This window comes from Cajanus cajan, chromosome 2, assembly GCF_000230855.2.
Source record: "Cajanus cajan strain Asha chromosome 2, NIPB_CcT2T_4, whole genome shotgun sequence".
Taxonomy (NCBI): domain Eukaryota; kingdom Viridiplantae; phylum Streptophyta; class Magnoliopsida; order Fabales; family Fabaceae; genus Cajanus; species Cajanus cajan.
Window position 1 is genome coordinate 74,631,108 of NC_138518.1, and position 60,528 is coordinate 74,691,635.

A 60,528-nucleotide genomic window follows, 5' to 3' on the forward strand; every position below is an offset into this window, starting at 1 on the left:
GGAAAATGAAAATTTGCACATTCTAGATAAATTTTAAAATTTTTTATGATGCAATTACTTATTTGTGAAAGTTATTATTTTTTACATTTTAATAAAAATATTAGAAGGCTAATTTTATTTTAAAAAAATATTTAATTGATAAAAATAATTCAGTGAAAAAACTACAACAACAAAAAAATTATTAATATGACAAATAAAAAAAATATATACCTCAATAAATAAATATTGTGAGCAACTAAATCATTGTAATAATTCAAACAAAAGAATAATTCAAAAACTGATTAATTTAAAATCTTTGAGATCATAATCAACCTTATTAATAATATCTACGAATTATAATTTTTTTCAACTAAATTTATCATTAATGGTATAATAAATAAAATAAACAACCATATTATGAAATAATTAACTAACTTTAATCCTAATATATTTTTTGATAGTCAACATTTATGATATATATAATTATTATTTTCATTTTATAAATATAAAATATATTTTTTTGAAAATTACTTAAAAACTTTATTTTGAATTAAAATAAAATCTATATAGAAATGTTATTACGTAATAAATAAATTCAGAAAAAATATTTTTAAAGTTAATTAGTGTTTTCTTGTGCATTTAAGTAATAAATAAATTATGAATTATAAAAAAAAAATCAACATAAAACTAATTATTTGTTAAACTAATTTTATATATAAATATCTACTAAGTTTGGAAAGAAAATATTGTTTATTGTATGTGCATGTGTGTGCATATATTTTAAAAATAATAATTCTTAAAACATCTTTACAGCATTTAGATCAAAGGATTTTGCGGTATCATATCTCCAAATGGCAGATCTCGAAAAAATATTTTAAGGGATCAAAATTTTAAATACATATTATTCAAATTATTTATAATATAACATATTAAAATATATATACTATTTAAAAGGAAAAGAAAAAATTTAAGAGATAATGACTAGGCACGAGCACGACTGTCTTCAAGATCTATAAACTATTCTTCTATAATTTTCAATAAGGATGCAACATAATTGACGAAAGGTAACATTACTGAAAAAATACGATTCCTCTTCCATCAATTCTTATCAACCTTTGTCCCTCCAACTCATATCAAATAATCAAATGCTTTGAGCAATTACTATATTAGACTTATTATTTTTTTTTTTTTTGTCTTTCTAGTTTTACTATTTCTATATAAAAAAGTTTATCTTCTATGATATTACAATATAAACACATTTATAATATTTTTAATATCAACTTTATTGTCTTTTAGAACTTAATATATTATTATTATTATTGTCTATTTTATTTTAACTATAATGAGTTATCAGTGCAATGCAATGAGTTAAGTAGTGAATAAAATTATTAATTAAATTTAAACTTAATTAAAATATAGTTAATTTTAAATTAATTTAAATAGTTTGATTACTTGTAAAAAAATATAATTTGGTTAAATAAAAAAAATTAATAATTAATTATTTAAGTGAGACTATGTAAAAAGATATATATAATCACTTCGAAATTATTATAACAATGAGTTAGAGAAAATATACAAATATTGTAATAAAGATGCGTTTTTAGTATAATTTCATATAAAAAAAGTATTTTTTCACATGTAATATTTATTATAACTATAACTATATATATATATATGTATATATATATATATAATATATATATATATATGGGGAATGCTAATATATTTTTACTTATTTTTAGTGGAAGTATATTAGCAATCTACACCAAAATTTTAGGACAAAAAAATCACTCATTTTTTTTGATTTGGTTAATTCGTACAAAGGATATTATAATAATTTAATTTAATTTTAAATAAAAATAAAATATTTTTTCTCTCTTATTAAATGAAAATAAATGCATTGGAGAATGAAATTAATAAGAAAGAGAAAATCTTTTATTTTCATTTAAAATTAAATTAAATTATTATAATATCTTTTGTACAAATTAACCAAATAAAAAAAATGAATAGTTTTTTTATCCTAAAATTTTGATGTAAGTTGCTAACATACTCCCACTAAAAAATAGGTGAGAGTATATTAGCATTCCCATATATATATATATATATATATATATATATATATATATATATATATATATATATATATATATATATATATTTATTTATTTATTTATTAATATAGGAAATAAAATTTTTAATTAATTATCTAGAAAAAAATATAATCACTTCGAAATTATTATAACAATGAATTAGAGAAAAATATACAAACTGTAATAAAAATGCTTTTTTTATTGTAATTCAAATGTTAGTATAATTTCATGTAAAAAGTATTTTTTTTACATGTAATATTTATCTATAACTATATATATATATATATATATATATTAATATAGGAAATAAAATTTTAATTAATTATCTAGAAAAAAGAATCTTTAATAAATATTTTAAAAAAAAAGGTAATAAATAAAAGAGCAATTTTCCTGAAAACATTTACCCAAAGTATAAAGATAATTAAGAAATTATGATATATATGATGTAAAAAAGGAGTGATGATATATAGACATCTTTGTAATCTTGGTATTTTTTTTGCATTAGCACCTATTATTTATTTTTATCTCTCTTATCACATTAATGTATATATTAATTTGGGTTTAATTTATTTTTTTTCTAATTTTCTTTTTACCTTTACGTTTTATTCTTATTTTCATTTTATATTTTTTAGTTTAATAATTTATTTGTTTTCATGGTAATACTCATTCAATTGTAAGTATAATAAAAATATATTTTTATATAGTTATATATATTAAAAGAAAACTATCATATATCTCATAAATCTAATTTCAAAATTGTGCTTATCCATAAATAAGCACCATGAAAATAACAAAGTAAAAGAAGTGTAAGATAAATAAGTGTAATTTTTACTTAACAAATATTTATAATTAACATTTATAACAGTATTAACACTAACTGATATCCACTATTTTATAATTAAGTTAATTTTTGGTACATTATCTATTTACTATGTTTATGAATTATATAATTAGTAAATTATGATATTTAAAAAAAATACACGAATTTTAAAATAAATATATATTCACTATGTTATATTTGTAACGACCCGGCTGACCACTACACTCACAACCACAGCACACCTGGAAACCGGAAACACTAGAGAGAATAGAACGAGTATATAAATATAGAATCTAGAATATAAATATATACATATGTCCCAATCCGACTAGAGTTAGGGTGTACAATACAAAAATACATCCAAAGCCACTATACTAAGTAGCTGAAACAAACAAAACATCAACAAGAGTCAGCTCCGCCTGCCAGCTACAGACTCACCACTAGTCACCACCTATCCCTGCTCTGCTCCCATACATAGTATGATCATCGCAGTCCAAACCACATGGAAAACAACAAATGGTAAGCTAGTATAAAAAAACAGCATATATAGGAAGATTTAAGTAATATGAACAACTACAACTATCAACACTTCATCAACATACATCCCGTCAATTTTTACAGCATATTCATCAATAAGCATACAATGTGTCGTCACGCATATCAACTCGGAGATCTCCTACAACAACTCAGTCTTTCGGCCTACATCAACTCAGCCTTGCGGCCTACAACAACTCAGCCTTGTGACCTACAACAACTCATATCAACATACATCACAACACAACTTTACAGCTCAACATATCAGCTTACAACAATATACAACTGATGCAACTCAACATATCAACTTACAACAATATACAACTGATATAACTCAACATCAACAAGCAGCGTTAACCACAAGTCATCACATTATAATCAAAAACTTCTACTTAAACTCAACATAAACAACCTTTAACATCCATTAGTGAAATCATATCTTCGCGCCCGGCGCACTCGTGGTTGCGCCCAGCGCAGTGCAACCAAAGAGCACCCGGGGCCAGCGCGCCCAGCGCAAGCATGCCCGCGCCCGGCAGGACCCAGCCAAAGAGCCCAAGGCTCACTCGCGCTTGGTGCAATACCAATTGCGCCCAGCGCATGCCAAGCAGAGACTCCATGGAGTCTCACGCGCCGAGCGTGCCCAAACCCACGCCCAGCGTGGGGAAGGTAGAGACATACCAAGGTCTCGCGCCCAGCACAATTTAAATTGCGTCCAGCGCCCACAAGACAGACACTCCCAAGGAGTCTCACGCCCAGCGCGACAAGGATCGCGCTCAGCGCCACACCAGAAGTACAAAAACAAGTCACAACTGACATCGCGCCCAGCGCGGTTCAACCCTCGCCCGGCGTGGGCCATCCAGAGGCTAACATCTCCAAGCACGCCCGGCGCACACATCTTTGCGCCCGGCGACTTGCCTAAATGTTGTCCTCAGGTGGCCACGCGCCCGGTGCGAAGAACTGCACCCAGCGCGAGTTCAGCAACAAACCTCATACTTTCGAAAACTCTTCAAAAATCTGCAAAATAATCAGAAAATTTCACATGCAATCGGTTCAAATTACCACATTTTCATCTAAGATTCCAAAAATACTACCTTTTTACACATGCAACAACAAAATAAGAAAATCCCCAAATTTCTCTCATAACCCCAACAACCCCAAAAAACTCCATTTCAGCAATCTCAACCAGGAATCAACTATTATGAGCCACCAACTGAGTTCCTTGACTCATTTCAACCAAACATGACCAAACATGCATCAAGAAATCTAACTTCCCTTACCTCGGGCAAAAGATCCGGGCTTCGGGATAAGGAAGACGAAGAAGATGATTAGAGAAGGGCTTGAACGAAATGAGAAAGGAGGAAGTAGAGATCTGCAACACACCAGCTAACAATCAACTACTCAGCACAACCACCTTGTACAACCAAAGAAAGATCAAAGGGAAAGAGTGAGAAAGAAATGGGAGAGAAAAAAAAATGAGTGAGTGAGGGCTGAAGTGGGAGAAAAAGAAGGGACTAGGGTCTCACAATATTATAAAATTATAACTATCACATTAAATAATGTGGTAATTATATTATATTATAAGTTATTGATCAATTAAGATAAATAAATTATCGCATATTTACATAAATATAGAAAAAAACAATAATTAAAATAATGCATATTAAGAAAAACTAAAAACTATCATGTTTTAATAAATATGAACGAACGTCTATGTTATTTTTGAACAAATTTAAACATATGTACGTCATCTATATTTTTTAAATGGAAATAAAGACAAAGATGTTGTATATTAAAAGTATTATTTTATTTTTAATAAAATTGAAATTATATGTCAATTTTAGTTGAAACAACTTTTTTAATTAATACTTATCATAAATTTAATAATTTTAAATATAAATAAATGGAGGTGCGAGTATAAATATGTAAATAGTCAATAAAGAAAATCATAGAATTAAAGTCGTTACTCACATAAATATGTAAATATAAGACAAATATGATTTTTTTTTAAAGATGATTATAAGACGTGTACTATAATATCAGCATATTGCCCACTTAATACCCGTGGTCAACATCATTTTGTATAATATATATATCCTAAGAAATCCTCACATGAAGTGGTTTGTTTACAAGTTGTTCAATTAGATATATTTTAGAAGAAAAAAAATACTTCGAATATATATAATTTATCTTAAAGGAACGGAAACTCACATCAAGAGCAACATATATAGAAGAGTTCATGAATAATTAGTTGCTCAAGCACAGTCATTTTGTCATTCAAACGAGAATACATTCAAACGAGAATAACTACGTAACAAGAATTGGGGCGAAATATTAGTTTTCGTTAAACACCCTTAGAAATGCAACTTTGATAATTTTTAGCACACACTTATGGCATTATACTTTGTAAAATTTATATATTAATTACAATAAATCATTCATTACTTTTTGCACATCAATGCTCAGTTTATGTAACGTATTATAATACGATACAAAATATATGTAGAATTTTTTGTTCTAATTTTTCTTTCTCATTTATTGCATAAATGTGTTTTTTTACCATTAATTTAAGCATTAAGAAAATAAAAATATTTCTAGGATTGGGTGAGAGGCTTATGGGAGAAAAAAAATGTAAATGTAACTTAAAAATTCAAACAACAAACAATTGTCTAATTCTCATATGATTATTGTCCGTAACAACTCCCAATTTAGGGTTGATATATAGTAGATACAAGTAAAAAATATGAAAATAACAAAGTATAGTATCCAAGAAACAAAAATGCTCCAAGCATGATTTATAGATGTAGGTCTAGAGACCTTGATCAACGAGGTAATCTCCCAACCTCTCAACAACCATGTTGCATTGTCCAGGAGTCACAGGTTCATCATACAGACCAAAAACTAAAGCTTGACCAGTTTTCTTTATAGTGATGCCTCCAGACCCCTACAAAAAAAAAAGTAAAGAAGTTAATTCCCTTAAACTTTAAAAATAAGTGAAACTAAAGCATATAAGATTATACTCATCAAAATCAAGTATAAAAAACCTTTGGTTGATGTGTAGCACAGAAGAAAAAAAACATATTAAGTTTTATATACATGGAAGTTCAAATATCTATAAAATTTACAATCATTATAATGTTCTTAAAAACTTATTAAAAAAAATTACAAATTCTATAACAAGTGTAAGATGACATGACATGGTACCTTTTTTACTCGAATGACAGCTCCCGGCTCTCCTTGGATGACCATGTATTTGGTTCCCCCAAGGTGCAAACCTGTAGGTGCAAGATGACCTGGTTCATCGAAATCTTTCATTATATCAGAGATCTCTTGAGATTTTATCTACAGAAGAAGTTACATATTAGAACGTTATCACATGTTAAAAAAAAAAAAAGTAGTAATAATGTTATATATAACATGTCAGATTAAATGATAGGAGAAGGAAATAAAAGGTAGTTTTATAGTAGGTATAAAAGAAGAATAAAAAAGAATGGTACTAGTAGATCTATGCATTGATCTTGATATAGAATGAGAAAACCGAACAAATGAAACGTGATTAAGTACCTGAGGAAAAGGAGTGCTTTGAGCCCAAACGGAGCCATCATGGCCAATGATGGCAGCAGCAGTGAGGTGGTGTCCTGTGCCATCAATATCACACATCAAGTGTTCATCAACGTAAGTTTGCCACGACATTTTGTTTTGCGTTTCTTCTTGTGCTGCTTGTATTATATTGTGTTGTGTTTGTGTTTGTCAACTTCAAATTTAGTTTTAAATAAGGGTTGGATCATGGGTGAAGGGTGATGCTCGTTCCACCATCACTTTACCTCCATTCAATTCTTGCCACCCATTCACCGTCCCCTTCATTTTAGGACCCAACTTTCTCTATTTTCCTATTATTATTCCCTTTTATCCATAAATAGATTTAGAAATGGTTAATTCATCAATGCAATCAATTATTGTTATTATTTTTATATTATCTCTAATAAAAAAATCATTCAAAGCAAATCAATTTACACAAATAATTTAATGAAATAAGTATAAAAAAAATAATTATGTTATCACACAAAACAAATATAATGATATATGGATATAAATATATTACTTCAAATTAGATCCTTTAAAGTTTTTTTTTTTGTAATGCACTCCTTAGTTGCGACATTTATTTGATTATGTTATGTTTGGATTCTTTACATCAAGTATTTTTTTATGAAAAATATTTATGACAAGTAAAGTATATATGTAAAAAAAATACTCAAATAATATTAAATGTTAAGTATTTTTAAATATTGTATTTTTTATGTTTTGATATATATATATATATATATTATATTTATTTATTTATATGAGCAGAGATCCTTTTACTCTAAGAGTAAGTCTACCTAGACTTACTCCGTTCAATAACTCATGTTCTACATCAGATTTCAATCATCCAACCGTTCAATTTAAAGTTCTTAATACATATATCAAATCTGTAAATTTTTAGAAAATTTGAAAATTATTTGATACTTCATTTCATTAATTCAGATTGACGGATAATCATTAAAATTATTTTATACATTGATTCGAATTAATGAAACGAAGTATTGAATGATTTTCAAATTTTCTAAAAATTTGCAAATTTGATCTATGCATTAAGATCTTTAAATTGAACGGTTGAATCATTGAAATTTGATATAAAACATGAGTTATTGAACGGAGTAAGTCTAGGTAGACTTTACTCTTGGAGTAAAAGGATCTATTCTCTATTTATATATATATATATATATATATATATATATATATATATATATATATATATATATATATATATATATATATATAAAGGATCTTAAATCTCAAAAGTAAAATAAACTAACACATGTATGTCTTGTCCACAAGTCTGTTGTCATGGCATGTAAGAGGAGTTTTGATGTTGGTGGCCATGTGTTTCTCTCCTCCTATGCATGGTCGAATGCTCCTTGGTGATTAATGGCAATAGTTATGGGAGAATTAAAAAAAAAAGGAAGAAAATTATAATTAGTTATAATATAAAGATTCTAAAATAATAATTTACAACTCACTCTAAAGCAAAAATAAGAAACTATAACAAAATTTTATATTAGTTGCAAAGCAACCAACATAAATAAATATGTTAACTTTTTTTAAAAATAACGTAAACTTTTTTATTTATGTTAGTTGTAAAGCAATCAACATAAATAAATATGTGAATTTTTTTTTAAATAATGTAAACTTTTTATGTCGGTTAAGTTTTAACTAACATAAAAAATATTTTTTATATCTATTTTTTATCCATCCTAGAATAATAATTTAGAGGTGGTCCACCCTAAAATTCATCACCATTAGCTAGACCAGTTGTTGCAAGGCAAAATTTCACTTGAAAGAGATAAACACGTTAGTACAATCATCTTATGAGTTGGGTATGAATTACCAAGAGTCATCATGTCATGATCATGGATGTCTAAATGGCTTGAACTCAATGAATTGACTAAATTAATTCCATATAAAAAATGTGTTAGGCTAATGAAATTCAAGGTTGATATGATTTTACGCACACCTAACTCAATTAAAAATTTTGTTAGTTTAATGTACTCTGTTCTATGGTGGATTAAGGTAACTTACTAGCTTAAACTTTAAAAAAGAAAAATAAATTATGTATATCATAAGGCATCTTTATCTTTTAATTTAATTAATGAGAATTGCACATTTTTGTTTTTCTTAGTTAGGTGAAGATATTTAAAGATTAAAAAAAATGCAATTCTTATCTATGTTAGACTTTTACAAAATGGTATAATTTATTTTCAAACACCACATCATTTATCAAAGAGATTTACTTCATTTGGTTGAACATGATGCATGAGTGTTGTAAATATCTTTATATTCATATTTGATTTTCATAGAAAAAAAAAACTCTATATTATTTATGTTAATTGTTACTTTTATGTGTTATTTTTATGGATAATTATCTAATTTAATGTGGGGGTAAGATTGAGTTCAATTGACGTTGTAAATAAAAAAAGACAATCGAAGTTAATAGTAATTAAAAAACCGTTCAAATAATATTATTTTGAATAATGATTGTGATACATTCTAAAATTTAATGTGATGAAAGGTAATGTTGATTATGACATGATGTGATTTTATTTTTTTATTTATCTCTTAATTTTTTTATTATATGATGAATTCTTATGTTATTTTTTAATATTGTTTATATTAAGCTCGTATGTCTTTATTATCAAGTTGTAACTTATAAATATACTCTCAATTGAATAATTTATATTTAATGTATTAATGTAAAAGTATGACAATGTTAGCATTAGTTGTATTAAAAAACTAATTATTTTACACATTAAAAATTATTATTATATCATTTTTATATTAATATAACACTCCTCAGATTTGACGTTTGAGCAATTACACCTTACAACACTTTATGTGGTAATACTTCACTACCTTTTTATTAGTCAAAATTTTTTACTGGTCAGAACCTTCCTTGATAGTCCTTCTTGAGATATTTGGTTGTCTTTAAGATCAATGATTGTGTCCACAAAAACAACATAATTTTTTTTTACCATGTTTTATCCACATTGTCACGCATTTTAAAAATCTTCTTAAAAGGTCACTCATTTCTAAATAAATTAAAGTCAAACATGTTTAACTGTGAAATTATTAAGTGATGATCTACCAAAAAGTAAATGCATCTTGTTAGTATATATAATAAAGTTAATTTCTTAAAGTTATTAATAACTGCACAGTCTCACACTTGTAAAAGAAATTTGATCATCCCAATGTGTTCGAGCTATTACAAGCTCACAAACTTCTGCTTGGTTCATCCTCGAACCACAACATATTGGGAGAGAGGACTTAGTTTGATATCATTTATAACATCCCTTAAATTTGACATCTCAATAGCTACACTATAGACACTTTACACACTAACACCTCACTCAATTTTCTCGTTGATTAGAACCCTTCATTGGTCTGAACCTCCTGTAAGTAGCTTTTTCTGAGATACTAGGTCGCTTTCACTATTGATAATTGTCTCCACAAATCAAAACAAAATTTTTTAACATATTTTGTCCTCAGTTGCATGTTTTTTAGAAAATTTTTCAAAAGATTACTAATCTTTAAATTCCTCCAAATCAAAAAGACTTAATTATGAAATTCTTAAGTAAGAGATTATTGAAAAATAGATATATTTTATTGGTACAAGTAATACAAATTATTTTCTTTAAATCATCCTCAACTACATGGTCTCACACCTATAAATTTCTTTCATTTCGATGTGTCTAAAATATTACAATCAAGCTCCTGTTTTTATAAAAGATTCGAGTAAAATGGAAGAGAATATGTAATGAAACTCACATGTTTTTTTATACCCCTAATATAAGATTAGAAGATAAGTTAGTTTTTTTTTTAATACTTTCCCCCCTCCTATTAAAATCAATTTATCAATATACAAAATACAATTGTTTAATTTAATTGATAATATCAGTTTTGATTTTTTTATTTAATTAAATATAAACCAATTAAAAATTTTATTTATCTTCTACTTCTGTCTTCCAATTTTTACTTTTTTTTATTACATTTCTAGTTAGACCTCTTCTTTCCTTTTCTCTCTATTACTTTCCTTCTTTTTTTTTTTTACCAAAAACAACATCTCAACCAGAAAATATAACGGTCAGAATCATGAACTAGCTCTAATTAACAGAACTAGTCCATCCAGTCAACAAAAAGGTTAATTGAGCATGTTACTCTTGCAATTAAATCTCATATATTCAGTTCATACATTGGGCTGACTGCCTTCTACCCTGTCATCGTATAAAACATTTTTTTCTAAAGAAAATTATTTATAAATTATAAAATTTAGATTTAAACTAATATTATGCTCAGTATAACTATTTTATATTAATTTAAATTGTTTTTAACTTGAATTGTAAAACATTTTTAATTTTAATGATTCAAATGACCCAATGATGTAGTCACAAGCCACCAGGGCCAGAATCCAATTTTCTTTTTATCAAATTAAAAGTAGACTCATCACCTTCTTTCCTTTTTTTTTAAAAAAAAAAAGAAATTCTAAAAAAATTTTAATCTTTTTATTATTATTTATTTATACACCTCCAAAGTTCAAGCACTTTATCCTTTCTTTTCAACACACTCCATTTCCTCTCTTTTTTCCATTTTCACATACATTTCTTCATTTTTCTTCCACTTCCACCTATTTGAACAAGTAATTTTAATTCTTCCAATTTTCACATTACTCTTTTCTTTCCTCCCCTCTTTCAATTTTCACACGCACCTAGACCATAAAACTAGTGCGTGATAATTTGTAAACATGTATAGCTTCCTCGACCTTGTCGAAAGTACCGAATCAAACACATCTTTTCTTTAAACACTTATTGCCCTTTTACATTTTCAGAAACTTCAACATTAAATTAAATGCTTTAAAAAATACTTTCCAAAACATTAATTTTTATATTATGAAAAATACTATATGAAATAATAAAATTAGTATTCCGAAAAATACACATTTTCTACATGTTTTCAAAAAGTACTTTTGGAATACTAGATTTATTATTTTAATTTTTTTTTGAAATTATATAAAATAACTGAAATATTTTTTGAAATAGTAAAATTAATATTCCAAAAAATACTTTTCAAAAATATATTTTTTAATATAATTCCAAAAAGTTTTCTGAAACAATAAATTTAGGATCCTAAAAAGTATTCTCTAAAATTATGTAAAAAAACATAATTTCAAAAAATACTTTCTGAAACATTAATTTTACTATTTCATAATATTAAAATTAATGTTATCCAAAAAGTATCTTCCAAAACACTAGATTTAATGTGTTTTTATGAAGTGTAAAATGGGAAGAAATACTCTAAAAATATGGACGTCCAGCTCAACATCTTAAAAGTCACACACACTTACAATGTTATTGCACATCAATTCTAAGTCCCAAGTAGGTGTGAAAATTGAAAGAGGAAAGAGAAAATAACAATACAAATACCAAAAGGAGAGGAGGAAGAGAATAATGTAAGAACTAAAAAAATTAAACTTATCTACTAAGATAAGTGGAAAGTGCAGAAAAGGAAAAGAAATACATGTAAAAACTGAACAATGAAAGCATGTTAAATTAAATGTTGAAAGTGTAAAATCAAAAAACAAAATAATTATAAAAAAAATTAAAGATATCATGAGCCTTAGAAGTATCAAACGGGTTATGGCCCTTAATCACAGAAAGTGACTCACCGAAAACATTCATGGTCCAATTTGAATAAAAACAAGTAGCATCAAAATTAATTCATAATCACTGCAGAGGCAAATATGATTTTTTTTTAAAGAATAATTTGAAATTTCTATTAAATTTAAACAAATGCAAAGCGCAAGTAACAGAAACCCCGTCACAATTGAATATGTGGCCACGTGCTATCTGATCAAATTTTCCTTTATTTTCTTACACAGGAGCACGATTGACTCTGGGAACGAGTATTAGAATTGGAAGCGAAAATTACGGAACTAGCTTTCATACTGAATACAAAAGTGTACATATCTTGAAAGTGATTTAGGATGAACAATCGACAATTAATTCATAAACCTGTACTAACTCTTACATGTAAAAGCTCCGCAGAGAATTCATTGAAAATTATAAGGCTGCCCTCGACAGAAAGTTTGATTTTCAATGATGTTTAGCTCCCATTCTAAAATTCCCAACTGATGTTTAGCTCACTTGTCAGTGGTGTCATGTCAAAAACCAATAAGAGATGATGAAATAATTGATCAGGTAAATCCAATACCTTTATTGAATCTAATCACCAAGCCGATAGGATCTTCCCCTGAAAGCAACTCCCGAGGCCGTGCCCCTCTCTTGCTGAGGGTTATTAGCAGGCTGCCCACGGCTAACTGGTTGCACTCCAATTCTCCACCTTGCAACCAATTTATGTCTAAAAAATAACTGTTAAGAACGCAACAAGCTTTTGGCCAAATTTCGTGTTATATGGAGTTAGAAAATCATTGACTAAAGAATAAGAACATGGTTGTAGGTCCTGCCCCTACAATGCTGCAAAGAGAATATGAGGAACAACTATGGGTGTTTTTCGATTGAAGAGCTTGGAGAGGAAGGGTAGTTTTTATTGGTCGGGGGTGGATAGGGTTTCTTATGTTGGGTTCAGCTTCACAAGAAAATAAATAAATAAAGCTTCACGACAGTTCAAAATAAAGAATTTTAAAAAGACAACAGCATATGCACAACACCTTAAGCAACAGAAATTGAAAAGGATACACCCACATTGGAGTCTTCAAAATGTTCTTTCCACCTGCTAGTGGATGCAACACTGTCAAGAAGTAGTACAGATGTCCTGCGATGATACCTAAGAGATCAGGTATAAGAGGCGAGCCAAAAATGACATCCAAGGCAAGCATCGCCCATGGAAGATAGAAGGCCTGGAAAAAAATACAGGTCCTATCAGACATTGAAAGATATAACTCAGTTCTTGTAGCAGATGCATAAGAACAAGGCTAACTTTCAGGGAAATGAAACATACCTTCAGTGCAACAAGTCCATATATGTTGATTTGAGCATTCGGAAATTCTCTACTCCAGACATAAAGGAGCATAAAAACAAGTGGTACTGCTAAAAATGGGGACCAAAAAATGGGGATAGCTGACAAAACCTATAGTTGACGAAATAACATTACAAAGAAAGAAACTGATGTTAGGACACTAAGTTAAAAATGCAAGTATGAAACTACAGAGAAAGCAACAAGGAGAGGGAAAATGAAGTTGGTGCAATTTTAACAACAATTAAACACATGATCTTTTGATCAGAACTTTGTCTCACGAAAATTAACCTCTCCTCAAATATTTTTCTAAAGTTCCCAAATGCTTCTCTCCACTAAACCAAGTTGTTTGGCAAAAAAAACATTCAAGCCTTCACTGACACTTTCTATCCTAGCTAACAAGCATTTATCTTCCCCAGTCTCCTACAGAGTACAGATTCTCCAACTATCAGTCACCTCATGTCAAATTGGTAAACTAATTACCATCATTTACTTACCATTGACCATTTCTGACAATCAATCACAGTCATCAAAATCATAGTTTATTTAGTCATCCTCATAGCCATCATTATCAGTTAACCACTGATCTGAAATTTCTCCCACTCAATTTGCATAAATCAATCGCTAAAAAGAAATCAAGCACAACTTTATCACTAAATATTTTCTGTGATCCTATGCTAGTATTCTTAAAGATGCATGGAGCATAACTTTCACGGACAGAATAGCCAAATGAAGAAGACAGATAAAAAAAAATAAATAAATAAAATCAGATCACTCAAATTAGCTATCTTCTTCTTTATCCAAAGAAAGAAAGAAAATTTGTCATCTTGTCCAGTACAATAAACGAGAACCATTATAATAGATGCTACAAATAAAGATGCCACCATTTTGAAGGAAAAATGTCACATAAATAATTACAAGATGAAAATATATGCAGATGATCACACATACCAATAGAGTAAAGGCACCAAATATCATCATCCACAAGAAATCAGCAGTTCGTCGGTCAAATGGTCCCTTCTCAAGTTGGACACCGTACCTTACTCTGTAAGTTATAAGAATAAGAAATTAAGAATTAATTCAGATGAAGTAAAAGATACCTCATAAAATTATATAAACTGCTTATTTAATAGAAAGCTCGTCGCATACATTATTTTTTTCAATTACTTACATCATTAAGAGACGAATCCCAAAATTGATAGAGAATGGTCCAAGGAAAAATAAGTTTGTGAACAGCCTCCAAACCTACAGATGATGAAAAGTTACAAAAGATTTACTAAAGAGTTCAACTGGAAAAGATAGCATTAAGATTATTACACAAGGTTGCCAACAGCAAGTTAAGCTTCAGGAAAATAAAAAATTTCAGCAGTAAAACTCTAATTGACTACTTATTAGCCAAAAAGTCTCCCCAAACAATCTGCAACCTGTCGGTTGCAAAAGGATTAAACTCTTGCTAATTAATGGAACAGTGAGTGCCCTGTATCCATAGTGTCTCATCTCTTTCTCCAAATGTATCAGAAAATGCAGCCAAAAGTATCAAGGGGATACTATTGATTCGATAGAAATTTTCTAGAACAGTCGATAAAGAAGTAGAGAGCATCACTATAAACCCCAAACAACCATTTGATACACCTGAAGCAATTATATATAACAAAATATGGATTGCTGACCTCAAAAGCACCTGTATATGCAGCACATGATATGATATGCAAACAATCACGAAAGTATAGAATAATCTGGTCAGCAATTGGAGGGTAGTCTTTTGGCTGCAAATCTGGTTATGTTACAAATAGTTGGGAGAAAAACAAAGTAAACCACTATATGACATTTCTTTTAATTTGGTTGATAACAAAAACAAAATAGATCCTCAATCTGCCATATATATGAAAATTCTCCACATCAAAGACGCGCGTAGGCATGTCAAAAGGGAAGCTTCAAAATGAACACAATACTTTGCAAAAGCCTCGACAGCATATTCCTCTTTCACTGATACTGATACCAATGATATCATGCGATTCTCACCTGAAAACCGTAGAAAACTCGTTCGTACAATAGTGCAATGTGAAATGGATGATATAATCCAAGTTGGTAAGCTGCGGTAGCCAACAGGCAAACGGTGCCATAAGCCTTGGTTATAGGCGGAAGAGAGTGGTAAAACCTGAAAGCATGCAAAGTTTAAAGCATTAAACACAGAGATTGAAAAAATTACAAAACTCGCCAAGAAATTTCTTATACATAATCCAAGCAGGTTAATGAAAGCAAACTTGTAATAACATGATTAAACTAATTACTTCCGTCACTGCTAATGCTGGAAAACTCGCAAATTAGGTTTACGAAGGGAGAACAGATTCATACTAAACCATCTTCATCGACTTAAAATAACGAAATAGCTTAAAATCGGTTATAATTCGACAGGCAAAAATCGATAGGTCAAATTAATAATAATAAAAGAGATTCATCAACATTATAGTTATTTGGCCAATGATTAAAAGAAATAGTGAAGGATGAAGATAATTACTCAGCGGGAGAAGACATTGCTTATTGAGGAAGATAATGAAAACAAAACCTGATTCCACAGTTCAGAACTCAGAATTTCAGATCTTCGTTGTGAAATCGTTTCCCTCAGACCCAGAAGCTTCTGTGCACCCTCCTCGCACGTGCCCGCCGAAGGCCCAATTTCACGTGGGCCGTTTTAAGGCCTCCATCTGGCAGGGATGTTGGGCCATCACATTCTAGTTAGTTCTAAAGTAGGCTGAGGTTCGACTCAAGAATTATTTTTTCATTACACGAAAATTACTCACCTATAATCATTTCACTCAAGAAATCATAGGACATAGAAATAAAATGTTCACAAAAGCCAAACAACTAAGTGAACTAACCTAGGGATTCTCTTCGCTTGGCAGCCAAATGTCTTGTCGAAAATCATTCTAGTTCCTTAACTTATGCTTAAAAAATTATTCATTGCTCTATCATGAGTCATGACTGAAAATAAATACCTGTAATGTTTTTTTTCTTCAAATTTATAATATAAAAAATAAGGATTATTAATTTAAAATGTAATGTAATAATAATTTTTTTTTAAAAAATATCCATTATATTTTATAAAATAAAGTAACCATTAGTTACTCAAAATAATACGTCAATTTTAAACAATTATACTTATAGATATCTATAACTATTAATAAAAAGAATATATTTTAAAATAATTACTTTGGCCTCTATTTTTTTTTAAACTTTTCTGTCTATTTGGTTATATAAAAAATCTTTATAAATAAGAGATAAGATGAAAATAATAATAATATATATATATATAATGTAACCCACTATATAACTCCTCTAGTTATAATATAAAACTTTTATATATTCAACAAATAATTTTACAAATACTTTATTTATTTCTTTATAACATTAACAATATTTTAAATCTTATAAAAATCCCACATCTTGTCAAATATTTATTAAATTATTATTTACTTTTTAACAATATGTAATATTTTAAAATTAAAATTAAAATACTGCTCGATTAAATAAAATAAAAATAGATTTATATTGTTGATCGAGTTCAAATATAGTTACTGTATAAACGGCCTTAAAACACTCCATCTCATTTGCCTTAATCTCAACCTGACTTGTTAATTTTTACTATTTCTATAACTTTATCCGAATTAGCAAAAAGAAAAAAACTAACGAGATAATTATAACTGTTCCGGCCACGGGACGAACTAGGGTTTCCTCTAGGTCAAGCCGCGAAGCCAGAGCATTCAAAAGTGTAATCTGCCTTCTCAACTCTAGGGTTTTGGGTTTTATGGTATGTCGTTCATGGGCCACTTGGGCCCCGAGGATCAAGAGATTTCCTTAACCGTTAATATTTGGAGAATATCTTGTCATTAAAGATGGGATCTTATCCCTGATATCGGAACAGTATCTATGTGGGAGAGTTAGACCGGATTTTGGCCGAGTTACCCCTGCAGAGCAGACAGGTCGGATTATGACCGAGTAGAGATCAGTCGGATTTTTACCTAGACGGTACACTAGTCGGATTTTTACCTAGACGGTACACTTAGTCGGATTTTTACCTAGATGGTACACTAGCCTTCCAGCCCTGAGCCTGAAAGGCGAAAGGGCTTAGGCAACCACTCCTACGAATCGTATCGGAAATAGGCGAGACGGTACACTTGCCTTCCAGTCCTGAGCCTGAAAGGCGAAAGGGCTTAGGCAACCACTCCTACGAATCGTATCGGAAATAGGCGAGACGGTACATTATATCCGATATAATGTTTTGGGAAGCTTTCGTCGGCATGAAGCTTCAAATAGAGTAGTTGGTTAACTATCCGACTCAGTCACTTGGGTCATTGAAATACCGAGTTGAAATTCACCAAAATCCAGTCGACTAATTTCCGACTATAAATGATGAGAAAATTTGTTTGTTACAATGAAATTTGACAATCCGATTGCCGAAATTCCGATTAAACTTGGAAGTTTTTTGACTAGTTTATCATGGGATTTAATGACATGATCGGCAAAATTCCGACTGCACTAAAAGGAGGACAATTTTTCTAAAGTTAAAATGAGATAAACACGTGAAAAATAATCGCCTACATGTCGATTGAAACATTCATGCGAAACTTTTTTCAAGAAGCGAGCTTGATCATGTAATTGGTGATTTTGACTTTTAGTCAAAATGTGCGTGGAAGGTTTTCTAAGTAATCATGAAAAAGTCAACATAAAATGAGACTGAAGGGTATAATCGGCCGAATTCCGACTAAAGATGTGAAACTTTTTCTAACTGAAAGTGTAATCGGCAATATTCCGACTAAAGAAAAAAGAAATATGATTATTTTAATTTGAACGTGACGTTTGAAGAGGTCTCGCCTAGAATCCGATCAAGAAAAAAGAATATGATTATTCTAAGTTCAAAGTGACATTTGGATCATGTCTCGCCCAAATTTCGAGTAAGAGAAAAAAATATATATATATATATATATTATTCTAAGTTCAGATTTGAAGGTTTTGAACCATGACGAATCGGCTAAATTCCAAATACCACCTCCATTTCCGATTACCATCTCCAAGAAACAAAAAGATTCCAAGTTAAAATTAAGAGGTTTTGAACCGTACGCAATCGGGCAAATTCCGATTATAATTTCTGAGAGACCCAACAAGGTTCTAAGTTAAAATTTGAAGGTTTTGAACAAGGTCTCGTCCTAATGCCGAGTAAGAAAGAATATGTGTAAAACTTTCTAAGTTAAAAGTCATGTTTGAATCAAGTGATCGGCTACTTGGCGATTCAAAACTTCGTGCTTAAAACTTTCTTCACAAAGGAAATTGACCAAGTGATCGGTCATACGCCAACTGAATACGATGAGTGAAAAAAATAAACTTTTTTAAGTTAAAGATGGAGTTGTCAAATCGAAGCTAGTCGCCCAAATTCCGTTTTCTGTCCAAAGACGTAAAGGTGGGAGTGTAAGCAATCGGCTAAATGCCGATTCGCCTAATTAAAAGTAATCGGCTCAGTGCCGAGTTGCACAATCGAAAGTAATCGGCTGGTTGCCGAGTCCTCAAGGATGTTTAGCAACATTGTCATCCAAAATCCGATCATATAATTGAAACGGTTGGATTTTGTTCACACCGTCAGATTTTTACCGATCAGTGACGAGTCTTTCGATTTTTTATACTCGCGCCGCCGGAATTCATCCGATCAATCACGAGTTCTATACTCGCCCAGTCGGAATCCAACCGGTCAATCACGAGTTCTTCGAGTTGCTTATACTCGCCCCGCCGGAATTCATCCGATCAATCACGAGTTCTATACTCGCCCAGTCGGAATCCAACCGGTCAATCACGAGTTCTTCGAGTTGCTTATACTCGCGCCGCCGGATTTCATCCGATCAATCACGAGTTCTATACTCGCCCAGTCGGAATCCAACCGGTCAATCACGAGTTCTTCGAGTTGCTTATACTCGCCCCGCCGGATTTCATCCGATCAATCACGAGTTCTATACTCGCCCAGTCGGAATCCAACCGGTCAATCACGAGTTCTTCGAGTTGCTTATACTCGCCCCGCCGGAATTCATCCGATCAATCACGAGTTCTATACTCGCCCAGTCGGAATCCAACCGGTCAATCACGAGTTCTTCGAGTTGCTTATACTCGCGCCGCCGGATTTCATCCGATCAATCACGAGTTCTTCGATGCCTCAAAAATGACACATGTTATAAGTCGTGAAAACAAAATAATTGAAATGACATTCATTAGGAATTGAATGGGTGGTGCCTCATTAAAAACCTTCTCAGCAAAAACCCCTCTCATTTTTACGGGGACAAAATACTGAGTTAGGAAAAGAGTGCACCTAGTACAAATGTTTATGGGACTAAGCCTTCCTCGTCTTCCTTACTTAGAGATACACCAATCTTGACGGCTTTCCCCTCGGCCAGGGTAACCTCCTTTATGTCCTCCGCTGGGGCTGGTCGGGTATCAAAGTGACTCACTCTCGGATCCAACTCAATTGACTGAACACCCTGATCAACCTGCGTCACATATAGGTGTCGCCTCGCCCTCAAACTGTCTTCGTAACATTTTCTCGCCACCTCTTGATCGACACAGACGACGCCCACCTTTCCGTTGGGCAAAGGATATTTCAGCTTTAAATGGGGCGTGGAGACGACCGCTCCCAACTTGTTTAGTGTCGGCCGACCGACTAGTATGCTGTAGGATGATTGAGCGTTCACTACCAGGTATCGGATAGTGACAGTCTTCATGTTGTCCCCCTGGCCGAACGTTGTCTCCAAGTCGGCGTATCCCCTGGCTATTACCTGATCACCTGCAAAACCGACCAACGTACCTGCATACGGCATGAGGCGATCAGTTGGAATCTTCATGCCGACGAAAGCTTCCCAAAACATTATATCCGCCGAACTGCCTTGGTCCACTAATACTCGTTTTACATTATACCCAATGACGATTACTGAGACGACTATGGGGTCGTCCTCGTGGGGAGATACCCCATCGAAGTCGGCGTCTGAGAACGTGATGGGTGGCCGAGAGGGCTTCACCCAATCCGAGACCGATAAAACTGACCGAGAGTATCTCTTCCGAGCTGCTGAAGTCGGTCCTCCTCCCGCAAATCCCCCTGCAATGGTGTTGAAGTCTCCATGGACAGCCCGCTGGTGAGCTTCCGTAGTTTTTTGCGGGGAATCTCTCGGTGGAGATCTCCCTTCACGCCTTCCTCTCCCGGTGTCTTCTCCTCCCGGCCTGCGTCGTTTGTCGGACGAGCCCTCATCCTGCTTTCCGGCAATAAACTTCTTCAAACGGCCCTCCTTGATAAGGCGTTCAATCTGCCTACCCAAAACAAAACAACTCTCGGTCGCGTGTCCGTGGGTTCGATGAAACTCGCACCACTCGGATTTGAGAGGTCCCAGCTGTCTGTCAGTCGGCGCGGGAAACTCGAAAAGTGATGCGCTGCTCACATCATGCAATACGTGACATCTGGGGACATTAAGTGCAGTAAATTTTTCTTCCTCACTATTACGTGTCAATTCGGCCCCCGACCTGGAGACATAATCAGCCTTCCTGTAGTTACCCTCTTTAGTATTGTAACGATCATGTCGCTTATTCCAATCCGACCGTGGCCGGAGATGCTTGTTACCTTCCTTGTTGTTATTTCCGCCCTCTCGGTTTTCTGCTGCTCTCTTGCTGATCTGCCCCGCCTCCGTCTTAATGTGACTCAGCGCAAAGGCTCGCACTTCCGACATTGTCTGACAACTTGCTCTTTCCAGCGCAATGTCGAAGGCTCCCGACCTCAATCCCTTTTGGAACGCGATAACAGCCATCTTCTCATCTAGAGACGCTATCCTCAAAGCAACCTCGTTGAATCTTTGCAGGAAGTCCTTCAACGACTCTTCCTGCTGCTGCTTGAGATCAAACAGGTCCGACGTGATCGGCGGCTTCTTTTTATTGGCGGCGAACTGTGCCATGAACAGCCTGCTGAACACGTCGAAATCAGTGATTGACCGATCAGGTAAGCCGCTAAACCAATCAAGTGCAGCCTTTTTGAGGGTGCCCATGAATAGCTTACAGCGGACCTCCATGCCTCCACCACATATCAGCATTTGAGCCTGGACATCTGTCAAGTGCTGGCTGGGATCCTGCGTTCCATCAAAAGCTTCGACCTGAGGAATCCGATGATCCCTGGGGATGATCTCAGCCTCTATGGCTTCCGAAAATGGTCGAAAGTCTCTAGGGACCTCCAGCATAACATCCTCCTCCACAGTCCTGGTACTAGCCGCTATTCTGGCCTGTATCTCATCCGCCCTCCTCCTAATCTCCTCATTCTCGCGTTGAATAGCTTCTTCTCTCTCCCTGGAACGCGCATTCTCCTCTCGTAGGCCATTGATCATGGCCATCATCTCTTCCATGGTAGGGGGTTGTGAATTGTTGTTGTTGCCGCCTCTCGCCATGATAGGGCGTAGGTTTTTGTGTTTCTTGGGGCGTAAGGAAAAGTTTCACCGTAGCCCCACGGTGGGCGCCAAAATGTTCCGGCCACGGGACGAACTAGGGTTTCCTCTAGGTCAAGCCGCGAAGCCAGAGCATTCAAAAGTGTAATCTGCCTTCTCAACTCTAGGGTTTTGGGTTTTATGGTATGTCGTTCATGGGCCACTTGGGCCCCGAGAATCAAGAGATTTCCTTAACCGTTAATATTTGGAGAATATTTTGTCATTAAAGATGGGATCTTATCCCTGATATCGGAACAGTATCTATGTGGGAGAGTTAGACCGGATTTTGGCCGAGTTACCCCTGCAGAGCAGACAGGTCGGATTATGACCGAGTAGAGATCAGTCGGATTTTTACCTAGACGGTACACTAGTCGGATTTTTACCTAGACGGTACACTTAGTCGGATTTTTACCTAGATGGTACAATAACACACGCCCATTTTCCCCTACCATAAAGAAACAAAGTCTTTATGGTGTTATGCACAAAGATGTAAGTTGTACCAATGTACTATAGGGTATAACCTAAGTTGTAGTCTCTTTAATAATACCAAGCTCAAATCTATAATTCTATATATATAGATATATAAGTTGTAAATTCAGCTTATATATGTTTCTCTTTGTTTCTTATCTAAAGTATATTAAATCCAATACCAATCATATTAATGGAGTAGAGTATTTGTATTAGGAATGGTAAGGTAATGATAGTGAACTAGTATAGTGGTTGGTGTTAGCCCTTGCAATGGATTCAGTGGCGGTGAAAGGTTGTTGATTAATTAATAGCATGCAAAGTAAAACCATGGTGGGTCGAAAGGGAGGTGTTGTGTTGGACCCACACATGAAGCAAATAGCAGTGTGCAAAAATTACAACCTAAATACCCTGTCTGCCCACCAACTTGGTCATTCCTTCATCCATGTCAATGCCAATGGGAATGAGATATATTATCAATTATCATTGCATGCTTGCTTTGCTTCAGCTATATAGCAATGGTATACCAATCAATGATAATTTAGGACCCTGCTGGGATGCTAGTTGGGTAATATATTTTGGTAGCGTAGAAACGCAACGAACATTAATAAAGGAAAAAAGAGAGAAGAAGGTGGCAAAAACTAGCATAGCCACACAGGGATGGCGCACCAACACGCTTGCCCCATGCTCGTATCATTTCACAGAGGCCCCCACTCTTCGTTGCCTCGCATTCATTTCCGATCCATCAAAAACACTAAGTGCTAAACTTATCAAAGGGATCAATCATCTCAAATTACACATACACATAATTCATGTGCTTTTCTTCACACTGCCACCTGCCACTTATGCTTACACCATAATCATTTCAAGCTAAACTCATTAATCCTAATAATTTACCTCTCTTTAAATAAATTCAACTTCTTTTGTAAGTTTAAATGCGTTTACTTTTTCACATTTTTTTAATTTAATTTTTTCGTTTGGATAAATTTATTTCAATTACCTATCCACTTAAAAGACATGATTGAGTGTTGTATTTAATCAATGCGATATATTATACTGTAGTTGTCATGCGTCACTTCAGCCTAAGTATAATCAATGAAAGGTAATGACTTGTTTCACTTGATCAAGAATGTCTATTCCTTTTCGATTGGATTAATTTATTCAGTTTCCTGTCCACCTAAAAAACATGATTCATTACCGATAACTCATTGAGTTAAGTAGAATTTGAACTTAAATCTCGTTAAGGAATGGAGTCGTTTTTAAAATTAATTTATTAGAGTTCAAATTCAAAATCCTTTACATTTTACTCTAATATTTTATCACTAAGTCGATTTTAACAATTAAGGTTAACAAGTTTAATCCCATATAAAAAATAAATCTTACTCGAACTTAAAATATTGAATAGAATTTTTAAAATTAATACAATTAAGTAGATTAATAAAATGACTTACCCTAAAGAATTTCATTATCTTGCAAAAGAAAAAACATTATCAGCCAATTAATTATAAATCATTATTAATATTTATAAATAATATTATATTTAAAATTAACTTAATTAGTAATTTTGAGTTCAAGACTTGAATATCCATAAATATAAAATTATTTAAATATAAAAATTATATTATATTTTAAATTTTATATAAAATATATTTTAAATTTCTGATGAATAATTTATACCATGGAACAAAATTATTTTTAATTATTTATAATTTATATTAAAATATTAAATTTAATTAAAAAATATAATAAATACAAATTGAAATAGATAAAAAAATTTATAAAAAAAAATCTTAAAACTCTCACACCAAAGAAAAATGTATATAAAAAGCTCTAATCAAATCTTTTAAAGTGACTACATAATTATCATTTAAATGTTTAATGACTGATTTAACCATAATTAAAATTTTGAAGAAAAAAAAAAGCAAATACTCATCAACTAATTTTAGAAAAGAATTAAAATATATATTTACACATTATAATATTTTTCCTTTTATAAGAACACTATCACCATTATTATCACACTATTATCATTTTTATTATTATTACCATTATCGTCATTTTTATTGTCATCGATATTATTATTATTAACATTAAAAACAAGTATATACATTTAGATACCTACAACACGTGGAGATGTAATAAAGTTATTATTAGAATAAAAATAAGTCTTAAAAATGTTTAAAAAGTATTATTAGCATTTTTCGTATATTATGAAAAATACAACACTCTAAATTTTGGTTAAAACTTATTAGAATTCATAATTTTCTATTATCGACTAAAATTGGTGATCCCATTTTCAAATTAAAAAATAAACTTGTTAAATGAATTGTGAAACCCTCCAATATTTACAATTTTGATAAATTTTAGTTAATAATAAAAAAATAAGAATTACACGCATTCATATCTTTTAATTCGACACAAATCATGTAGTTAAATATATTTCAACACTCTAATTAATTATTTTACATTATCTTATTTATAAAAAAAATATTTATCTTTTATTCCTTTTTTGATTATATTTTGAGCATTAATTTAATATTTCACAAAGAATATATAGAGTGTGATAAAGCAAAGTAAGACTACTATTTTTTCTATTTTATTTTCCTACATCATTTTAATTTTAAAAGTAAAAATGAAATACTTAAGAAAATATTGAAAAAGTAAAAGATAGACCAATTTTATTTTAAATAGTGTTAACTAATAAATAATTTATTTATAAATAAAAATTTTATTGTACTGCATTTTTTTTTAAAGAGAAAGAGCAAAGTAGGTTGCCTGCCATTCATGATAAACTAAATGTATAAAAGATAGAGCAGGATATGAAGTGGTGGATTAGTTTTGGGGTAAGATTAAGAAGAAAGTGATGAATGTGAGAGGTTGGGGGATAAAGGGAAGAAAGGTTAGCGATGTGGGCCCATAACAGCATGCTTGAGGTGTCACCCCGTTGTCATTTCTCACCAAGCCCTGCTTCTCTGCCTTTCTGTCTCTCTTTTCATTCACCAAAATTCTACACCAAAATTTCAGCCACACGTTTATTTTCCTTATGTGCAACATATATAATTTAACACTTCTTAGGGGAAAATATTATATTGTTTTAGGATTTTCGTTAAAAAATATGTTTTTTCAAATTATTTAAACTAAATAAACAAAATGCGATTTCTCATGACAAAAATAAAGAATAAAAATATATGTGAAACTTAGTTAGGGTTTGTTCGTTAATTGCTGAATATCAGCCGTGTATATATGATATATCGAAGTTCTGTCTATAATGAATTGACTCTAGCTAGAAAAAATAAATAAATGAATAAAAAGAATCACAGGTGAGAATGCACAAATGATTGGTCCAGCCTGTGCTGGCCTCATCTGATCTCATATCTAGCCAGATATGAAACAAAGAATGTCATAAATCAATAAAACAACTTTATTCCTTTCATACTATTATTTTTTTAATATTTCTTTAACTTAAAAAAACAAAAAGAGTGTTAAGTTCTCTTGCACATTAATGATTTTAATGCAGCATTGAGTATAACAACAATTATAGCACGTTGGATTCCATGTTTCAAATGTAATTTTCTATATTTTGAATGTGATATTTTCAGGAGTTAATAGTTTTATATGCTTATATAATCTTCGCATCTCAAACATATGTTTCTTTTTCAGTCAGGTTTCAAAGTAGCTATTGTTAATTTTCATTTTCATTTCAATAGTAAAATTTAACTTGAATTCTTAATTTATTTTTACATGTATTTTATTTTATCTTTGTACTCGTATTGATTTGGGAAATTGATTTTTAAATCATATATATCCTTTCCCAAAAATAGTTATATTAAAATCGAGTAAGACTATTACGATAAACCATATTAAAAATCCAAAACATTGATTAAATTAGAATAATTTAGAATTAATTAATTTTTATAAAAATGAACGAATTAATCTACATATTTAATAGTAAAAAAAAATCTCTTTTAATGTTTTAGTAACTTTATTGGTGAATTATACGGTAAGACAGAAAACAAATCTCTTATCCTTTATATGAACATCAATTAAATTTTATAATTATTATATAAATAATTTTAATATTGTAAATTTTATGTATTGAATTAAAATTAAAAATTATTATTATAAAATAATCAAATTAATATAAATATAAAAGATACAAAATTTAAAATACATATTATAACAGATTAAAAAACTAAAATAAAGTTAAAAAAATAAAAAATAAAGAACTAGAGGTATAATTTAGTACATGTTCTGGAGTTAAATTGTGGTATAAAATATCTAATGTTGGCCTCAATAAGGAATGGCATGGGGGAAATTTTCAGGTAATTAAAGACGTATAATTATTTTATATTTAAAATCGCAATCCGTAAATATATGGTTGGAATAGGAGTAGCTTGCCACGCTAAACTTACACAAATGAGAATAGCTGAACAGGTAAGACTACAGTACTTTTATAATCGATTTTTTTTTAATAATTTTTAAAAGAAATATTCAACAAATATGTGTTTTAATATTACAAAAATATTTATTTGAATGCATAAAAAGCGAAAAACCATTTTATAATAATGAGACGATGATGAGATGGAATGAGAAACCATCCCATGGATCAATTAGGAAAAGTGGGGGAGTATTTAAGAGAAAGAGAGTAAATATAAACATTTTCTTTACTTGTCATAACATACCGTATGGTATCATGGCATATAAATATAAATATAAATATAAATATAAATATAAATAATGGATAATAAATTGGTTATGGTGGCATGCATTAATAATTGAATATTATTATGAGAGAAGAGAGAAGGTAGGAATTAGGAATTAGGAATTAGGAATTAGGAATTAGCATGCATGAATGGTGGTATTGTGATTGAGTGGTTTTTGCCGCGAAAAGAGCCAAAAACGAGAAAAAAGAAGATCTGAAAGGAAGTGTTTTTAAGGCATATTTGATATTTGATATTTGATATCTAATGTATGTTCCCGAAGCTATGAAGTGAACAAGCATCGACATGGATCCATGCCCCTTCCTGCGTCTCATGGTGGAATCCCTGGCGCTCAAACTTCCCTCTCCGACAAAACCCCCACCTCTCTCCGGCGTCCACCCCTCGAGCACCCCATGCTTCTGCAAAATCCGCATCAACACCTTCCCCTCCCACACCGCCCTCCTCCCCGTCTGCTCGGCGGCCGCACCCGACGCCACCACCTCCGCCCCCGCCTTCCACCTGGACCCAGCAGCCCTCCGCCGCCTCGCCGGGAAGCCCCTCGCCCTCACCCTCTCCGTCTACAACGGCCCAATGGGCCGCAGCTGCGGTGTCCGCGGCGCCAAGCTGTTGGGGCGGGTCCAGCTGAGCCTTCAGTTCCCCACCGCCCTCTCTCGCTCCAACACCTTCCACAACGGGTGGCTCAACCTGGGCCCAGCCCACAACAATAAACCCTCGCCCCACCTTCACCTCGTCGTCCGCTCCCAACCGGATCCCCGCTTCGTCTTTCAGTTCGGAGGCGAACCAGAATGCAGCCCCGTCGTTTTCCAGATTCAGGGCAACATAAGACAACCCGTTTTCAGTTGCAAGTTCAGCAACTACAGATCCAGGTCACTCTCCGCATTTTACTTTTCCATCACTCCATCTGCTAACGTCACCCGCCTATGATTTTCTTCTTTTGCCTGCCCCTCCCAAGTTTTCCTTTTCATCTGTCGTTTTCCCTTGCCTGGAGCCGGATCGATCATAACTCCACTTCAGGAAACCGTCACTCACCTTTTCCTTCACATGAACACTCTATCACTTTCACAATTTCCATGCTTCTCTTTCACCTTTCTCTTTTAACCCTTTTCATTTTGCCTATTTTATCACTATTGACTTGAGGATTACCAAAAAAGACAGTCTTACTTGAGACGAATTACCCAAGACTAACTGCCTCCTTCATTTCAAACATAATTTCATCATTTTAGTCGTAATCATCGCCTTAAATATAGTTTTCATGCAATTCAATAACCCATTACTCAATTTTAATTTTTCACTTTTCCCTTATATATATATACCACTACTTGAACTTTTGGTTCTACACCTTCTCTTCTTACCCTGGTCATCGAGTGAAAAGTCCACATCCCACTACAACTCAATTATTCCGTTTAACCGTTAAGAAATTAATAAATACACTAACTGCGTACCCATGTTTGGTGAAGCAGACAAGTTAAGATCTTCCAAAATCCAAACTATAAAAAGTGAAAACATATTCTACCTAGGATTCCATCCCATGTGACACCACTAGGCAGCAACAGTCACAGTATCTGTTCCTTACAAGTTGATTAATCATCCATAACACTGTTTGACAACTTCATTATGTTTGTTAATCAATAATTATACTCCTACGCTCTTTTTCCCATCTATTCCGATCCTTTTTTTTTCTTCCATCACTTATGTCATGTCTCTTTCTATTTTTTCTTCCCATCTCTCTCTTCCATCTACCTGCATACACTCAAACTATAAGAAATTATTACGTGAATGATCTAAAACCCTTCATGTCGATAATCCAATCAAACTTAATAGTTTATCGCTAATCTTATTATAAACACTTCCATTTCCACAGATTAACTTGATTTATATTTTAACTTATAAACTTTGGATTACTTTATAAACTAGTTTTATCGAAGTAAACTTACGAATGACAATTATTCTCCAATCAATTCAGGTCCCTTCCATCAGATTTTACAAACATGAATCCAAGTAGGTGGAGAAGGTGTTCCACAGGTGAGAAAGAGCGTCAAGGGTGCAGGGACAGAAAGGGTTGGATGATAATGATCCACGACCTCTCGGGTTCACCGGTTGCCACAGCCTCCATGGTAACCCCGTTCGTCCCATCCCCAGGCTCAGATCGCGTGTCCCGTTCGAACCCCGGCGCGTGGCTCATTCTCCGGCCCAACGGCGGCTCCGTGAGTAGCTGGAAGCCATGGGGCCGCCTGGAGGCGTGGCGAGAACGAGGCCCAGTGGATGGGTTGGGCTACAAGGTTGAGCTTTTCTCGGAGAAGGGCCCAGCGAACGGAGTTCCCATTGCGGAAGGGACGTTGAGTGTGAAAAGGGGTGGGGACTTCTGCATCGATTACAACGTGATGAAGGACGCTGGATTCGGTTCGAGGCTTCCCGGTGAAGAAGGGTTCGTCATGTCTTCAAGTGTGGATGGTGAAGGGAAAGTGAGCAAGCCTGTTGTGCAGGTTGGTGCACAGCATGTCACGTGCATGGCTGATGCTGCTCTCTTCATTGCGCTCTCTGCTGCTGTTGATCTCAGCATGGATGCATGCAGGCTTTTCTCTCATAAACTTAGAAAGGAGCTTTGCCACCATGAACAAGATTATTCCAAGTGAAACAATTAATTTAGTCGATCGGTCATTTAATTCTTTTTGCCTTCTTCTGGGAGTGCTACCTTCAAGCTTTGACCCATTTGGGTTGTTAGGTTCTTAGGCCTTCCTCTTCCTCTACATACAATTTGTTTCCTGTGTTGCAAAAAGATATTGTACGTAGTTGTTTCTACCTTCGAGTTGAGTTTTTTCGCCAGGCTACGTTAGAGGTGTGTGTGATTTAACAGCTCAACAACATTGTCTGGTTATTGCGTGTATAGATCTCAACTGAAGATTTTAAATGTACAAAAAGATTAAATGCAAATGTTTGTTTATAAATATTTCATTGCAAATTTCTGTTTATAAATATAATTTCGTCTCTTCTATTATTTGAAATATTTAATGATTATGATTTTTATTTTGAATATCGTTTCTTATCTTCCGAAATTCTAGTTATCTGATTTTATAATTGAAATTTCATGATTCACTGCATATGGGGAAGGCAAGTAAAGCAAAATATATTGATAAAATATTTTAAGGAATCTATATTTCACATTTTTTTAAGAATTATTTAACTAAATCATACTAATACTTAAAATTTAAGTACTTTACATTTACTGCATACTTTTAATAGTAATTTTTTTATTTATTGAAATGACTGTTTCTACTATTTTACGTATTTTTTTAATGAAGAGTGCTATTTTTTTAAAAAAAAATTAATCTTTAGAAATTAAACTAAGTACAAAGGACAATTACAACAACTCACACCTTTCGTGATTAACTCAACTAGAACATTTTAATGTAGGGTTAGCTTAGTGGTTGGGTGAGGAGGGGTTGAGATAGTTAGAAACACGAGAACCTAAGTTCAATTTTTACTGTAATCACTTTTGTAATTTTTTCTATCTTTATCAAAAAAAAAAAAAAAACCATTTTAATAATCCTTTAGATAATGAGGAGGGCTAATTCTGCACAATAATAGGAAAATAAGAGTCAAAATTTAAATTTTTGAAGATCAATTCTGTAACATCCATTTGAGATTTAGTGGATCTGAAATAGACTTACATATTTTGGAGAGAAATTGAGATTATACTTCCAAACTCGGTCTAATATTATATATTATATAGATAATTTTTTTTAAAATAAATATGTATTATTAATATAATTTTTGACTTAAAAAATAATGTTTGGCTTAAATGTTTTTTTAATTTCTACAATTTGAACATTTTGTTCTTTTAGTGTTATAAAATTATTACGATCATTTTTTATTTTTGAAAAAAATAAATGTTTTTGTCATTAAAGAAGATTCCTTAAATGGATCATATCACTATGCATGTGTTAAAATGACAAGATTCAAAAGCTAAACAATTTGGTTATGAAGCACAAGTTATTATTATTTGTCTCAACAAATGTTGAAACCAATTAATAATTGTAAAATTAAAATGACAAAAATAGTTTTATGAGGACTAAAAAAAGTAATGATACCAAATTATAGGACTAAAATAACCTAATAATTTTATGAGAACTAAAAATTAAAATATCAAATTTGTTATAAAATATTTTATCTAATATAAAAACTACTTAAAATTACATAAATTTGAATTCCATTTAAGACTCCAATATAAAATAAAAAATATAAAAAATTTATAAAATTACCTTAACTATTATTTTATCATAATTTTAAAAGATGAAGTATACATGAACTAAAAGATTCAATGGAAACTATTTTTTCAGCTGAAAATAATTATGCTTGGTTGTGGAGATGATTTTAAGTCAGGCCACTATTGTTGGGCCTTAGCCCGTTTTATGAGGCGAATGGCCGTGCGATGTGTGATATACACAGTTGGGGCCCATCCTAATTTTATTAATGTTTTGAAATTAAGATGAATATTTTTAACATATTCTTTTGAAAACATTTTCAGTTATTAGTTAAATTTTATTAAAAAAATATATGTGAAAATTATAAATTTATTTTTATTTAATAAATTCTACCCATGAGTTTATAATTTTATAATAAATTTTAATTAAAAATAAAAGGAGTGTTCTTAAGATGAATGTATTATTAATACTATTCATAAATTAATTAAACTGGGAACGTTTATGCTCTCGGTTGGAATATTATTCAATTCAGTTTTAATTTAATAAAAGTTTAACTTTTATGATTTTGGTATGAAAATTATTTTTTTGGAGACAACAAATATTATTATGTTTGTGCTGGATAAGAATATTATAAATTAAAAACTCTCCTTTTGAGTTTAACATAATTTGATATTTATAACTCAAATTTGAAACAATTAATTAAGTGGTTTGAATATTATTTAGACTAATTATATATAACTCAATAAATTATAAGCTCAAACTCGAAGTTGCGTGTGAAAAAACTTTATAAATAAGTGGACATCACTATCTAATTTGAAGATCTCAGCGTGTTATTGGCTTTTCCAATCTACCGTTTTATGTATAAAAAAATGAAAAAAAATTTAAAAACGAATAAGTTTATTTGGCAATTACCTCTATTTTGGTTAAATAAACTCACATGCTAGTCAAATAAGTTAACAACTAGGTGAATGTCTTGCTAGTTGCCAAACACAATCTTGGTCGCATTTTGGAACCCTTGGATGTTGATGCTTTTTATCGTTCATAACCTCAAGCTTAATGTGATTACTTCAAACCATCATAGTTTAATTACTGGAACTAGAACTAATCAAAGCTTCCAAGACATATATGCATGCCTCTTGACCTTGAGAGAGCAGCTTCTAAAATTAATTAATTATAAGCGAAACTATTGAGTAATTAATTTTTGTGGGTTATTAAGTTGGTTTGGCAGATTAATTTCATTGCCAAAGGATGACTGAAACTAAAAAGTTAGCATAGAAAGAGTAGTTTATCACATAAATAAGAAAATAACTATCACAAATATGGAATTTTGGTTGACTACAAAATGGTTGCAACTCGCAAGTTATGCTGTCATTATTAAGGCAACTCATGACGGAAATGACATATTCTTTCGTTACCAAAATGTGTGAAACATACCGATCCAGTTTCTTCATTTAAAATATTAATAGCATAAAGTATACAGTGGAAACCACTACAACTTTGTTTCTGTGACAGAGTATATAATTGACAGATTGAATATGAATTTGACGAAACCCCTAAAAAAAATACTGAAGTGGTCAGAATCTGTCATGTATAGGACAACTTCATCATAATTAGAATAAAAGACATAATTTGCTTCAACTGAATTCATAACAAAAATAAATATTTGTTTATATAAATTTTCTTGCGTATGTATTATGTTCATCATGCTTGTATCTTTTTTCACAAATCTCTGTTTCATAGAAACAGACGTGCTATGATTATACACGATCTTTCCAAGTCTTAGTTCTCTAACCTGTACTCCTTGATAGGGAAACTACATTTTTCATTATGAAGATCATTGCTATGATGCTGTCTATTTATTTTCAGATTGCTAATTGTAATAGTCCTCGATAACATTGTATGGGAAAACTATGCCTGCTGCAGAAGGGATTTATGTGTTAGATAACCTGAATAAGATTTTTAGTGGCATTAATTTTGTTATTAGATCCATATCAGAGATAAGACTTAAACATAACCAGATTTTTCACGCAATGATACATGTTTTGAAGTCGAAAAATCTTAAAATATGATAGTCGACCTACTTGATTTTATAAAATCAATTTATACTTATATGTTGTATTTTAATTATATAACTTATTTACCTGCATTACTACCTCGAGTACATAACTTGCATAATTTGGTGCCAAGTATCAGCAGTCAGTAGCCACGAAGTAGGGCATTGTCAAATGAGGGAAACGAAGCAGAAAATAGTATCTAAAAAACCCGTGATAGCTGTACGCATTTCAGTAACCAAATGAAGCAAAGCATGCCACGTGACACACAAATTATCTTGATTGTTAACAGCATCACAGAAGTTTTGCAAATCTCGTTGCCCACAAAACCAAGGCACATCTTATGGTGCGGGCCAAGTATATATAATAAATATACTTACTAGTTACTACTAACATAGTAACATGTATACGGAATCCACGAAGAATAAAATTGGCAGTAGTTGCAGCATTAACTAAGGTAAAAAGGCACGACGAACCTGTAGCCATCAGGGAGAAGAGGAGCGCGCGTTTGTGTGCTTAGACAAATTTTCAGCGAGAGCAGCACAAACAAGAGGATTCGGAGTGGGAATTCTAAGACAATTGAGACTTCCACCAGGGATAATAGAACAGTCTGGTTGTGGTCTTTGCATATCCCTCCCAGGAATACAGTTATCCGAGAAATCAAATCCCACATTGAACAGCCTTGAACATTCCCCACTGAGCCCAGAGAAGAAATTGTAAGCAACGGTTAGATTCAACAAACTTCTCAAGGAGCAGACGACATTTGACAATTCCCCAGAGAGCTTGTTATGTGCCAAGTTAAGAACCTCAATTTGTTGCAAGCAACTCATTGTGTCAGGCAAATGGCCCATGAGTGAGTTGAAGCTGACATCAAAAACTTGCAATTCAGTGAAGATCCCTACTCCTTGGGGAATGCAACCTGTTAGTTGGTTATTAAGGAAGAGAATCTCCTTTAGCCTAGAACTCATGAAGGCAAAGCTAAAAGGGATGTTCCCAGAGAGGTTGTTATTGGCAAGGTTGATGACTGAGGCAGGTGAGTTTCCCAAACTCTGAGGGATTTCACCTTCAAAGTTGTTGTTGTTGAGAAATATTGCATCAAGCTTCTTGTTGAAGAGGTCCTGAGGGAGTGGCCCAGAGAAGTTGTTGAACCTGAGGTCCAAGTAGATGAGGGTTGGCATGTAAAGGGTGACGGAGGGGAAAGGGCCTGAGAGGAGGTTGTTGCTGAGGTCGAGCTCTTGGAGGGAGGTGAGGTCTCTGAAGGTGTCAGGGAGGGAGCCAGAGAGCCTGTTGGAGTTGAGGTGGAGAAGAGTGATGTGAGAGAGAAGAGAGAGTTCCTTGACAAGGGTCCCCTGGAGGTTTGCATGGTTGAGATCTATGGCTGCAACAAGTGAGGACTCAGTTGCTGCTGTTGTGGCAATGCCATCCTCAGAGTCTGCACAGAAGACACCCTTGTAGCCACACACATTGGGACCAACCCATGTGTCTAGGATCTTCAAAGGGTCATCAGTGATGGCAGATTTCCATGCCTGGAGTGCAGTGTAGGCATTGGTGAGGCTTGCCACAGGGGATCCAGAGGGGGCTGGGGGACTGCCAAGCCCAATGCCAACACCTACACTCATGGCCCCTTTTGCTGCATTGGAATGGACCAAGAGGAGGACGACCACAGTTGTGAGCTTCTCCATGTCCATCATTCGAATGCTTCTCAGCCTCTTGTCCAAATAAACTTCCCACATTCAACACTCATGACTAATGGGGTCTATTGTTACCCTCTTCATTCACCATTTTTTTCTTTTCGACTCGCTCTTAAATTCTTACTTTCTTACTCATCATTTCTTCGTTTACTCATTTCATCATTTATACTTTTCTTATAATATTTTATCCACATCGTTACAATTATATACTATCAGATCATGTTAACTAAATCATATAATATTTAATATTTAAGTTCAATTGTAATTTTAGTTCCACTTTTGTTTTCTTTGAGATAAAATAAAACTGAAAATAAAATTTACCATAAATATTATTATCCCATATTCTTATTATAACACTCAAAATTTTAAATTGATTCGATCGTTTTGCATAAGATTCAATCATTATGGCTCTATCATTTTTTTTTTTTTACCAAATATTTTTATTAAATACATTTTTTTGAGTTCAATAAAACAGGTTTGGGCTGTAGCTTTGAATAAGCACAAAAGATGTTGACTTTGTGGCTCCCTTTGTACTCAAACAATTATCAATAAAATAAAATGATGAAACTTACACAAATTTATATAGATGTTATTTGTGTTTTTTTTTTTTAGAAGTATAGTATAGATTACTTTAGTACTTTACATAACAAATATCTATTAAATTTTGATTGGATTAAATAACAAATTCATTTAAACCTAATCTTATATGACAAATGAATGAGTGAGAGAAAAGAGAAAGAAAGAGATGAAAGAACAGCAAAAGAAGCAAAGGAGGAAAAAAAAATGTCATGTGAAATTTCAAAAATTTTAGTGAAATGATTAAATGAATGAATTATAAGTAAATTCAATTAAAAAAATTTCACAAAATTCATCTTCAAAATAATCCATTGAAATCTATATATTTTTTAATATTAACAAATATTTTGAAGTGAAAAAAAGTATTAATTGAATATCATCAGATTTTAATGTATTCCTAAAAAGATCTTTATTATTTTAATTAAATATTATTATATTTTGACATACCTTTAAATTTTTTAATTATTTTAATTCAATAACACGTGACTTTTTATATTAAAAAAATTCATTACATATCATAAAACTTTATATAATAATTTTAAAAAAAATTCAATCCAATGCACCTAATTAATATAAATGAACATAAATGTGGATTATTTTAAGAAAAAATAGGTTGTGTGTACATATAACTATCTTAGCTCAATACTTTAATGAGAAAGCTGGTACATTGCGCAGACATAACCATCAATATTTCATTAAAGTTGTGGCTACTCTTTCCATTATAAATTAAAGATGGAGATAAAAATTAAGAACGTTTGGTGAATATGTATGCAGGGATATTAATGCAAAAAATATAAGTGGCGGAGTTGTTTGTACAGTAGGCAGGGAGTACAACTTTTGGTTACTGTGATTACTCATTAAAGTGGGCAAAATTAAACCTACTTGACCTTATTAACTTTAAAATATGTTTGGATTTGTTTTTTAATAGTATTTTTTAGGAAAATAACTAAAAAAAGTCAAAATAAGTGTTTGGATAAACTTTTCTAGTAGCACTCTTAGGAGAAAAAAAAAATCTATCTTAAAAATAAAATTTTAAAAAATTAATGAGAGATAAATTTTATAAATTAACTTATGTATAAAAAAAATTAATTTATAAATAATTTTTTTAACTAGAAACACTTTTGAAAAACTTTATTTATATATATCATCTGAAATCAGCATAATATAAAGATTGGGAGGAGTGGGGAGTTACAATTCCTTAATGTCAAGGAATGTTTACAATATTTTTTCTTTCTTTTTCATAATATGTGTTGTATTAGAAGAAAAAATAAATAAATAAAATGTTATATTATATTTTTAGTATAATATTAATTATCTCTTTCTTATTTATACTTCTCATAATATTTTTTGAAAAATAATTATTATATTACTTACTTCTAGTAAAATAAATTATCATAAAATTAATTTTATAAAATTATTATTTTATTTCATCTATTTATTAATTTATCTTTATTTGTATAAAATAACTTAGAACAATACTTATTAAGAATGTAGGTCGGATACCTTTTCTCCAATTTTGCAGCATATTGTTTTACTATTATTAAATACTTTTTGTTTTAGAAAAAGTCATCTACCCAAAACCAATATGATGATATATATTGATTAATCTGTTTCTTCACACTTGAATAAACTTGAACGAGACGGCAAGATTAGATTATGTGAAGTGCAGCAGCAGCAGGGGCTTTTTGATTTGCAGTGGCACAACACAAATACTTGTCTAGGAGGCTATAGTATACCATAATTAATACATATAGGTTTGGTCAGGTTAGGTCACTCGAGAGGTCGAATCCTTCAGATTAAGGAGAAAAGGCATAAATATTTGTCCTTGTAGCAGCAGGGAATTCAAGTTGCCAGATGGTACCTATACCAGCCAACCGTCGTTAAAAGTTGTCTCTTAATTTCTAGCTCTCAACTTTCCCATCATAATATTGTTCTCATCTTTAAAAACAGCCACTAGCCGTGTAGCCCGACATTTCAGTATGCAATCAAAAGCTTAACCAAAGTCTTCAAAAAAAAAGAAAACACTCCAAATACTTCGACAAACGCGTGCCCTTTAAAACATCGTCAACCACTAAACCACATTGTACAAAATTAAATATATTATATAGTACACATGTATGCGAACCAATCTTACTCAAGACAGGACAGATAAAATATAGAGTTATATACTCAATTATAAACTAAAAGAATTTTATGTGAATTGAGATTTGAGACATGCGCATGGAATTTGGGAAAGGCTTAATGCTTCTCTTAGGTAGCAACTTGGGTTGATCCAAAGTGGAGTGTATAGCGTTCTATTTTGAAATAATGTGGTGTTTGAAGTAGTATATTTTGTTGAATTCTATATTGGGCTGCAAAAGGTACAGTTGAAGAAAAGTTAGTGGGATGTGAAGGGTTCAAATCCCTTGCCTAAATAATGGGAGAAGGGTCCATAAATGAATGATTAGAAAGAGTGATGTTGGTAATGGTGTGAAAAGGAAAGCGAAGAAGAGCGCACACCATTTTGACCACTAATGGAACAGCTAGTTTCCAAGTTCTATATGGCGGGTCACAACTCATAACAAAAAAGGAGCAAAAGAAAACCAATAAAAGGAAGATTCCTCTTCCCAATTCGTATCCACCCACTGCATAAAAGGAAGTTCCAGTAAGTAGTTGCGTTTTTAAACCGTAGCCACCAAGCTTATAGTAGAACATTTTACAACGATCTTGCTACCTACCAACCCACCCCGCAAAAATCGGCACCGAGGTAGGACTAGTCTAATGCATGTTCTTAAGTTAGGTATTCACCCCTTAAATCATTCTAAACCTTACTTTAAGGGAATTAAACAAGTGAGAAACCGAAAGTGACACAGTTCCAAAAAATAAGATTAAAACTTGGGCAAAGTCTCCATGGTTGTTTCATTGTTAGTTCCAAATAAAAGACCGTAGCATAATTAAGAATATCTATCTGGACCTCTGTTTATGGACATCCTCACGTTCTCTGTTTCTGCTTTTAGACTCTAATAGTTATAGTCTCACTCTAGCCAAAGACAAACTTCCATGTGCTAGCTATCATCCATAGGAATGGGACTGGCGTGGTCACCTTATGGAATTATTGTAACATGGGTGTGGTTACACAAAAGTGTAGCACTTTAGTTGGTTGTGGTGTTCCAATCCATATTAAAGTTTCATTTTGCTAATTTGCACATTAAAAATGATATTAAAGGTTATTAGGATTGTAATTTGAACTAGAGAACAGTATCATAAACAGTTAAAGTAAAACACAGATTCTTTCCTGGTTAGGGTTTAGGTCCCATGTTAGATCCAATCCAAGGATTTCTAGGGTTAGTTGCTTGCATAATAATTGTCTTGCTTGGCCTTTACGTCTACTTCTCTCTTTATCTTTCTCATCCGGAAATTGGAGTCCAGCATTTTGTATCATTGTAGGATTAGGACGTGCAGTACACAAATATCTGTAACCTTTTTATTGGACGATAGAAAAAGTTTCTGATTCCTATGGTTTAACAGTGCAGAGAATGAGAAGAAGAAGAATCTTTTATCCGGAAACTACTATTTTTAATGGGTTATCCACTTTTTTACACAGTTTTAAAACTCGACTAGGCCCAATTAATTTGAGAAAACCTGGGAATGACATCATTAAAAAATTAGCAATCAAGTCTAGATTTTGTCATTACTAGACTACATAAATTATCATTAGACTGTATCAAATTTTGTGATTATATCTGATAAATATAGTGTATATATATATATATATATGTATTATATTTTTTTATTGATAATATATGGTTCTTTTGATTAATTCTTTTATAGTAAAATATTTTTCTATGTTTTCCTTCATACAAACAATAATACAAAAGGTAATTTTGGATATGATGAAACTTTAACCTAATTGAATGTAAGTATTTATTATCTTTTTTTTTTTTTAGAGGAAAGTATTTATTATCTTAATGATCATTATATCAATATCAATATATTTGTTGTTATGTAATTTTGACTTAAATAATTTATATAGTATATTTTTTAATATAAATTTATATATTTAATTATATTAATTTATATAATTTAATGAAATTATAATTTGATTGTTTTGTTAGAATTATATTGACTACAATTTTTAAGAATTTTTTCAAGAAATGAAATGAATGTTATTTAAATTTATAAGTATGGAATATATATGATATAAATATTATTTTTAAAAATGAATAAAAAATCTGATGATGAGATTTAACTAACAACTTATCGGTTCGATTTCTAATTTATTAACTTAATATTCGAACTGATTTGATGATTAATCTAGATTCTAAAACATTGCTTTTTTATTTAAGCTAAAAATCACTATAAAATTTGTAAATTCTTCACTTTCTTTGCTATTCACTTTAATTTAAATTATTTTCTAAGGTTTTACCATGCAACTCACGCTCTTCTCTCTCCAGTCCTGTATTTAAGTTTCTCACACTTTACTTCTTTCTTCTTCACTGCACATATTCACTACTTATCATTCAGGAACATTGGAATCGATGTTTTCTTTTGAAAATTTGTTGATAATTTTTTTAAATTTTCATTTTTTTTTTGTAATAGCAACTTGGTCTCTAGTATAATTTTCATTTTAGTGAATGGCATTTATATCTATTCCCTCCAAGACCTTTGCTATAGGGTTGGGCAGCGATCGCTTATGTCAGTTTCAGGCCTAAAAGGCCCAACACAATGGATATTAATCAACCTAAACAAACGGGATTTTAATTTTGCGTGCATTGGCTGTGGATAGCTTAAACTTTTTGTTAACATATATTTTAGTTAGCTATTTCATAATTGAAATTCAAAAATATAATTTGAAAGTAAATTGTTTTGAATTAACTCATTCAAACTATATGAATATTTATTTAAAATAACATTAAGTAATTTTGAAAAGATTAACAGATAAAATAATTGGTTATACTCGTATTAAATTGGATAGAAATATATTAATTTTAATTTTATTATTTTAGCCAATATGTTTTATGAAGTTGTTCATCTTAAACTGTAGTTGTCGCCTATTTTGTCACCCAAGGGATAGTTACTAGCAACATAATCCTGGTTACCATTTGAATTAAAAATAAAAATAAAAAAGTTATTCTCAAGCAGGTACAATTTAAGTTGGCTTTTTACCAACTAATGGTAAATAACAAACATCGTTTTAGGATGTTATCTATGATTAATTAGGACGTTGCTATTTTAGCTCAAAATAAGTCATGTATATGTAATTATATTAAATATTAAAAAAGAGTTTTATTATATATATTTCTTCTATCTCAAATTAATTACAATTTTAACCTTTAAAAATTGTCTAAAAATGATTAATTAGTTCACTCTTCAATGTAATATTAATAATTTTTTAAATTTGTTCCTTCATTAATTATTTAATTATTGTTATTAAAAGTAATGTTTTCATTGAGAGAGTGAGATTATTTTAATAAATTGTAAAAAAAAAATTATGTATTTATTATTATTCTTAATATATGTATAATAACCTTAAATTAGTTACTGTCATTATGAGACAGATAAAATAATTTCAAACAAAAATATATTTAGTGAAAGAACTTCATTAATGACGTGTATCGTTGTATATCAGCATTCATCTTAGGAAGAAAAAAAATGTTCTTAACCTATCTCAATTTCTTTCTATTGAAAAAACAAAAACTTTGTATTAATTTTGGTATTATAAGATTTTTTTTGCATTCTATATATATTGACTATCAAAAAGGAAAATTTTTACATTGATAGTGGTAAAAAAAATTATGCTATCATTCAATTATATTTCATCACACACAATAAGTTTATTCATTTTTACAGAATTTATGTAAATTAATGAGTAAAAAAATTAAATTCCAAATACATAAATTCTCTACATTCATGACAACAGTTTTACAACAAAACTATTACTTTTATGCATGTATAAACAAAGATAAATACAAAGATCTCATTAAAATTTACAATAAAACTAAATTTTTATTAATTAGCTAATTATATAAAATCTTTTACATGGTTAATATATACTTATTTGAACTATTGTATAATATTAAATTCAAATTTTATTTTCTTAATAAAAAAATGCATACAAATTAAACTTTTTTAAAAAAATAAATTACTATTTTGTTTGGCTTGTTTGGGTCAGGCGGATGTTCCTTCTTATCTTGTTCCTTTTTAACGAGACGATCTTGTGGCGTCTCCATGTCCTGCTGCCGCTGGTAGTGAAATTTCCTTCTTTTGTTTGGTTATTAACAAAAATAAATAAAATAAAAGTCAGTCGCTATCTCAACTAGTAAAACCACAATTGGGTATTACTATTATAGATACTAGCACCAAAATTGACGCTACTCTATGCTTCGTTAAAAATCACAAAGCAACAAAACTTTTTTGTAATAATTTTTCGAGTTTGCCAAGTGTACGTGTAGTACTTTTATTAGTCTATACAAAAAATTGTGTATACAAAGTGAATTATCTATTTTGTTACTAACTTTATAATAGTAAGATAATTGAATAAATTAGTTTGAAATTGATTTTCAACCGATTCCACTAGTTTAGGAAATCTTTTTTTTTATTAGTTTAAGGTTCAACAACTAATTTGATTTTAAAAATATTATCATATATTAAAGTTACAAATAAGAGTTTTAACATAAATATTATTGTAATCACTCTAATTATAATAATTTTGGAATAGTTAGAAATTTTAATGGATAAAAAATAAAATCTAATATATATGGATGATAATATGAAATAATAATTTAACGTAACTAACCAGATATGAAGATATAAATAATATTTTATAAAAAAAATTACAAGTTGTAAACAAATTTCCGATTCTAGAGACTAAATTAAAAAAATAAATAAATAAATAATTCAATCACAAATATTTCAGTTAGAAACTTAACTGAAATAATAACAATAACAATAAATAGAATCGAATTTGAAATAATATCATTCTTTATTGTTATATCATATATTATATATATATATATATATATATATATATAATTTAATATAAATAATTCCGTTAAATCTGATTAGGTCAACCACAATGTATTTTATTTGAATTTATCAACGGTTATTGTAAAGTTCAAGTATCCATCAAATATTCACATTAAGACTGTTATACATATTTATATAAATAAAAAAATACAGCGATAAAATTACTATTTTTTAATTATTATTATTATTTGTAAAATATATTTTAATAACTAAATTAAAAATAAAACGTGTTGATACAATAATAAATAAGTTATGTATTAATTTATATCATTATGTATTTATATAGAATAACTTGTATAATTTTTCTCATATTAACTTATCTAAAAGTTTGTTTTTGATAAGTTAGTTTCACTTTATTAATTATTTTTTATTTTGTAGGGAATTATAGACAAATTTATATAAATAAGTTCAATCAAACTTATTTGATATACAAACTTATTTTAATAATATCTAACTTAATTTTTAATCAGTTATTTCAAGGAACCTACGAAATATATTAATTTTAATTTATAAATTATTTTTTTATTTATTTTCATTCTTATTAATCTATTTGAAATAAATACGTACCTTAAATAATTAAATATGATATTTTATATAATTTTATATTTATTAGTTAATCCCATCAAACATTTAGTGAAAATTACTTAATAACTATTAAAATTAATATTGTATTAACAAAATTATATAATAATATAATATAAACAGTTTTATTTTTACTAAATACATTTAAATCTATTAAATTTAATTATATTTGACGAATCAACTTTATATAGATAAATAATCAATCATATCTTCAATGCTTGGAGTTTAATATCAATATTATTAACGTTAACAAATTAATTTCATTTAATAAAGAATAATTTAATTTTTTTTTTAGTCTCTATAATATAATTTTTTAATCTTTATACTTACGTATATAGATACATAATCAATGATATTATCAATGTTTGGAGTTTAAAATCAACATAATTGATATTAATAATTTAGTTATTATTAAGAGATGATTTAAATATAATTTTTAGTTTATATAATTTTATAATATTCACTTTTTAGTCTCTACCGTTAAAAATATTCTTTTAGTCTTTGTATATTATATTTTTATTTTAGTTTATATTGTCTATTGATATTGGCTAGGGGTGATTACTAAAAGATTAAATTTATAATATTTTAAAAATTAGGGGGTGATTACTAACCCAATATCAGTCCTAAAATTAAAAAGTAAAAAGAAAAAGAAAAGTAAATGATGAGTTCCAACGGATTACTAATTCAAGTTGATTAAAAATAAGTTTAAAATGATTAATTTTGATTGAGCTTGAATCGAGTTTTTAGACGAATTGATACTCAAGTTCAACTATCTAAATAAAATAAAAGTTAAAGTAATTATTATTTAAGTTTAATAGTTGATCTTATTTTGATCCATCTTTAATATTTATTGCTGATGTACAAAAAAATTTAATTGAAGGTATAATTTGTAACTTCTTTTTTGTATCGTATACCTAAAGAAATTATTATAATATTTTAATTATTTGAAACTTGAGTAATTTTATTCACTTTGAGTCTAAATAAACTGAATAATATTTCAATGACTGAACATATAAAAAAGGATATAAGAATTGAAAATAAAAGATAATACATTAAATAAATAAAAAATTATTCGGACCAATTAAATGACTCAAAATTAAAATATCTCTACCAATAGAAAATTATTTATTAATATTAAAACCTGCTTAAATTGATAAATTATTTGATCAAGTTCAAGTCTAAATAATACAACTCGTGAGTTATACTGGTTAGAAATCGACTGTACCCAACTATTAACCCTAACAAAAACTAAAAAAGAAAACAAAAGTCATATGTATAAAGGCTCAAATAATTTTTACCTACTACATTGAATAAAATGTAAAATTCATAAAATTATAGAAACCAAAATGATATTTTAATCACAAGAGACTAAAGAATAAAATAAATAAAATACTACTTATGGACCTTTTATTAAAGAGACAAATAACTAATTTACCAAAAAAAGAATTAGTTAAGTTAGTTGGACTTAATTCCAAAAAAAAAAAAAAACTCATCAAATTAAATAGATGAAATGATAGTTATATTTAATCACGTCACTCTTAACTTAAAAGATAAATTTTAACATTAATAAATATCACTTATATTATTAATACATATATTCACATTAAAAATCAATTAATAGACTTCATAATAAATTATTGATATAAATAAAATTAGCAATTAATATAGCCAAACATAAATTTATATTTCTAATAATTTTTAATTATATTATTATAATAAATTATTTCTTATTTTGTTGATAATTTATTTTTGTCAAAAAATTGACCGATAATTTTTAGTGAGATTTCTACTCTTAACCATATTTTTGATTATATACAAGATTTAACTCAAAATGTTTAAAATGGTAGAGTAATAATACTACTCAGACCAACTAATTGATGATAAAAAATGTATATTATTTTTATTGCAGTGTAAGGTAAGAAAAACTTGAATTTAAAAAATAGTCATAAGATTTATGAGGGAGCAAGTAAAACTTTAGAGCAATAAATAATTAATTTAGTAGAGGCATTGAGTAATAAATAATAATCCAATGAGAAATGGCAATTACGAAAGTACCCACCCTCTTCGTCTGGGTTTGGTTTGGGTTTCCAGCAATAATAGAAAAGTAATTAGCAGATGAAGCAATGGCATTTTTGTTAGAGACCTTCCACACTCTACTCTTATGAACATTTTCACCACTCTCTCTCACCCAATTTTTTCTGCTTTTCTCTTTTCCCCCAATCGATTCCATTTCTCTCTAATTAGCGTCTTCCTTCGTTTCCAAGTCAGCGTTAAGGTACGATTGCTTTTGATTTCCCTTCGATTTTCTGCTTTTCTAACCCAACCTAATTCGGATCGCAGTTGTGGTTTTAGGGTTTGCGATGAAGATCGAGGAACTGGACGACGTTGAGTGTAGCAGCGACGAGAGGCAGATTGTGAGCGTTGATGCTAAGAGAGCGTTGGTGGGAGCAGGTGCACGGATCCTGTTCTATCCCACACTCTTGTATAATGTGCTTCGTAACAAGATTGAAGCTGAGTTCAGGTGGTGGGATCAAATCGACGAGGTTTTGCTCTCTCAATAATCTTTAATTTTGTTCTCGATTCTTGATTAATTCTGCTTTTGTTGTTTTCTATTGTGGAATTTGTGTTTTTTTAATGGTGTTTGGAAATCAAATCGAGTAAAATGTTAAATTATGTTTGTCGCTTTTTTTTTTTTTTTTTTTTTTTTTTTTAGTTTCTGTTACTGGGCGCTGTTCCGTTCCCCAAGGACGTTCCTCAGTTGAAGACGCTTGGTGTGGGTGGTGTGATTACTCTCAACGAGCCTTATGAAACCTTGGTGCCTTCGAAGTTGTATCGGGTAATTGGTGATATCCCCTTTCCATTTTTTGAATGTCCTGTCTTTGCATTTTGTGTGATGCTTATGAGTTATGCAGAAACTCTACTTTCTGATGAGGGTTTGTGTGTTTAATTGATACAGGAATAATGAATTTCCATATAATCATGGTAGTTTCACTATGCGGTATAAACTGTTGCTGATATGTGGGTTTATTTGCTTGGTTTGTTTCAGGCTCACGGGATTGATCATTTGGTCATTCCCACTAGAGATTACCTCTTTGCCCCCTCATTTGTTGATATCGACCGGGCTGTGCAGTTCATTCACCGTGGGTATTTTATTTTTAAATTAATTTTGGGAAATTGGGGGGAGGGTAAATGTATCAATCAATTTTGGGTGCTGGTGCTGAGATATAGTTCTTTTGGTGTATTAACTTTGTATTATGGAAGAGAATGCAACTTGCGGTAAAACTACGTATGTTCACTGTAAAGCCGGGCGGGGGAGGAGTACAACAATTGTGCTTTGTTATCTGGTAATTGATGATCTTTACGATTGAGTTATGGCATCAATGAAGCTTCAATGTACTGAACGTTTTCCATGTGGTCTACTTATGTTTCTAGGTTGAATACAAGCACATGACACCTGCTGCCGCACTGGAATATGTTCGGTCTCGAAGGCCTAGAGTCCTACTAGCACCATCACAGTGGAAGGTATGACCAAGTCCTTTTTGTGTGCGCGTGTTCCGAGCCATCTAGAAGGCTAGTGGTTCAATGCAATCATTGTAGTACTTTTTTTGGTGGTTATTTCTCTCCTTGGTATTTGGATTTTGTAACTGTTGCTTGTATTGTAAACAGGCTGTTCAAAACTATAACAAGCGAAGGCCATGTCCTTTACCATACTCACCCTCTGGGGACGCAGTTCTTATAACCAAAGCTGATCTTGAAGGCTATCATAGCACATGTGATGCTGGTATGGAGCTGGCCATTGTTCCTAAAGTGCCAAAGACTAAACCCATGATTGCAAGATTATCTTGCCTGTTTGCATCCTTAAAGGTGTCTGGTAGTAGTGTACCAATGACCAGGCGGCTCCCGGTTTCTGAGTCACGTGCTTGCTAAGCCAGCTTGACATGGTATGTCAAGCAGGTGGCCTGTACAGAAGATGATGATGAAAATAAGTGAAATTTGATAATTTCCTTCAAAGTCGGTACAATTGTGTTACATGAAGAGAGGATGGATAGAAAGAAAAGATCGGAGAGAAGGTTTCTCCAATGTTGTGTTACAGGTTAAGAGGAACATGTTGTAGTTTCTTGACTTTTTGTACATATGTCTTCCTTTTGCATGTTTGTTAATCCAAGTGAATCCTTGTGCAAGTTAAAGCATTGTTTGTGAAATCAACAGAATTTGTCAGGTGGTGACGTAATAGTTACTAGTCTTTTTTGCAGATACTAAACCATAGCCGATTCACCTGCCTAATCTGTACCCTGTATCCTATGCAGAATTGATGTCAAACTCTCAAATTAACCCGCTGACTATTGAGAGTTTATAATTCCATTTTTCTGGATAGTCTCAGATAAATTTGTTAAGCCAGTATAAACTCGCGTAAATTTTTGTGGAAAAATATTGGCAATACATTTTCTAACGTTCTTTTCAATACATTCTCTGATGAAATTTATAATTATTGAGTTTAACAGCATTCATGTTATTGCGGATTTGTGGACTGCCGTATGGCGTGTATGCTGATACGTTGTAATGTGTTCCTCACTTTCATCCGTCCGAATAAGTGGCTAAAAAAAAAGCCGCAAATTTTAACTGGGTTTGAGGTTTGACTGGTTTGGTTGCACAACTGATTTAAATCTACACATGATCTGGATCAGTGACTGATTAATCTTGATTGACCAAAATAATAATAAAGTAAACAGTTAAACTGTGGCTACAACAGTCTAGCTTGAAAGCAGTAAAGTAATTAAAATTTGTTAATATTGTTGCTCGATGTTTCAACATGTAAATTGGTCTCCCCTTAATTGTTTCTTGTGTCTAATTGCCAAAATATTTCAAACCTGTCTTTTCTTTTTTATTTGGTCAGGAAATTTTTCGCCTAAGGTTCCCTCTGATGCATGCGATATATAGGCTGGGCAGATTCAATTTAATCACAATATAAATATTTTTATTATCTAATGACATTATAATATATAGTAAGATATATAATTACTTTAAAAATTATATTTATAGTAATTTAAATTAGTTGATAATATAAATATCTTTATATAGAAGTTGTATAAAAATTAAATTTAAATATATATATATTTTATTCAAAAATTGGCAACCAAGCATTTTAAGCAAATGACAAGGCACCCGAGTCATTATAGCCACATGTATGTGGAATGGAGCATATACTGTAAGGCATCAGCATCACCAAATGGTTCAGTAATGATTCCACGTCTTATTGGGATTAGGAGATAGATTCATGAAAGAAGGATAACTAAACAAAGTTCGTTCTTACAAACAGGAGGGGGACAATAATTTATTCTGGATTAGTGGGCAGTGTAAATGTTAGCATTCGTTTGCCTGACCTAATTTGGGCTTAGCATATTATTTCTAGAAACATGATACACACACAGGTCCAAGATCTTTCCTTTTTTTTATTTTTATTTTTATTGGGTTGGGGGTGGGAGTGCTCAACCCACTCTACAACATGAGACAAGGATTCATAAACGCAATTATTATTAGGAATGTGCAAACACACTTGAACAAATAACTAGTAAGGCCGAATATTAATTTTCTGTGTAACTCGTTCCTGTTCTATACTCCCAAAAATATCTCTGCAATATGTTGGATTTTTTGTCCATAACACAAGTTTGTTTTTAAAACAGCTAAAAATATATCCACCCTCATTAGATTTAGATTACTATATACGTGCATGTTTGCTTATGCCTTTTCCTAATAGAGTACACGTTATGAGGCAAAACTTAAAACAAAACCCAAATGCAATTTTAAAAAGAAAATTGTTCCCACAAACGATACCAAACGCTTGACACCAACCCAAGGTTAGGATTATTTCAATTGAATTTAGGAATTTTCTTAATCTTTTTTAGCCAAGTTTCGATGGACACACTTGCAAAGACTTTGATACTAAAATGTAAAAATAAAAAAAATAAAGAAGCTAAAGTTAAAGTGTAGCCATACTTAAGGCCTTTTAGGCTTTACTTCTATGATTCCTCAAGTTGATGTAATATCTTTTATGAAGAATTGTTAAATAGATTAATTTGATCTCACCTGTTGGGTCAAACATGAAAAATAAGTTGATATGATTCTTGTTTTCTTTAGTTTAACTTAGCCTATTAACTAGATCAAATTAGATTAAGTCATTTTTAAAAAATTAATTTTACATTAATTTAAAGGAAAAATAAAATAAAAACAAAAAAAGCATTAGACCAAATTGACTTGCTATCTTTCGAGTCTAATTTTAACTAGCCCAATTAACCCGTTGGATTATGTCAATGAGTTTGATCTTTTTTGAGTATAAAAATAACAAGTTTAACCTAATAAATCAACGTGACAAACTATATCAATTTTTACTCTTGTATGCTATGATACATGAAAAGTGTTTCTCACTATTTTGAATTCTTTGATACTTTTTATTAATAGATTATAGAATAAATTATATAAACACTCCTTGAGTTTTTGTAACATTACACAAATATTTCTTTTTTATACCCTTATATTAATCCTCGTTAATTGTTTTGAAAACATTATACTATAAAACACTTTATACATTATATTAATTCTCTTATCTGAAAAACATTACATTTAACTCCTACATATATTATAAGGATACCGTTAACATTGAAAAAACATGAAGTATTAGTATAATTCTAAAACATATCTCCGGTGTCAGGCTAATCTAGTCCGGATTATATTCATGATCTATGAGTACATTTTTACGCAAACTTTGGTGCAAGGTGAAATGAAGGGTACGAAAATAAGGTAAAAGGGGGATAATTGGGCTCGGTAGCATTGAAGTGACGTACGACGTATTTGCTTTATGTACTTATATTAAGCAGGCTTGAGAAGCCAAAACAGTTTCTAAAATGATTTAACAATGTGTGTGATTCAACTTAATTCTCCACAGGAGAATGAGGGACAAAATTAAAACTAGCCATTGGTGGTGTCTGTGGAAGAATCTGAAAAAGATGGATCAGAGCATGTCGTTATATTCGTCCTTGCACTACCACCATTCCTCCTGCGACTTCTTTACGGGACCAAATCTAAGCCATACCAACAAACCATAACATTGCCAGTACTCTCCATATATGCTCCTTCAAAAGCACCAAAATCCCCCATAAAGCCTAATTATTCAATATCATCTTTTTAGGTCTTCTTTAAATTTTAAATTAAAGAATACGGAGATACTTCATATCTCGCTAATTTCATTTTAACTCATCCTCTCTTTTCTTCTTTATTTTATTTAGAACATCAATCTAAGAACAGTAGTTTAAAGATTCTCCTAGCATTTGATTTTAAGAGATCCAAAGTTATAGGTATCGTATCACGATTATATATAAATAAAATGAGAAATATAGTTGTAGTGGGCTCTCTTTCTCTCCTATACACTGAAAGAAAGTATGGGTAGCTAGGAGTTTGGGTACGTTACGCAGTTATTTAAAAAGATACAATAATAAAAGAGCCTAAAAAGTTTATTCTTGTCTTCTCATTCTCTATTCATTCCCCTCTTTATTCCGTTCAGAAACTACAATGAAGTTGCCCCCTCTTCCATCTTGTCATTCTTGTGTTTAGCTTTATTGCATGCATGTCCCATTAAAGCATTAACAATGCAATTTACTCTCTTTCTCTCTAAAGATGAGATAACCACATCTTTACTCTAATAATACAGCAAGAAAAGCTCGAATCTAACTCAGAATAAAGCAATAAAGATGTGTCTGTCTCCTCGTATATATATTTTTATATATATCACTCTCTTTCTGAAAAACCAAACAAGAAAATTAAGAGAACCTCGATTACAAAATGCTTGTCTAAGGCTCAAAGTATTCAATTAGAAATTGAATTTTCCTCCTTAATTCCTTAAATACGACACACATGCTGTACATGCCTTTAGAAAGTTAATTATTAATAATGTTCGTAAGTGGTGTGTGCAATTTAAAGCATATGAAGGGAAGGGAAAAAAAAAAGGCTTGTGCATGCGTTTATCGTTTCAATCGGTTCAAACTTGAAACATAGAGTACTCTTTGATCAGTTAAGGGACCCATCAAAACTAAAAGATCTTCTTGAAACTCATCTCCTAAAGTAAAATTTCTTTTTATTAGGAAAACATCCGCACCAGTAAAAGCTCCAAGGGAGAAGCGATTTACTGCAAATTTCTGTACATGGTCGTAGCGCAAAGAAAGCATATATAGTCGTGAATGCATGAGAATCAACTATCAGGACATACAAATTATTTTAATTCGTACATCCATATATTCTACGTTTGCATGAATACTACGTTGTTATTCATTTAGCCTGCTCTTATATGTAGTGACATTAAACAACGAAGATAATAATAAAATTAAAATTAAGGACCTTGTGCAAAACAATTCAAATCCTAGCTCCTACGACGAAGTTGATTATAGTCTACGTTCACTTCTCTTTACAATGAATGATCAATGGTGAATTGAGTAAAACGTGCGATTATGTTATGTATCTTAATAGTGTGAAATATGTCCCTTTTCGTTTCACGCTGTAATGTTGTTATTTATAGTATAAACGTTGAGATTATGCAATATATATCAAACTTTTAATTTTATCAATAAAAAATATTATAATGAAGACAACGAAAATCAAACCTAAATTGCCCTAGTGATAGAGAATCAAACATTTAATAACTTGATTTGATTTATAAAATATTTTAGTTATAAAATTAGTAATTAGGAATGGGTTATTTGATTTACTTTATTTTATTTTAGTAGTGTTTAAATTTAAATTTTATTGATTTTGACTTAATTCAATTTTTATTATTGAATTCGACATTTTTGCCTTAAATATTTTTTTATGCATGCTAATAATTTAATATATTTTAAATAAGAAAATTGTAGTAAATCATTAAAATTAAACTAATTCTTTTATTTTATCTTAAAAATATTTTAAATAGTAATTAATTTGGCTCCTGAAAATTTATGCTTATATAATTTGGTTCCTGATCATCAACTTTATATATATAAAAAACAAATTATCAACTTTATGACATTCATTCAAAAAATCCACTTAATTCTTGAATGTTATAACTTTATGGCAACATAATCTTCCAATTTGTCTACTTAATGACAAACTTGGGGCATATTTTCTTTGAATTTTTTATTTTTAATTATTTTCACTTTTAACTTAATTTAAAAAATATTTTATTTTTCAAAGTTATCATATGAAATAATAAAGTTTTGTAATCTATGAAAAAATATTTTTTTTTTCTAATATAGATCTTTTAATAATAGTAAAAAAATGAAAATAATTAGTGACATTTTATAATTAAAACTAAAGATAGAAAATATTCTTTTAAGCCAAATAGCTAGGCACTTAATTTTTAAATTCATGATCAATCTTTCAATGGAATAGAACTAATTTGTCATGAAGTAAACAGATTCAAGGATTAAATTGTATACACAAATTTTCAGAGAAAATATCACTTTTGGTTATGAAATAATATACGTACTCTATTTTGAAAATTTTGATTATAAATTAATGCACAAAAAAAACTTATAAATTAATTCAAATACATTTTTATAATAAATTTTGAGTATAAGATTTTATTTATGAATAAATCAAAGTCAAATTAATTTTAATTTTCCAAACAACCCAAAATGAGCAGCTACCTGTTTTATTTTGTGACGTGACAACAATTTGAATTCTGAATGAAGGCCACGAGTAACATAACCTTGGTCCTTAAAAATCTTGCAGCACTGGCTTGAGGTTTCCACCTAAAGTTCTAGATAATAAATTCTAAAAGAGAAAGCAAAAGTTACATGATTCCTCTCTAACCTTTAAAAAATGTCGAAAGAAGTAGAAAGTGAAGCTCAACGACAAGCAATTACTTACAGCACATAAAAGAGAGAAATTGTATGAGAAAAATTAAATTCATGTTTTAGCAGATTTAGGTCAATGATTCAAATTAATTCTTTAGTAAAATCATAAAAATGCTAACCGTATGAAAAATACCTGAATATATATCGTTTGGTACATGATTCTCAAACAAATGAACTTAATTGATTTAGTGTAAAAATCTCACCTCACCTTATCTTAATAGCATATATACCTAATTAACTATATAGCACGAGCAACAAGGTGGTCCCGAGTTTGCTCAATCTCATTGGTATATATTTCTTGTGTAAAAAACAGGAAAAGTGAACTAATACAGACATATATCTTAAAATAATAAAATAATATGAATAATAAGAGGGATGATACTGTAATCATATTATGTGATGATTTTCATGCAGCAGTATGCATTTAACTTTGTGACTTTGGTCGTTCTCCGCCAGGGAGAGCAGCTTTTGCTTCAAATAATTTTTTTTTCTTTTCCTTTTTTCTTTCTCCCTTTCTTTCCAACTTGTTCCGTTGCACACAGTTAGTTCCGTTGAGAGCCACCAAAGCTTATCATAAACTGACATCATTGGAAAAAAGAAAGAAAATGAGAAAACCATGGATCTGATTACTTGGCTTTTTGTTGAAAAGAAACTTGAGGTATGCTTCAAGCATTAATGATGACCACAATGATGTTGTCTTGTTTGTGGTTTTTTTTTTTAATTGTTTCTTTTGTTGTCTACTACTGATGATGATCCTGCAGGTTGCCAGGGTCTGGCCAGTAAGAAGAGTACTTCAACCATTCAGCTTCTTGTTGGTTTGTAATTGATGACTCCTGCAAGGAAATTGCCGATAATGAAAAGATTAGGGTTTGTTTAGTTAAATGAAATATATGCGCACTCCGAGGAAGCAGAAGAATAGGGAAGGGTTTTAATTGATTGGCTAGCTCATATATAGTCAAAAGTCATTCACCATTTCTTTCCTAATAAGGACAGGATTGGTTGCAAAAATAAAAGATATTTTAAGTCACTGTCACCTTTTCCATCTCTTCCTTCTCATAGAAAAACAATTAAAATTTTCAAAAAATACTCAATATCAAGGTAGGAGCAGTGTTTCCATGAGAGAAAATGTTAGTAGAAGCTTTTCTGTCATGTAAAGAAAGATATTCTACTGTTCAGATATGCAAACATGAAGATAACAGCTAAAAGTAATAAAGAGAAAAGATGAAGGCTTCTTGTCAGCAATTCAAATAAAAATAATGAAATTGTTTTCATTATTTCTTTTAATCATTTGGAGTTATATTATTAGTACAACATAATTTTACAATATTTTTTTTATTTCTCTTTATCAGATGGATCATGTTATTACACATTTTTCTCTCTTTCTCTTTATCACTCGTAGTTGGACAAGAAAATTTCTCCATTATGGCAAACATAAGTTCATATATTTTAGAGTCAAAAGGTTAATTATTAATTACCTCTTTGATATCAGTTGAAGTGCACCCCATGATGAGTTCCTCCAAACCAGAGCCAGACCTTCCTCCTAGTTTATGATGTTGTTGCTGCTGTTGCTGCCATGTGGATATATATATTTTTAAAAGACAACAATCAAATTCAAAGCCCACATCTCAATCATCATGTTTGAACAAGCCAAAAAGTGAAAAGACAGTTTCATGCTCATAATTTAGTAAGCACTTATAAAAGCTTCCTCAGTTAGTTGCCTCGTGCACCATATATACCATGCAGAATCAGTCTATTTTAGACTTAATTCAACATATTGAGTGCTCCTTTGATTAAAACTACCATTTCTTTTTTCCTACTGTTTATGAACGTCTTCTTTATACACAATAGGAAATAACATATTTCTTCATAAAATCCTTTCTTATATGTGAAGTGTAAATTGAGTCTACCGACACCTTTGTTTCTTTCTATTCTGTCTCTATGATTTAGTTCCTATCTATAATTTGGATCAAGGAAATTAAAGGAGAAAGACGAGTAAAGCCTCACATACTGCTGAAATTGTATGTGTCACTGTCAATCAATTTACTCCCTATATAAGTTTATTTCATTACTTAATTTTACAAATTATCATTCACTTTAATCCGTTTTGCCTACATATATATATATATATATATATATATATATATATATATATATATTAATTTTCAATAAAGACTAAAGTGAACACACTCTAGGCCAAAAGAAATACACAGGAAAAAAAAAACTTAAGTGAATGAAATTTACAATTTCAAAAACCAATGTGGTGATTTACTCAGGAAAATATTATAAGCAAACCATCTTTAAGAAACTCTGGTTTGGATGATGATTAATTACCTGAAAATTTTCATTTTGGAGCATTATTCTGGAGACATGGTAAGAGTTGTCGTCTAGGATTATGGATGCATGGTGAAGGGGTGGAGGAGAGATGATGGTTGAGATGGGATGCGAAGGTGTACTGATATGGAAGGCTGTGGTTGCAATTTGTTGGTGCGCATGCTGCTGTTGTTGATGATGATGTGCTACATGTCGTTCATGTGCTTCATCGCATGATCCTGATGCTTGAACTTCTCTTGCTCTCGAAGCTTCTCCTATTCCAACCTGCAATAGTCATCATCATCTGAAATTCTAAACCATCATCAAATATTTGATCGACCTAGCAACCTCTCATCTATTTTTTTTTTTTTTTTTTTTTGAGCTTCTGTCTGTAGATATTATTGTTTAGCTCTAACTATCAACATGCATGCATGTGACCCAAATTCATTATTCAATAATTCAATAACATATAAAGTTACCTTTTTAAGGTGGGTAATAAACAAGTGGTGGTTGGCTGACGCTGATTTATTATCAGGTTAGGTCCATTCAATTTTATGCGGTTTATGCAAGCAATGCTTATGTCAACGCCTTCCCTGTACGACCCTTTCATGTTCTTTCGCCTTTTTGCACAAACCATATTTACCAAATGAACGTTGAAATCAGGTATATTATTCGGAGTAAATTATACCACGCATATGAGGTTTCCAGATTTTGTAAATAAACCTCCCTATTCTTTCCATTTTTATACTCACTCTTATTAATTGTTTAAAAAATATGACACTAATAGACATTATATCTCTTGTAAAGAATGTTGTTGTAACCGTTAAACAAACATGATAATTATGAAATCTTAAGAAACTTTAAGGAATAATACTAATATAATTTAACCAATTATTTACAGTTTTCTTTTTTTGGTAAACCAATTATTTATAGTTAAATAATTTTTTTTTATACAAGAGTAGAGAGAATAAATCTGAGTTACGTACCATTGAATAGACAGTCATTTTTATGGAAAATGATTGGTGATGAAAATGCTAATTGACACTCAGAGGGAGAAATTAGACTCGAAAATAAAAAAATTATAGTATTAATGAGTTATATGTATGACAAGAAGACAAATATATATATAAAAGAATAAAATGTGACCATATACTAGTTTTCCATTTTTTATACCATAGAAGAAATAAATTTGTGAACCAGTTAGTATAGTTATATTGTCATTAAGTGAAACGTCATGCTCGTTAAATGCTACTGAGAAAGTTGCGAATAATTAAATAAAAGTGCCCAAACGAATGTGTTGTAATTCTTATATAGATGGAAGCGAGTTTGCGGGGATGTACCTCATCGAAGCTTTTTCTGAACGGGATGAAGCCAAAATGATCAGAGTTGAGTTGTTGAAGATCCAAGGCAGTGTTGAACGTTGTCATTGGAGGGACCCCAACAACCGCAGACATTTCATCTCTATGAGTAACAATTTCCTTAGAAGAACAACTTCCACTTCCACTCTCTCTTATTCCACTGTTAGGTTGTTGTTGATCTCCACTTCCTTCACCAGTTGTGGCACTTCTATCTGACCAGTTGCATTGCCTTGGTTGCGTTTGGTAGAATATCTTTGACACCACAAGTTCTCCCTCTTTCTCTTCCTCGTGCTGGCCCAGATGGTACTGGTGCATCACCCAGTTGGTCTTTTCTGGTTTTCTGTTCTTCCCGAAGTTGGTGTAGAGCACTAGAATCTTCTTGCAACCCTTTTGCTTGCCGTTAACCAAGACTGGTCTGGTCTTACCTGTCTTGTGCCATCGGGTTTCTCCTCCTTGCAAGTCGCATTCGTTTTGAATCTTTCTCCTCTTTCGTGTCCCCGTTGTGTATGCCTTTGAGGGCCTGTGGAAGAAGTGTCTGCTTAAGCCATCTCTTGTCACTCCTAAAATCAAAGTTAGGTCAACTTAGGTGAACCCTTTTGACCAAGTATCCAAGTTTTGCACAAATATCAATGCAGATCTTCTGTTGTTAAATAATAAACATATCAAGTTTATAAATTTAATATTAAAAAATTTACAACAATTCACTCACATTCTACAACTAATTCAGCTAGACTTTATCAATTATACATATAATAAGTATTGCGATCTAATAAAAATGAAAATTAATAAAGCGTTTGTAATGTATAAAAGAAGAAAGTATGTCTATAGTGAATATTAAATTTAAATAAAATTAACTTTTATGATTTTGTTGGATATGTTGCACACTCTAAAACCTAAATTAGTAGAGGCTATTTGACGAGTTTTACTAATTGAATATCTGAACCTGGAAGTTTCTCAGGATGGGTGTAACAAATCCCATCTTCTCCTTCAATGGTGGGAATGAACTCATCTATCAAAGGGTGTGATCTCATATTCTTTGCCTCAACTTTGGCTTCAAGATGTTCAATGAGTTCTTGGTCTGTTGGATCAAACTTCACTCCCGCTGGGAGACCTAGCCAGTCCTGCCGGTCCCATTGAAATTCAAATTAAAACAAAGAAAGCAAAAGGGAGAGTTAAGAAGAAGAGTGTACAAGAGAGAGAGAAAGAAATTAAAGAAGACGAAAAGCTTTAACATATGCAAAAACACTTTAGTATTAAATTAATTGAACTATATAGTCCAATGATAAAACAGGCGTAAACATGTGAATATGGTATACTTTTGTCGTGTGATTCTTCTTCATATTGTCAAAGGCTTTTCGTTGAAGGCAAGAATATTACTGAGATAGATTTAGTTTTTTTTTTTTTTTTTTTTTCCCATACCGGCTTCCCTTCAAATTTGTGACCACAACCAGGGCACTGTTTGGATCCACACAGTTGATGCTCTTCAAGCTTGGCATCTATGAGATCAGAGCTCCTAACACAACTCAAGTTGCTCATCTTATTCATGCTGTGCCACCTTTTGACGTGTTATGATGCTATTGTGCTATCTCTCTTGATGAAACTTTATGAACCCTTCAATTGATATTCTCTTAATATCAAATTCTCCACAACGCAGCATATCTCTCTTGTATATAACAGCAAAATTTATCCAAGAGCTAGCTTGATTGATTGAGACCAGAACAAAAGTTTTCCTAAAAAAATCAAGAGAAGAATCAAAATTGGATGACATATTACAATCATATCCAGTGATTTGAAAGCAAAAATAAGAACAATTAATCAAAATATAAGAAGTAGGCTTTGGCTTTCACAGGTTTATGAACTATCAAGAAATAGATGGTTGATCAGGCTATGATTCAATTCAGAAGCTAGCAAAAGAAGAACACCAACACATAAAGGGTAAACAAAGATTAAAAAAATAAAAACCTTGAGTATAGACAAAAGGAAATTTTGTTTTTTTTTGAAAATATTAATTCTCTCAAGGATGTGGCTGTTTGAGAGAATAAATCAAATCCAAAGCAATAAATTCTGCAGAATATGGGTGAGAGTATGAAGAAAGAGAGGAAACAGTTACAATAGGGTTGAGCTATAAACCTGCTTTAACCATGGAAAACACCAGAATTCCCTCTAGGTAGGTACTTTAACTGAAGGGCAGTGAGGAAAATTATAAAGGAAAAGTTGTGTTGTTCGAACACACACAGCAACTTTAAGGCTTTGGTAATTGATGAAGCGCATGTATGATGTAGGCGGTTTATGTGATAAAAAGAAAGAGAGAGAAAGAAAGAAAGAAAATCCGGTTGATTTTTCTAACTAAAACATCAAAACAAGGCCAATACTGTCTTCTCTCCCTTTACCTTACATATCCATCCTAATATACTGTAGCCACCCTACACCTTTCTTTCACCCTTGACTGCAAAAGCAATAAAGCAATAAACGCCAACGCAGCTCTTATTAATCATGCAAAATTTTATTTCTAACCAAATAAATGAATAACACATATATTGTTATTTAATCGCACACTCTTTTATATTAAATTTTATTAATTAATTGACAATATAGTATACCGAGAGTACATATATACAAAAACTCAAGAAAAATCCAAATGAAAAAAAAAAAAAATTAACCGATGGAATGAGTATTTTAATGAATAATGCTAAGTTTTTTTTTTTTTTTTTTTAATCGGTGGTTACAATTTCTCAACGTGAAAACTCACTTTCTCTTTTTTTTTTTTTTTGGTTAGTGTTCAATATGTAAAATCTCACTTTCTCTAAATAAGAGTCAGTGTCACAAATCTTAGAACATAGATCGAGTAGTACTAAACATGGACAGAATTAACAGTCACATTATTCTCACTCACATAAGAGATTAACGTGAGAAGTATAATAAAGCCAAGTTTTAAAATTACTTGTGGGAGATAATTAAGAGAGTGAGAAAAGGATGATAGAAACTCACATGGGTTATGAGGTGGAGTGCAGATGATGATGCTTTTGGTATGAATGTTTTGCGCACACACGCAGCGAGATATGGGTATTAGGAGGTGGCTTGATAATCAAGGAAAATGAGCAAACGTACTTGATGGACCACCACCTTCTCTTCTAATTAATTAATTACTTTACTTAATTATTCTATATCTTTTTTCTTAAACCTAAATACACGATCAATAGAGTTCGAGAGAAAA

At 31.1% G+C, this 60,528-nt stretch overlaps 7 protein-coding genes across 14 annotated transcripts; 2 read left to right on the forward strand and 5 right to left on the reverse strand.

Annotated features, from left to right (window-relative positions):
* Nucleotides 1–6,069: 6,069 nt before the first annotated feature.
* LOC109799586 (profilin-4) lies at nucleotides 6,070–7,174 on the reverse strand. Its single transcript, XM_020360170.3, has 3 exons — nucleotides 6,985–7,174; nucleotides 6,625–6,762; nucleotides 6,070–6,364 (listed from the first exon to the last, which is right to left on the reverse strand). Exons 1-3 carry the CDS (start codon nucleotides 7,111–7,113, stop codon nucleotides 6,230–6,232), a joined length of 402 nt encoding a protein of 133 aa, XP_020215759.1. The 5' UTR covers nucleotides 7,114–7,174; the 3' UTR covers nucleotides 6,070–6,229.
* A 5,761-nt stretch (nucleotides 7,175–12,935) lies between these two features.
* Nucleotides 12,936–16,660, reverse strand: DER1 (DERLIN-1). Of its 4 annotated transcripts, none has more exons than XM_020360342.3 (8): nucleotides 16,502–16,660; nucleotides 16,006–16,141; nucleotides 15,155–15,228; nucleotides 14,935–15,028; nucleotides 13,969–14,097; nucleotides 13,707–13,867; nucleotides 13,222–13,368; nucleotides 12,936–13,125 (listed from the first exon to the last, which is right to left on the reverse strand). In XM_020360342.3, exons 1-7 carry the CDS (start codon nucleotides 16,516–16,518, stop codon nucleotides 13,233–13,235), a joined length of 747 nt encoding a protein of 248 aa, XP_020215931.1. In that variant the 5' UTR covers nucleotides 16,519–16,660; the 3' UTR covers nucleotides 12,936–13,125; nucleotides 13,222–13,232. The 4 variants fall into 4 exon arrangements, with proteins under 4 accessions (XP_020215931.1, XP_020215930.1, XP_020215928.1 ...); XM_020360341.3 differs by having other exon boundaries at nucleotides 12,936–13,138; XM_020360339.3 differs by having other exon boundaries at nucleotides 12,936–13,368.
* Nucleotides 16,661–20,345: 3,685 nt separating this feature from the next.
* LOC145955192 (uncharacterized) lies at nucleotides 20,346–22,439 on the reverse strand. Its single transcript, XM_083069899.1, has one exon. It carries the CDS (start codon nucleotides 22,437–22,439, stop codon nucleotides 20,346–20,348), a length of 2,094 nt encoding a protein of 697 aa, XP_082926025.1.
* A 5,312-nt stretch (nucleotides 22,440–27,751) lies between these two features.
* LOC109799587 (DUF1005 family protein (DUF1005)) lies at nucleotides 27,752–30,608 on the forward strand. The gene is made up of 2 exons (XM_020360171.3): nucleotides 27,752–28,527; nucleotides 29,625–30,608. The coding sequence occupies exons 1-2, from the start codon at nucleotides 27,947–27,949 to the stop codon at nucleotides 30,292–30,294; spliced, it is 1,251 nt and encodes a 416-aa protein (XP_020215760.1). The 5' UTR covers nucleotides 27,752–27,946; the 3' UTR covers nucleotides 30,295–30,608.
* A 3,541-nt stretch (nucleotides 30,609–34,149) lies between these two features.
* On the reverse strand, nucleotides 34,150–35,754 carry LOC109799599 (leucine-rich repeat extensin-like protein 6). Its single transcript, XM_020360184.3, has one exon. The coding sequence runs from the start codon at nucleotides 35,645–35,647 to the stop codon at nucleotides 34,400–34,402; it is 1,248 nt and encodes a 415-aa protein (XP_020215773.1). The 5' UTR covers nucleotides 35,648–35,754; the 3' UTR covers nucleotides 34,150–34,399.
* A 10,128-nt stretch (nucleotides 35,755–45,882) lies between these two features.
* LOC109799566 (phosphatidylglycerophosphate phosphatase PTPMT2) lies at nucleotides 45,883–48,001 on the forward strand. Of its 2 annotated transcripts, none has more exons than XM_020360146.3 (7): nucleotides 45,883–46,043; nucleotides 46,121–46,311; nucleotides 46,482–46,604; nucleotides 46,815–46,908; nucleotides 47,030–47,112; nucleotides 47,201–47,290; nucleotides 47,435–48,001. In XM_020360146.3, the coding sequence occupies exons 2-7, from the start codon at nucleotides 46,129–46,131 to the stop codon at nucleotides 47,693–47,695; spliced, it is 834 nt and encodes a 277-aa protein (XP_020215735.1). In that variant the 5' UTR covers nucleotides 45,883–46,043; nucleotides 46,121–46,128; the 3' UTR covers nucleotides 47,696–48,001. The 2 variants fall into 2 exon arrangements, with proteins under 2 accessions (XP_020215735.1, XP_020215736.1); XM_020360147.3 differs by having other exon boundaries at nucleotides 45,887–46,043; nucleotides 46,109–46,311.
* A 5,712-nt stretch (nucleotides 48,002–53,713) lies between these two features.
* Nucleotides 53,714–60,321, reverse strand: LOC109799600 (NAC domain-containing protein 75). Of its 4 annotated transcripts, none has more exons than XM_029271458.2 (7): nucleotides 60,303–60,321; nucleotides 58,734–59,044; nucleotides 58,258–58,435; nucleotides 57,297–57,874; nucleotides 55,978–56,241; nucleotides 55,122–55,214; nucleotides 53,714–54,479 (listed from the first exon to the last, which is right to left on the reverse strand). In XM_029271458.2, the coding sequence occupies exons 2-7, from the start codon at nucleotides 58,857–58,859 to the stop codon at nucleotides 54,387–54,389; spliced, it is 1,332 nt and encodes a 443-aa protein (XP_029127291.1). In that variant the 5' UTR covers nucleotides 58,860–59,044; nucleotides 60,303–60,321; the 3' UTR covers nucleotides 53,714–54,386. The 4 variants fall into 4 exon arrangements, with proteins under 4 accessions (XP_029127291.1, XP_020215774.1, XP_029127290.1 ...); XM_020360185.3 differs by lacking the exon at nucleotides 60,303–60,321 and adding an exon at nucleotides 59,445–59,695; XM_029271457.2 differs by lacking the exon at nucleotides 60,303–60,321 and adding an exon at nucleotides 59,277–59,395.
* Nucleotides 60,322–60,528: the final 207 nt, after the last annotated feature.

Excerpts from the sequence above, each read along its gene's own strand:
- LOC109799599 (XM_020360184.3), bottom strand. The coding sequence starts at position 35,647 with ATGTGGGAAGTTTATTTGGACAAGAGGCTGAGAAGCATTCGAATGATG.
- LOC109799586 (XM_020360170.3), bottom strand. The coding sequence starts at position 7,113 with ATGTCGTGGCAAACTTACGTTGATGAACACTTGATGTGTGATATTGAT. Across the intron at positions 6,763-6,984 it reads AAAGCACTCCTTTTCCTCAG|ATAAAATCTCAAGAGATCTC; the intron begins GTACTTAATCAC and ends CTTCTTCTGTAG. Across the intron at positions 6,365-6,624 it reads CTGTCATTCGAGTAAAAAAG|GGGTCTGGAGGCATCACTAT; the intron begins GTACCATGTCAT and ends TTTTTTTTGTAG.
- LOC109799587 (XM_020360171.3), top strand. The coding sequence starts at position 27,947 with ATGGATCCATGCCCCTTCCTGCGTCTCATGGTGGAATCCCTGGCGCTC. Across the intron at positions 28,528-29,624 it reads TTCAGCAACTACAGATCCAG|GTCCCTTCCATCAGATTTTA; the intron begins GTCACTCTCCGC and ends CAATCAATTCAG.
- DER1 (XM_020360342.3), bottom strand. Across the intron at positions 15,029-15,154 it reads GGGATTCGTCTCTTAATGAT|AGTAAGGTACGGTGTCCAAC; the intron begins GTAAGTAATTGA and ends TATAACTTACAG. Across the intron at positions 13,868-13,968 it reads ATGGACTTGTTGCACTGAAG|GCCTTCTATCTTCCATGGGC; the intron begins GTATGTTTCATT and ends ATTTTTTTCCAG.
- LOC109799600 (XM_029271458.2), bottom strand. The coding sequence starts at position 58,859 with ATGAATAAGATGAGCAACTTGAGTTGTGTTAGGAGCTCTGATCTCATA. Across the intron at positions 58,436-58,733 it reads ACAAATTTGAAGGGAAGCCG|GACTGGCTAGGTCTCCCAGC; the intron begins GTATGGGAAAAA and ends TGGGACCGGCAG. Across the intron at positions 55,215-55,977 it reads TCCAAAATGAAAATTTTCAG|CAACAGCAGCAACAACATCA; the intron begins GTAATTAATCAT and ends TCCACATGGCAG.
- LOC109799566 (XM_020360146.3), top strand. The coding sequence starts at position 46,129 with ATGAAGATCGAGGAACTGGACGACGTTGAGTGTAGCAGCGACGAGAGG. Across the intron at positions 46,909-47,029 it reads GGCTGTGCAGTTCATTCACC|AGAATGCAACTTGCGGTAAA; the intron begins GTGGGTATTTTA and ends GTATTATGGAAG. Across the intron at positions 47,113-47,200 it reads CAATTGTGCTTTGTTATCTG|GTTGAATACAAGCACATGAC; the intron begins GTAATTGATGAT and ends TTATGTTTCTAG.
- LOC145955192 (XM_083069899.1), bottom strand. The coding sequence starts at position 22,439 with ATGGCGAGAGGCGGCAACAACAACAATTCACAACCCCCTACCATGGAA.